Below are 69,206 nucleotides of genomic sequence, written 5' to 3'. Positions count from 1 at the left end.
CCTGGGCTCGCTTGCATATCAGCCTTTGCCAGCTGACCTGTCTCCAGGCAGAGGAAGGGCTTCCGTTCCTCACACTTGTCTCCCCAGGGCCCTGTCCAGTACTGCCCAGGCCTGGCCTCTCCAGACGCCATCCCAGACCACCTGCATGTCCGAGCTGGCTCCAGGCAGGCTCTTATGCTGCTGCACTGGGCAGCCACCACCCCTCCTTTTCCCTACACCCCTGTCTCTCCAAAGAATTCTAGGGACATAGTTGTTACCCCACAGTGTCAGTGCAGGGAGCAAATAGTAGCCCTAAGTAGTAGCACACGCACAGTGTTGGTGTATGTCAGGTGATGTTCCAGGCGCTTTATGTAGATTAACTGATTTTAGCCTCACAACCATTCTGTAAGGTAATCAGTATTATCAGCCCATTTTATAAAAATGGAAATTGAGACACAGAGAGGTTGAGTAACTTTCCTATGTGTGTCCAGCTAGTAAGGGGAGAGCAGCTTGGTGGGACAGGTGGATGGAAGAGGGAGAAGTGGTGGCTCCAGTCCCTGGCATGTCCTGAGCCTGGCAGAATGGGCTTTCCTGCCCCTCTGGATGCTTCCTGGCTATACCTTGGCACTGAGGTTGACCTTGGACTCCCAAGAGAGCTTGAGGCTTTCTGTTTCTACCTTTGTGTGTGGCCTTCAACTCTGGGAGGGGCGGGTGGTAAGCCAGGGAAGGCCTCCATTCTGCCCGCTGCTCTGTGGAGTCTCAAATCACTGATCCCAGTTGACAGGGCTTCCTTTGGCCACATGCGGACACTTCTGCCATCGGCTTGGGCCTTGGCCTTGGATCCACACCCCTAGGCCCTGCTGTTTCCTAGGAATGTGGGGTGAGGAGTCAGGAGCTGAGATCTGTCCCCACCATCCCACCAGCGTGCGGAGGCCCCGGATGAGCTGGATGACCACTTGAGTCGCTTCCCGCCCACCGCCACAGCTTTGTCAGGAGGCTCAGATGACAGAATCACAGAACTCCTTTGTGAAACTCTCTTTTTGCACATCTCCGCCACTTGGGGTTTGTCACTGCGTGGGTTATTCTCAGGATGACTCTGTGAGTCAGCTGGGGGGCTGGGTAGGCAGGTGGAGGGCCTGACTGAGGAGGGCCTCCGCCCCCAGCCCGACACATTTGCAATTCCAGTGCTTTGAAGGGAGACAAATGTCCCTCTCTCCAGGCCAAACCTCTTCCTCCAGCTTCACAGCCCAGGCCCCTTCCCCGGCCTCCTTTCCCAGGGCTCTGGGGGAGGTGTGGGGGGGAAGATGAGGCTGGTGGGGAAGGGGAGAGGCCTGCAGATGGGAGAGCTCAGAGGGGCTGCCTGTCGTCTCCAGGAAGTGGGCAGACGGCCCGCACACCAGGGCCCCGTGTCCTCCTACCCTATCATCGGGTCATGTTCTGGGTTAGGTAACTCTGGGTCTCACTCCAGGACACTCAAGGCTGACTTCTGCTGATGGGGTATGGCCATGGAGCCGTCTGTGTCAGGACACAGGACACAGACTGTCTCTGCACCCCCATGGGGCCTGGGTGACGGCCAGCCTGCTGCTGGCTGCAAGCCACTCCCTGGTGGGAAAGGAGGCTCGTGGACAACAGGGCCTTGGCTGTACTTGGCAGATGGGACAGGTGATAGCACCAGTGATTCTGAGAACTGAGACCTTACTGATGCAGACACAGTGACAGATGCCGCCCTACAAGCAGGGTGGATGGGGACACCCTGATCTGTCGCTACCAGTCCACATGGCTTATTTCCAGAGAGCCTTTGAATGTACAGTCACTACCCACATGCAGAACCCGGGTCCATCAAAATCGTGGGAGATGCACCTCTTAGGACTCACTGCTCCCTTTTTAGGGAAGGTGGCAGGTGAGACCACAAGCCACACTTGTAAGGGTGCAAACTTAACAAACCAATCATGGACAATGTCTCATCAGAGCCTTTGGAAACAAACTGGCCATGGCCGGGTCAGGGCTGTTCATAGACGTTCTTCTGTACCCTGTGGGTATGTGGTATGATTGCAGCTTTGAAGGTAAGTGCAACTTGCTTTGGCCAACAAGACAAGGAAGGAAGTGCAGGTGACATACCTGGAAGAGCAGTTCTTCACATTCTCTTTCCCTGGCCACAGGGACTTGGGGAGCATATGATCTGCTGGCCTGGGTCTCTGAGTGCCTATGCATATCAGATCTGTAGCATGACAGGAAATCTCTGCTGTGTTCAGCCACTCAGATTTGGGGGTATTTGTTACACAGCACAAACCAGAGTCTGTCCTGACTGATTTCCATCTGTCGAACTCATAGCCAGTACCCAACGTGGGGCTCTTAAGTTGAAAGCGACTTCACATGAGTCACATGCTCACATATAACAGCAGTTCCTATTAAGTGTTGACCGTGGACCACTGACTTTATAGTCACCCCTGCTCCTCAAGTAGTTGTTTTCCTCAAGAGTTAGAAAACTAGAAGAGCTTTCTCAGGGGCCAGGGCTAGTGAACTCCAGAGTTGGGACTCAGATCCAGGGCCTCTTGTTTTAACTTGAAGTCCCACCTTGCAGTCCTCCTTGCAGAGATGGTGTCTACCAAGCCTTGGGCTCTGTCTGGGCATCCTGAGACACACATCAACCTGAGACACACATCATTCTCTTAGGGCCAGGTCCTAAGGCCCTCTCTATGCCACAGGCCGCAGTGAGCCAAGCCTCCCCACAGAGCCCTGGGAAAGGAGGCTGGGGAAGGAGCCTGGGCTGTGAAGCTAGAGGAAGAGGTTTGGCCTAGAGAGAGGGACATTTGTCTCCCTTCAAAGCACTGGAATTGCAAATGTGTCGGGCAGGGGGTAGAGGCCCCCCTCGAATCTGCCCTGGCTGGACAGCAGAGTGCCACTTCCGGGAGCCCCATCAACAATGCCAATTCACAGGCCGTGGGTGAGGGGCTCCCACCTGTGGGCTGGTCAAGACCTACCCACGTCCACACCCTCTCAAGCACTGTCGACAGAGTGGAAAACCGTACCCAAGGAGCACGATGATTTCTCAGATGTATGCAAGCATTCTGGTGATTACCAAAATACAAATTCATTTAAAGGCATTATTGAATTCCTAGAGGTTTTTGTCATCATCTATTTTCTCAATCAACAGATACTAAAAGCATAATGAGTACCGCACAGGGACTGGTAGGGAAAAAATTAGGTTGAAAAATGAGTCCTAGAGGCTAAGGCTGAATGGCAGAGCGCTTGCTTGGCATGCATGAGGTCCTGGGTTCCATCCCCAGCACCGCCAAATAAGTAAGTAAATAAGTCCAGGCGGGAAGGTTAAGAGAGCTACTGCCCCCTCCTGAGATGGGGGTGGTTTGTGGGGTCTGGGAAGGGATCTGGGAGCAGGAGAGAGGTTGGCTAAGCCCTGGGGAGCCCACTTCAGGAAGCGTGTGTATATGAAATGATAGGAAAGGGCAAGGCCAGGGCAGGATGCTACCTTGTAGGAGTGACGGCGCTGGGCCTGGACTTGTCTGGTTTTACACCTGCCCCCAGGTGTCAGGGGAAGCTGGCCCAGGTCGCTGCTCAGCCTGGGAAGGCGATGGTCTCTTGAGATTACTGGAGCCTTCCAGACCACATCCTGATAAATCTTAGATGATGGGGGGGAGGGCATTCTGGGGAGAAGATAATTAAGAAAGAGCTCGTAGCGAAAGAAGACTGCAATATAAAATCTGGCAGGCTGCACAATTCAAAAGCAGCATGGTTTATGGCCTGCCCTCCTCTCGTCTCTGAAGCTCTAACGTACATTTCACAGGCCTCTCAGAGCCAGAGGTTTGGGACAAGTACCATTCAATGTCCTTGTGATGCCCAAGGGAACATTTTTTAATCTATTAGAGCTGAGAGGACCTGAAAACCATTTAAAACTGCTTAGGTCGTAATGGGCAGGAGAATTTTGGAGTTTCTCTCATGGCTAAGGGTCGTGCATCATCTGGAGCCATCCAGGCTGGGAAGACACAGGCTCATTTTCTGGAGGGCGGGGGAAGTGGCATTTTGAAATCCGTTCTAAAAACGACTCAAGGGCCATAGAATTGTATGCCTTTCCCTGTGCGGCTCCCCTGCTCGGTGGGATCAATACCCAGCTCTGGGGGACTTCACACATCACCTTCGCAGCCTTGGCTGAAATATGTGCCTTTGGAGAGCATCTATTTTCCGGGGAAGGCTGGATTTCCAGAATCACAGAGCAATACTTCATGTTCCTCAGTCACAGAAACTTATTTCAAGGCTGATTTTATCCTTTGAGAGGGGATTTTTTTCTTCCTTTTCTCTTAACATTTAAAAATCTCCCAACGTTTCTCCAGTTTGAGGACCAAATACGATTTTAATACAGCGATTATTAGTTTAGAAGCCCTTCAGCCACTGACAAATGTACTTAGCGGCACCAGCAATGTTCTGATTTTGCTGTCAAGGCCGGAGAAACATGGGGGAAAGATGACTCAAAAGCCAGGCGCCATTAGAAGGTCTGGTCTGGGGGAGGCAGAGTGGGGCTTCTCCTTCCCTGCCTCTCAGTAGATCCTGCCCTTGGACAGCATCCGAGACATGGGTGGTAGCAACAGCTCCTCCACCTATGCTTTGCTCCTCCTCACCTTGCCTCTTGAAACTGTACCCAGGATCTTGGGCATTTCTAAACACCCAGCCCCACCTGCACATTTCCCAACCTCCGGCACCCCTCCCCACACCTCCCACCTTTCTCTAAGTAATTTGATCAGCCACCAGACTTGTGCAAGAGCCCAGACACATATGGTTGCAAGAAAGGAAGAGCTCTTTATGGTCAACACACAATCATGAGGCAGCTGAGCATGAGCACGTGCATCTGAGTGCACGTGTTGGTGAGTGTGCATGTGTGTGTGTGTGTATGTGTGTGTATGTTTGGGCTCCTTCACACCAGAGCTGCGCGAGCCAACTGTGAAGAGTGACTCTCAGGGAGAACGCAAGCAGGGCCACTCCCCAGTAGAGGGCAGCAGCAGACGCGTAGAGATCAGGGAGGCCCAGAGAGGGCTGAACTCCATCTCAGAACCAAAGCCAGTGCCACCTCCACACCCAGCAACCAGGGCACTGCTCTGGGTTTGCCCAGGCCTGTACCCAAGCACCCAGATGGCAGCTTGAGCCAAGTCTGAGCACAGCAGCTTGGTCCAGAGTGAGCTCCAGTCTGAGGGTGCCTCCCACCCAGGTCTACCCTGGAGCAGACGCACCCCACGCCCTATTCAGCTGCCTGCTGGGCCACCCCCGTCCTAATATGAGACAAAGCAGCACAAATACAGCACCGTGTGCAGCCCCTCCCCTGCCAGCCCCTCCCTTCCCACCCCCACTTCCCCAGCCAGCACACAGGTTTCCTTCCCTGAACAACCCGTGCTCATAAAGTTTATTGCTGTTCCCTGCGGCTGCTGGCGAACAAGATAGCAACCATATGGATTTCTGCCTGGGAAGGATTTATGCAAGTGCCCTGCAGAAGGAAGCAGGGGCTGCTGCTGGCCACGGGGTGGGCTCAGCCTGGACTGGCCCCAGGATGCACTAAGATGGGATGGAGAGAGTTCCAGTGGCCACAGGTCCTTTGCAGAGGAGGATTTGTTCAGGTCACTGATAAGGAGCACAGTGGGGTAGGCATGCAGGGAAACAGCATAGGAGGGGACCAGGAGACTTGATCTTGCTTCAAACTCCTTGCCTCTTCCTCTCTGGGCCTGTTTCCCTATCTGTATTGAGAACAGTCACACCCAGCCATGTCTTTATCCTACAGTGGGACAACTGGCCCTTCACTTCATTACCTCAGTGTGGAGGGGGTCGCTGGAGGAGTTGGGGGGCATCTCCAGATTGACCACAAGTGTCTTGATGAATCCTGGTCTAACGCAGCGTTAATTTAATTAGGGCACTAAGAACACGGCTGGCTGCAGATGTTCTTGGGGAGGTGTTCATTTTGTTGGCGGGAAGTGGCCGTGGGCGATGGAAGAACCCACGAGGTGCTCTGTGTGGGGAGCGGTGCCGCGACGTCCATAAATCACTTCAGAATCCTTGAGCCTTAGCATATTTGATGAAGCAAATATGGAAAAACTCAAAACAGCTGTTTAGACCCAGGCACGGGCTCTGCGAGTGTTTATGGTTTCATTCTATTTTTCCCTGTAGGTTTTCCATAATAAAAAGATAAAGGAACCGGTAGCTTTTTAAAAAAAATACAGAAGCCTGAATCCCACTCCATGGATCTGAATCTCCGGGGAAGGGACTTATTTACTTATTGTAAAGCCCCCAAGAATCCTGACGACCACAGGGTCCCCCACCCCAGTACACTGAGGGGCCTAGAAGAGCCCGAAGGAGGTAGAACCCCAAGACTCTGCCAGGGCCCAGGCAGCACAGGCGACCCTGGCTGAGGCCCATGACACCCCCAGATACTCCCAAATCTCGGGGGTTTCCCACCTTCACCCTTCTCCACAGGACATTGTGCCCCAGGGACGCCCGGCACCCAGGCCCCAGCTCACTGCTCACAGGCGCTGATGTCATCCAACCCCACAGCCCCTAGGGGGGAAGGGTGGGGCTGCTGGGTCAGGACATGCCGATCCCAGTCCAGGGCCCAGGGAGTGCTGTGGGCTTCTCCAGGATACTCGCTAAGGGGTTAATTCAGCCCCAAGTGGGATTCCATGGCTGTAAGGGGCAAGGGCAGTCACACAGCAAGGTGTTCTGCAGCCCCAGCTCCCCCCTGCCCTCCCTGCCTCCACCCAGGGGCCAAGCTGAGGACTCCAGCACACCCCAGGAACGGGAGGCGTGGAACTACCCTACGGGATGGGGGGGTTGGCAGATGAGGCGGGGATGGAAGAGGAACAAAAGCCAGAATCTCAATAATGCTGCGCGCAACCCCCCAGGCGCGCAGCACCCACACGTGTGCAGAAACATGGAGGCGCCTCTCAGGGGGGTCCTGGCCAGCACTGGATGGAGACGAGACCCTTCGGAGTGAATGAGCTCTAAGGCCAGGAGACCCCTCTCCTGTGCTCAGGCACTGTCATGGGCTAACATGCCACCCCTGTCCACGCCTCTCCAGCAAGGCAGCACTCACCAGGACCTCCTCCAGGGGACAGCAGGGATGGCGAGAGGAAGATGTGGAAGGGAGGGCTCAGGCAGACAGGAGTGTGGTCTCTCGGTGCCCACTGTCTGCAGGCGTTGGGCAAAGACTCGTCTTAGCCCAGAGCACTCTCCACTCGAGCCCCGGGTAGAGAGGTCTGCTCAGGAGGGCTGGGCTCCCAGTGGCCTGGAAGGGAAGGGTCACCTGACCTTCTGGGGAAGGGCTGGCAAGTCCAGCTGTCAGCTGGGTGTTCTGTTGCTCTGGGGCAGGGCCAGGGGTCTGGGAGGGAGGGGGATGAAGAGGAGGAGAGAGGGAGGGAGGAGGGAAAGGAGGAGTGGTCAGCAGGGGAGGAGAGTTCGCTCAGCTGCCTGGGTGGATGCCAGGCCCTGGGCACAAGGACCAACGGTCTCAAGAACCCTGGTTATTTATTTGTTTATTTGGTTCTGGGGCTGGAACCAGGGCCTGGGCGTGCTAGGCATTTACTCCATCACCGAGCTGCATGCCCAGCCTTCCTGGTTATTTTTTGATCCCTGCTCAGAAGGAAAGGGGCGCCTCTAGGATGGGGACCGTGCCCTCTCTTTCCCTGGGCTTCCTGCCCCCACATTCCCAACAACCTCACAGCAGTTTGCCTTGCGCCATGGCTGTAAGAGGGAGGGGCAGTCACACAGCAAGGTGTTCTGTCCATCCGGTCAATCAGCGCACGATGACCCGTTCAACAAGTTGTTTTCTGAGCCCCTCATGTGTGCCAGCCCCTCTGCTAGGCTGACCCAGGACCCTCTGTTCAAGCGCTTGAGTTGGGGCTCAGCAATTCAGAGGGATTCCAATACAAGTGGGGGGAGAAGAACTCGGGACTTCGGAGGAGTCCCTCAACCTGGGGGCAGCGGGGAAGTGACCAACTGAGGACTGGAGGAGAAATGGGGTCATGAGGCTGAGTGGCGGAGGGTGGCAAGAAGAGGGCAGGGACAGAGAGGTGGAAGGAAGCTGGGGCCAGGTGATGTGGGATGGGGTGGGAGGCCACCTCAGGCCCCTGTCCCCCAGTTCTGGAGCTTGACACTAGGAAGTCAGGCTCTGGTTTGTGTATAGAGCGCTGGCTCCAAATCAAAGGTGGCCAACAGATGCTGTCACCAACAGGTGAGCCCTAGCCTGGTGGGCAGAGGGGACAGTGGGGCCGGAAGGCGTGGGGTTTTACCTCTTTCGGGCTCTTCTAGGTCCCTCCAGGAGGCAGGCTTAATGAGGTCTGGTGACTGTGGATGGGGAGAGATAGGGTGGGGGAAGGACAGGCGCAGGGCCAAGGGTCTGAAGCCAGCTCTTCGGAGCTCAGGCTAACCTGGACACCTGGCTGAAGTTCCCCTGGGGTTAGGGGGCCACCAGTTCCTTCTGGCTTCTCCCTGTGGATATCGGCCTCCAGACTCTCAGTGTCAGCCTCTTCTCGGGATCAGAGACACCGCTCGCCCCTCTCCAGCCTCTCTCTGACTCGTGCCCCAGGACCCTGACCCCCATCTCCTGGTCCCCCAGACCTGTTGGGGCAGCACCAGGCATGCCGGCTCTTCCACGAGCTCTGTGGAGCGCTCATCCTGCACAGACAGCCTCCCCTCCCTCCCTCCCTGTCCACCCTCAGGTGGAATGGGGGACAGCCCAGGCCTCCTGGTCCTCGTCACTGGACGCTGCTCAGTGTCCTCTGCACCCGCTCCCAGGCCTGGCCCAGCAGGAGCTGCTCGACAGGTGACAGGTGCGTTCCTACAGGAAAGGTCTCAACAGGTAGGGCGCCTGGCCACTGACTGACTCCCTGTGACTGCCACAGCAAGTCCTCACTGCGGACAGACACAGGCCTCCCACACCCAGACAGGGCCGAGCCTGCTCCGTGACGGGGATTCAGGGTGCCCTGAAGCCTGTTGTGAAGTGGGACTGGGGCTCCATCAGGCCACAGCTGCTCCCCTCCCCCGCCAGGGTGACAGATCACATTCGCTCATTGAGGGAAGGCAAGTGGTCAGGCTGCCCTGCTTGTCCTGATCCTCGGTGGCCCTCCCCCCCTGGGGCTCTGGTTACTGGCCCTGAAGGAGGGTGTGACCTGCTTTCCTCAGCTCCCCTCTTGTCCCGGACTGTACTTGGATCCCTGGAGCCACCACAGGGCTGGGAGGGACACTCTCAGGGGTTTAGAGGGGAAGGGACTTCCCACTGGAGCAAGGTGGTCAGTGAGTCTTGAGTCTGGACTGGAGCTGGGTCTCCTGAGGGCCGATCACCTTCCGCCGCCCGCCTTCTGAGCTTATGCTGTTGTTACAGAGCCAGTTTCCACACAGACTTCTTACTCATCTACTTATTTAACAACATTTTTTAGCCCCTAATATGTGACGGAGGCACACAGCAGTGACACAACACGCTGGAGCTGGCACTCGGCCGCTTTCCGTTACGCAATCAGAGAGGGCACTTCATTGCTGTTCTCTGGCCGCGGCCAAGTTCTTTCTCTGGTTATTTTTCCGAAGCTCGGCTTCCCTTCCAAGATGCCTGCTGCCAAGCCTTTCTCCCACAGTCACGTCTGGGGCCACCTCTGCCCACTCCAGCACCGCCCGCCCTCTGGTCCTGGCTCTCACCCCTCTTGCTCCAGGAAATCAGCTCTGACCAGCATGGTGCTCAGCGCAGAGTATCCTCGGCCAGTTTTCCCTGTTTGGAGGCTGGGACTCACATGTTCATGCCAATGGTTTGGGGACTGTCCCCTCAAGGCACAGGGGTGGGCTGGGCCCTCCCTGGCTGGCTCCCCCTTTCCCTCCCCTGTCCTGGCCTGTTCTGACCTTAAGGACTCCCCTCCACTCCTGCCTTCCCCAGCCATTCACCCATTGCCAGGACCCAGACATTTCTCTAATTGATCCCCTCCCTCCATTTCCACAGCCCCCCTGGCCCACTACACGGCCATCCCCTGCTCCTCAGGCTCTGCCCACTCTCTTCAATCTGCTCCTACAGCTCATTCTCCCCTGAGTGAGGATTTTCTTACCACTCTTCAATGGTTCCTTGTCCTTAGAATGAAGTCCAGAGCCCTCCCTAGGACCCATCTGGGCAGCATCCCCCTCATTCCCTTGGGGTCTAGCCACACTTGTTCCTTCCAACCTAGATGCCCTTTCCTCACCTCTCTGCTGGGCTAACTTCTTCTCACCCTTCATTTGGCAGCTCGAATGTCACCACTTCCAGGAAGCCCTCCTTGACCTCTCTGGCAGAGCCCGCCGCCCCCCCAGTGCCTTTCTTTATGGGTGATGATGCTGGATGTAGTTGTCCTCTGATGTGTGTGATTTGCTCCTGCATGTCTCTCCTCTCCGAGGTGGTGACTTGGCTCATTTTGCTCAACCCTCTGTCCTCGGCACCTGTCCCTGCACCAGCCGGTGTTTGGTGAATGAGTGAATGAGTGTGTGTACTCATTCGGGGCCTCGGACTTGCCCTCCCAGCCTCTGGATGTTGTGCTTGCATGACTGGGGCTTCCTTTCCTCCTCCTGGTAATGAAGGCCCTGGGCTGGTCACCATGGTTCTGTGGCATCGTCCTCAATAGCTGCCCCATGCCTGCTCCCTTGACCCGGTGTTCCGGCTCGGAGACAACAACACCCTCCTCTCTCCAGGGCATGTCATCATCCCCTTCCTGCGGTGTAAACATGGGTGACTGCCACAGGTGCTGCTGACTGCCCAGGTTCCAGTAAAAGCCCCTCCTTCCTCTGCCAGTTTCCCTCTCATCACACCCAGCTTGGCACACACCCCGTCCTCCTCCCGCCACCCAGCCTGCTCCCTAGAAAGCACCGGATGGAGCGCATCCCGAGCTCCCGCACGGGGGAGGCTGGAGGCCGTCAGTCTGCAGTTCTCCCAGGATTCCATCCACATCTGTCAGGCTTGACCTGGCCCCGGGGCCCCAGTCACAGGTGGGAACTTCTAGCTTGGGTGTTGGATCCTGTCCAGGGCTCTGTACCAGAGCCCTCTGGGTTCCTGTTGGGCTTCCAAATGACTGCAGAGCAAAGAGCTCCAGGTCCTAAGCCCCCAGCCACTCCCCCTCTCCTTGCCTGACCTGTTCTAGGGAACCTGGGAGGGTGAGCCATGAATCCATTTGCTTCAGAATCAGGAGGCGTGCTGCCTGTAATCCCAGGGACTCAGGAAGCTGAGCCAGGAGGGTTGAAAGTTCCAAGCCAGCCTCCGCATCTTAGTGAGGCCCTAAGCAACTCAGTGAGTCCCTGTCTCTAAATTAAAAAATGATCTGGAGATGGGGATGGGGATGTTGCTCGGGTTAGGCGCCCCCAAGTTCAACCCCTGGTACCAAAAATAAAATAAAATAAAATTTTTAAAAAAAATCAGAGGTGTTAAACTCTCCTTGTAAGTCTGGTGAACTTGCCTAGGAAGCAGTGGGATGGCTTCCCTCAGGTCCTTGGGACAGGCAGTGTCAGTGCCCCTGGCCCACAGGCCAGGTGTGGGGGGTGTGTGGAGAGGCCAGGCTCCCGGTGGAGGCTGGGCAGGAGAGGTGCGGTGTGGAGGAGCCAGGCTTCACAGCCATCATCCGTCATGCCATAGGTGCCCGCATGAGCCACTGCTTTCGGGTGTCACATGCAGGACCTCACGTGACCTTCCTCATAGCCAGTGAAGCCGGGACCCTTCTCCCCCTCCTCCTGCAGCTAAGGAAACAGAGGCAAGAGGCCTCCTCACAGCTGGGCCCTGGCCTGGGCCCCCAGTCTCAACTCCTGCACGTCCCCGGCAGGAGGGTGGTGTGGGTGGCCATAGCCAGGTGCTGGGAGCAGGTCTCTCCAGCTGCACTGGGCAGGGATCTACCACCTGTAGCTCAAACCTAGCTCAGACCTAGGGAGAGGACACCCGGCCAAGGGCCACCAGAGGGTAGGGACGCAGAGGCCTGAATCTGTGTCCTCCCCACCTGAGCTGGCTCTTGGGAAAGTGGGTGCTTATGGGCTTTTAATCCATGAAAGAGCCAACGTAGGGCACCGAGGATCCCATCACATGCCATCAATGTCACACCTTGTGTCTCCTTTGCCCCCTAAACTATCCGTTATGAGGCCTTCTTGGCGGCCAACATCAGAGGCCATCAGAGGAAGCTACCCAGTCAGGCAATCTTGCCCTGCCCTGCCCTACTGCTGATCCTTGGAGACCTGTGCTTTCTGGGGTCCAGCCTTCCTTCCCCTAGTCCACAAACTGCCACCTGCCCTCCTGGCATGGGGGAGGGGACTGGGGGAACCTGCCCCAGAGCATCTCCCCAGGGGGTCTGAGCCCACCCATCCTGCCTTGGTTTTAACGCCTTTGTGAGCTCTGCTGCCAGGAGCAGTGCTCTATAGAAAGAGAGAAAACCCCAGAACATCAGAGCGGGAGGGACCCTCAGAGGCTGCTGTTACAATTCTTTCATTTCATGGGATGAGAAAAAACAAATGGGGCTGCCTAGAGATGAAAGAACCTGCCCAGAGATGTGTGGTGGCCAGAGGAAGAGCCAGCCCGGCACCCAGGGCCCCAGTGGCCAGTTCTTCTTGCTGCACAGAGTCAGGGGCTGGACTTGGACTGTGGATGTGGGACACCTGGGTTCAAGTTCTAGCTCTGTCACTTTCTGACCATGGACCAGCAGCTTAGCCTCATTGACCCTCAGTTTCCTTGTCTGCAATGGGGAACAACTTTCTTGGGGTCATTGTGACATTTCAATGCCGTAATGCACGTAAAAAGCATTTGGCACAGTGTCTGAGACAAGGTCCCCCAAACCTTAACTATTATTATTATAATTAAAAATGGTGAGTCAGGTCACCTGGGGATGGGCCACCACGGTAGCTATGCCTTCCAGTCCTGAATTCAGATTCATGAGTGCCATGGTTATGTTGTGGCTTCTAATTTGATTCTGGGATTGTCCCCAAATCCAGGACAAATAGGCGTCACAGGGGAGGCTAACCTGCTTGCCATGGGGCGTTGCGTGCAGGCCTCCCAGAAGAGGTGACGTAGAAGCTGGGCCTGGAAAGGTGTGTAGGAGTCCCCAGGCAAGAAGGGGACTTCTTGGAGGAGAACAACTCCTCAAAGACACAGGGGCACAGAAGAACCTGGGGTTTCTGGAAGGCTTCGAGGTGGCTGAAGCCGAAAGGAATGGAGGGGGGATACCCTGCCTCTCCTCCCTCCTGGGATGAAGCCAGGATCGTGGCCCTTTTTGAGAGCAACACTTCACAACTCACATGGAAGCTCACATTTTCTCTCATTTCACAGATGAGGAAATGGAGGTGCAGGGAGGGGTGGCCCCAGGAGACCACCCAGCTGGGCAGGGTAGACCCATGTGTGCCCACTGGCGGGCAGGGGGTTGGCTGGACTTTGAGACGTGTGGTGGGAGCTGGGGAGGGTTTACTGGGGATTCACCGGGCGGAATCCCCTGGCTTGACATGGAGGGTCCAGGCCGGAGCTGTGGGACACAGCCAGGATGACAGCCTGGGGGCGGCTGGCGTGTGTTATTTATGGCTGTTTCTTTGAGAGTCCTTCAGGGCCGCTAAGGTAATTGAATAAGTGAGCGTGAGCAAACGCCGCGATCATTTAATTGTGGCAGAAAATGGAGTTGGCTGCAGCTGGGGGCTGCCGGCCCATTACCGCCGGCCCTGGTTTCTGCTGAGCTGGACAAGCGGGGCTTCTGTGGCCATCCATCCTTGGCCTGCCTCCACCCTGTCCCCTGGCAGCCACCCCCACTCCTGGGGGAGGTCGGAAGTCTGAGAAGTCCCTCTCAGGCAGCCCTCTCCCCATGTCCCATCTCTGCCCTAGGAAGGCCCCTAGAGATAGTGGAGGGGACTGAAGGGACCTGGAGGGCAGCGGGGTGCTTGGGGCCCAGTGGCCAGAGCCGGGATTCAAATCATGACATTTGTAACAGCAGCCGTCGGCAGACACGTCAAAGCCCTTCCCACGAATGTGCTTACTGTTCTCACCAATAATGCACATCAAACTCTTTACTCTCCAGTAACCACATGGGGACGGCTCCTGCGATCCCTGGGTCCCACAGGCCAGGAACCTGGACTCCTGATTGGCTGCACTGATCTGAGAAGCCCCCGAGGGGCTCTGGGATTCTGTGGGGGTGGGGGCTCTCCATGAGGGGCTGCAGCAGCCATCAGGGAGACGTGGAGAGACGTGGCTGTCAGGATCCCTCCTGAGCCCCGAGGACCCCGAGTGGCCCTGCCAGCTTCCTCCCTGTCACTTCTGGTCTGATTTCAGCCCCGCCGCCTACCTGTCTGGCTGTCTGGGTCAAGGCCAGAATCCTGGACCCCCAGTGCTGAGGCAGGAGGAGGAGCTCTGGCTCCCTTTCCAGGGCTTCAGAGGAAGGGATATAATTAGGCCTGGAGCACTCACAGCCAGTCCACCTTCCCGGACTGGACAACCACCACAGCCCAGGGCAGTGCCCGCAAGGGCAGCTGGGAGCTGACCGGAAGGGCCTGGCGGGGGTGGGGGCTGGGTCTTGACCCAAACTACAGGTGACCTCAGTAGGGTCCCTGTGGAAGGTGACCAGACAGCAAATTAAAATTCAAGATGCTGGTTACGTCTGAGTTTCAGATAAATAAGAAATGGTTTTGTGTAAGTTTATCCCCTGGGCTCAGATTGAAGTGGGGTCCTGCATTTCCATGGTCTCCTGCCCTGGGGCCCCAGGCCTCAGTGTTGTCACCCCATCAAGCAGGATGCTTTACCACCTGCAGCACTCTTGGTTGTCCCTGTGGAGAGAATCTGGAGAGGCCTCCAGAGGGGCTCGCAAGGGGACCGGCATGGTTCAATCAGTCACTCATTCCTCATTAACTTACTGGGTCCCCTCTCTATGCCAGGCACAGATCTGGGGGACAGGAGCAGAGCAGAGCAGAGCCCTCACTCCCACGAGGAGGACACACTTACCTCTCTGAATCCCTGGCCTCTCTCAGGCACAGCCTCCTCACAGCCCCACCCCAGGCCGTGGTGGTCCCCCCCAGCACTGAAGCTCCCCTCCCCCTCCCTCCACGCCTGCTCCCTGAGCTTGGCCTCTGGAACATCCCCATCCAGCCGCTCCCTCCCTCCATCTGCTCCTCCCCCCTTCCTGATCAGCAGGCCACCTCCTCCAGGGAGCCCTCCCTGCCCACACAGCTAGTACACTCGCCCTCCACTGAATTCCCACGGCATGTTGGCCACTGCCACCTTTGGTATTTGCCTCATGGTGAGTTCTGATGAGGCTATTTGTACATTTGTCTTCTCTTCCTCCCAACCTTCAACCTCCACCCAACTGGTTGTGAGCTTTTTGAGGATAGAAGCTCATGTCTCTCGTTATTCGTGCAGAACCTGCTTTGTACTAGGCACTGTGCTGGGTCTCATGGAAGCATGAAAAGAAATCAGAGATGAGCTTCCAGTTAGCCCATCAGGTGGTCTAAACACCATCCAAGAGCCCAACTCAAAGAGCAAGGGAGCGGGCATGGTGGTGAATGTTTGTGATCCCAGCAAACCAGGAGGCTGAGGCAGGAGGATCGCAAATTCAAGGCCAGCTTCAGCCAATTAGTGAGGGCCTAAGCAACTTAGCAAGACCCTGTTTCAAAATAAAAAACACAAAGGGCTGGGGATGTGGCTCAGTGGTTAAGCACCCCTGGGTTCAATCCCCAGTAAAGAAAAAGGGCAAGTGAAAAACAGCTGTGTGCCCACAGGGACAGAGTGAGTGAGAGATGACAACTTTGGGATGTGAAAGGGACCGATGGATGGTGACCATCCTCCGGCTTTCTCCACCAGGGGAAGGATGGCTATTGAGAGGTCCGACAAGAACCGAGATAGAAGGCTCTGAAACTGGAGGGCCCTGGGCTGGATCCCCAGCATAATCAATCAATCAATCAATCAATCGATCAATCAATACATCTGGGGCTGGAGGATCCACTGAAGGCCAAGGAGTAGGGCAACCAGATGCCCGAGCCTGGGTCCCTGGGCTAGCAGCGTCCTGCTTCTAGATGGTGACTGATGGGCACTGCCTGAGGGTCTCGGCTGGCTAACCACCATGCTCAGGCTCCCGCAGACAGAGAGGAAGAGGGAGAGCAGGAGGCAGCCAGTGTCTTGGCACCAAGTCCAGAGCTGCAGTTGTCTCTCTGGCGTGCATCGCACTGGCCGGCTCTTGTTCCAGTCCCTGGACCATGCAAGGAGGTGAGGAACCAGCCCAGCTGCGGAGCTGCACCCTAGCGCCACATTAGGAGGGAGAGTGGGTTTTGGTGGCTAACAGCAATTCGCCACAAAGGTGACAAAAGATCTAGCTGCCGGCACCCTGTCTCAGAAGCTCCTGGAGGGTGCTCCCCCATGATGACATAAGCCAAGAAAGGGGATGATGTGGCACCTGGGAACCGGGGAATCTAGTGCTGGGGGGTTACGGAGGGGAAAACCAGGACCTCTGGGTTCTGCAGACCTGGAGAGTCGGCTAGGGTGGGAAGATGTGGTCAAGGTACCAACGGAACTGTCAGACGGTCAGATGACCTGCGGGGTGTGACTGTGAGGGGAAGTTTAGAGCCAGGTCAGGGAGACTGGGGATAAAGTGACGACAGGTATGACAGGTACGACGACAGGTACGTGGAAGTCACAGGGAATAAGCAAAGACAACCAAAGGACAAATTAATTACCGTTAGGAAACAAAAAGTTTTACATGAAAGGAAATGTAATCCTGATACACTACGAGGCTCAGCTCGAGTAACATTTCCCTGTTGTGACAGTAATGTAAACATGGAGTGCTGACTTAATAAAAACCGTGAGACAGGACGGAGGCAGCCGGGGAGGCGGAGAGGGTGACGGGGTAGTCAAATCCTAGTAGGAAGTTAAGATATAATCTCCTACACTAAGCAGTAGATGGATAAAATCCAAAACGGAAGAAACACGGGTTTGTAGGCATCTTGCGTAGAATTGAGATGCGAGGAAAAAAAAATGGCCAGGGGAGGTGACAGTAGGCCTGAGTTGGGGCGGGGGACAGCTGCTCTTTCTTCATAAGCCTCCTGAAGGACTTTTTGACTGTTAACATTTTTGTCCATGTATTACTTTTATAAAAGTTAAGCTTCCTTTATTTTTAAATTTTGATGGATTGATTGATTGATTGATTAAGCCCAGGGCCTTATGTAAGCGCTCTGCCACTGAGACACATCTCCAGCCCCTAAACTTACTTTGGAAAAAAAGGAAGGGAGGAAGACACCCTAAGTATATTTCAAAGGAAGACACCCTAAGTATATTGGCTCCATGCACTAAAGGGCCCCCCCCCCCAGCCAGACCACCCCAGTCTTGGTCTTGCCCCGCTGAAGCCCACAAAGAGGTGCCGGCGGCAGGTGGATCCAGCAGGTGGGCCAACTCAGGACTCAGAGAGCCCCGACTGCCTGCGGGAGGCAGAGGCGGATGTTAATGTGGAAATGAATCCCGCTAATGGGTTAATCGCTCCTCCTCTCAATCACTGCAAGGGCACTTCAGAGGCCTCCTGCAGACACTCCATAAATATTCACTGGCTGACAGCTCTGACCCTAAATCAGAAGGCGGCTCTTTCAGTGGGATGGAGCTCCTGGCGTCCTGGAGCTCTTGGAGAGGCTTTGGGAATGGACAGTGGAGACTGCACCTCTTCGGGGCCCCTCTGATCATTGAGCCCAGAATCTTGTTCCTAGTCCCTCCATGTCATGGGCATGAGTTGGAGGGTGAGGGTGTGGGTTCGCATGCATAGTCTCTCATTCGCGTGTGTGCATGTGTTCATGCACATTGGAGCATGCGCAGGTGAGAATGGTGTCTTTGGAGGGGCAGGAGTCTGGCATGTTCCAGGATTCCTCCCTGCACACAGGACCGGGCAGCACTGAGCCTGAGCCTTCCCCTCCTGCAGAGGGTTTGGGCCTTGGCCTCAGCGGCACCGGCACCGCTGCCTGCTCTCTCCTCGGACTCCCCACATTTTTCCTCACAGGGTGCTCTGCATTCTCTCTCCTGTCCTTTGACAAACCTCCTTGTAGGTGAGACTTTGACAGGTTTGCACTTTTTAAAAGGATGAAGTGTTAAGCTAAAGGAATGAATCATCAAGGTGGAATTTCAGCCTCCTTCTCTTAGGAGAGGGCCCCTTTGTTTGGCTTGGGTTTGATTTTGCCAGGGAACTTTTCCTGTGTCCCTGGCGCCACCTTGATGCCCCAGGATCCCTCCCAGACACTTGGCCAGCTCCCTCTCCCCATCAGTTGCCAGAGCACTTCCTGGGGTGGGGGTGGAGGTGCGGATATCAGCTTCCTCCAGCTCCAAGATGGGTGACCTATCAGGGACAGTAGCGTCCCTGCTCCTCTGCTCCTTCCTGCTCACCCTGCCCTGGCACCCTCCCCAGAGGAAGGTGGAGGTCACTCCAAGGGCCAGGAGTGAACAGCTGCCCCTCCTGAGCGCCAGGGCCATGGCTGGGTCTGGGTTGGCAGTGTCAGGTCTTACCTGGGCTTAGCTCCCATCTGTCTCTGGGGCTCTGCTGCTGAGAGGCAGGTCCCAGAGGGTCCAGTGAAGGGCTGAGCCCCTCATCCGCCCTCAGCCCCAGGGTGTGCTCCCAACTACTGGCCCAGGGCTCTCTGTTTATCAGAGCAGTCTGCAGGGGTGAATCGAGCTCTCCCCTCCTCTCCAGAGTTGGGGGGCTGCTTCCTTCCTTCTCTCCCAGAGCAGCCTTATCTCCATGGGGTAGGGAGGGGTGGGGTGCAGTGGGCCCTTCTTTCCCCAAATGTAGAAGGGGAAAAAGATCTCACCTCTTGGGTCTCAAGGGCAGGGAGGCTTGTGCCCAGGTGGCCTGGTCTCCGCTACCTGCGGGACTCTTCTGGGGCCTGGACCCAGACCTTCATCTCCTCGGATGCCAGCACCCCTGGCTGGAGCCCCCTCAGGTCTTCCCACAGTGAGCTCCACTTCGGCTCCTCACTGGGAGCCTCTGACTCCGGCAGGACACACTTCAGGCTCTCCCAGCTTGGGTCCAGGCCTGTGGCTGAGAATTCAGGATCTGTCTGTCCTGAAGCAAGGCAATCTGACCTGGTCACTGCTGTCCCTGGTGACCTCCCTTCCCTCCTGCTGTGCTGCTGACCCCTGCTGGCTATCCTCACACACTGGCCTCCCTCTGCCTTGGTGCCTGCCCACTTCAGCACAGGGCGCTCACCCCCTCTGTCCCAGCCTGCCCCAGGCAGGGGCACTTGGACCTCTCAAAATGTTTTTTTTTTTGGAAGGCAGTGCAGTGGGGTACACTGTGGTCCCAGCTGCTTGGGAGGGTGAGGCGGGAGTATCACCTGAGCCCAGGAGATGTGGGCCAGGCTGGGTGGCGCGGCGAGAACCTGTCTCTGGCAAAAAGAAAAAGAAAAAGAAAGAAAAGAAAAAAAAAACAACACTCTTTGTAATTAGCTGTAGCCTCAAGACTGGGTCCTTCCATCTGTTTATTCTCGGTCACACTTCTGAAAGCCACACAGGTTCACAGCAGCAGAACTGTCTACGTGCCAGTCCATGCATTATGCACTTAATCCTTTTAATGAATGTGAAGCTGGTGCCAGCGACATCCCTATTCTACAGATGGGAAATGTGAGGCACAGAGGAAGTGTGCCACCTAAGGCCACCCAGCCAGGAAGGCCGGGAGTCAGAGCCTGGTTCAGGTCCAGAGCCCATGTCCCCGCTGGCTGTGCTGTGGACTGCATCCATCTGCATGTCCCCTGGTAGGCTGGTTCCTCCACCGCCACCAGCACCCCTGCCCCAGGCACACATATACCTTCCCCCAGCCGCTGTAGGGCTGGAAATCTTGGGGGTCAGCCAATGGCTGGGGAGGGAGCCATGGAGGGGTGGGGACAGAGGGGATCGTGGGGCTGTCTCTGCCTTGTGGGCAGGTTCCTGGCATTCCTGCCGCTTCCTTCATTCCAGACTGGGCTTTGAGGAGGACATGAGCCCCCACTCAGAGCCTGGCAGGGCGTCTGGGCTGAGCCTGGTCTCCCCTGCAGCAGTGAAGGGCCGGCAGGCATTTCCCATGTCTGTGGCCTGGCCCTGCCCACAGACACCAAGTTCTGGAAGGGCTGAGAAGGCAGGGCAGGGCCCCACGAGAGGGACTTCCACTTCCTTCCTCCTGGGAGCCACCTTCCTCCCCATTCCTCTGCACATGGAGATGGGGCACAAATAAGTAAATGAGACGAAATAAACACGTTTGTGCCTGTTAAGTTTCATCTCGTTAGATCCACCCCGTCGCTCCAACCTGTCAACTTCTCTTTAGACTCCAGCTCTGTCATCTGGCGAATTTGCCATCATCCCCCCAGCTGTGTGGCATCTGCAAATTTGATAAAGTACATGGAGCGTGTTTGTCTCAGAGGAAGCCCCTCCCCCTGCTTGGTGGCTGGAGCTTGTGCATTCACAGGCGCGCGCGCGCACACACACACACACACACACACACACTTCCTTTCCTCTGCCCAAGCTCATCACCCCTGTACCCTCCAGATCCCACTGGAGATCCTGGGGATCCAGCGCTCAGCAGTTGTGTGCAATGTCCCTGTGGGGGATGGGACACTCGGGGACTGCCACACACTGCTGTTTAAGCAGACCTGGCCTGGCCATGGCTCTCTGCCTTCTTCACTACCAAGCCACGCTTGTGTCTCGGCTTTGCTGGAACTGCAGCCCCCCTCCCCTTTGTGGCTGCTGGGAGAACAAGCACTACCTCTCACAGGGTGAGGACACTGCCTGGTCCATGTACCTGCTGGGCGCTGCTCCTCTGATCCTTCTCTTCAGGAGACCTGGGCCTTGTCTTGGTAGTAATTGCATAGACAGATTGGAAAGATCCAGCTTCAACCCTTACTACAGAGCTTGCCAGATGCTGTCCCGGTCTCTGCACAAGGACTAGCAGAGCCAAAATCAAAACTAAAAACAAAACAAAACAAACAAAAAACCCAGGGCTGGTCAGAACCTTTTTTTTTTTGTACCAGGGATTGAACTCAGGGGCATTTGACCACTGAGTCACATCCGTAGTCCTATTGTGTGTTTTATTTACAGACAAGGTCTCACTGAGTTGCTTAGTACCTCGCTTTTGCTGAGGCTGGCTTTGAACTCACAATCCTCCTGCTCAGCTTCCCGAGCTGCTGGGATTACAGGTATGTGCTACCGTTTGCCCTGGTCAGTACTTCTTGACTCTTCTAGTCTACTCCCCCAGCCTCCAGGCACTGGATGTTGGAGTATGAGAATTCAGGCATGTCCCCATGTTTCACCTACTGCACAGTTACCCATTTGTCCTTTCTTCAGGGAAGACAAGGTGATAGTTTAGTCAGCATGGGCTAGCCATTGCTACAGTAACAAACAATCCCAGGCTCATGGTAATAATATAGGTTGGTTTCTTGCTCACATCACTACCTTGTGGGGCAGCTGGGGGTTTTGCTCCATGTTGTCACCCTGGGACCCAGGCTGAGGGGGAAGCCTGTGCTGCATCAACACACTGTGGCAGATCCTTTAGGGGCTCTTAATGCTTCTGTCTTGAAGCTCTGTTTGTCACTTCAATTCACATTTCACTGGCTAAAGCATCACACCGCTGTGCCGAATTTCAAAGAGAGCGAGGGAGTTTAATCTTATGCCAGAATTTTGGCAAACAGTCTCAGTGGCTATTCTGCATATTAGCTGTTCCTGTCCCTCAGGGCCACTCTGAGTTCCCACCATATCTTTATGTGCTCATTCTTTGAGACTCACATGGAAAGTTCTCCACTCCCCCTGGGAGAGCACACTGCAGTCTCTCCTTTGCTCTGAATTCTTATCCTTCCCCTCTTCTGCTGGTCACAGTGCTCTACTCCTTCCTTTCAGAGGGACTTTGAGAGGACTTCCAAGTTTGGGATTCTGAGGGATCCCAAGCACATCCCTGACTCAGGGATGCCTGGGGCCTATTCCTGACCCTTGTAGTGCTCCATGCTCCAGGGTTGGCCTAGAGGAGGCCCAGACTCACATGGGACTGAGACCTTCCCTGCTCTCCCTCCTCTCAGATGGGTCCTCAGAGCTGTGGCAGCCATTTGACGAGCCCTCTGAAGACATGGCCCACACCCAGGCCTTCGGGCATCCCCTGTCCCTGGACCAGGCTGCTCTAGGCCTCCCTGCCTCTCAGCGGGTGGGATTATGCGAGCTGACAAAGTCACCCCCTGCACGAGTTTTTCAGAGCTGTGTTTCTGTCTCATTCAATTGAAGAATGCCGGGTAACACGGGTAACACGCACTCCTGGGGGAACACACCTCTGCAGGGATTGCTCATCTGTCGGGGGTGACAGACCACCCAAGCCCTAGTGGATTCCTGAGATGACATTTCTTAGGACCCCCATCCCATCATGATACCCAGACCTACACACAAGTGCAGGAAAAGATGGTGAAACTGAAGTAGGTCCCGTTCCTGGGTTGACAGTACGGTATCCAGGCCAACTTCCTGGGTGTGACAAAGTGCTTTGGTCCTGTGGGATGCCATCCTTGAGACAAGCAGGGTGAAGGTTACCTGTGAATTCTGTACTATCTTTGTGTGTCTTCTTGGGAGTCTCGGACTATTTCATATAAAATATGAAAACTATTTCATATTATTATCATAGTAATAATAATAAAATCTTTTATTTATTTATTTTTGTACCAGGGATTGAACCCAGGGCCACTTAACTACTGAACCACATCCCCAGACCCTTTTTATATTTTATTTTGAGTCAGGGTCTTGTTAAGTTGCTTAGGGCCTCACTAAATTGTTGAGGCTAGCTTTGAACTTGTGATCCTCCTGCCTCAGCCTCCTGAGCCATTGGGATTACAGACGTTTGCCACCATATCCAGCTAATAATATGATCTTAGTGGCTTAAGATGACTCCCATTTATTTATTTGTGATTCTTGGCCTTGGAGCAGGGCTTGGGGGCATGCTTATCTGACCACACAGAACAAACCTGATACCAGGGAACCTGGCCCACATATCAGATGGGATGCCCTAGCGGCTCCCCAGAAGGTCTGTCCCATAGGGTGGCCAGACCTCTTTCTCTGGTGGCTTGGGAACCCCAAGGGCAAAAGAAGTGACAAGGCCTCTGAAGGGCCCGTTGGGAACTGGTCAGTGTCTTGCTGGTCACATTCCATTGGTCAGAGCAGTCACAGGGCCCTCCTGGATTCAAGGCAGAAGAAACAGATGCCACCTCTTGGTGAAAGGGGTGGCAAAGGAGGCGTGTCATTGCCAAGCCATCACCAAGGTGCCAGAGGCTCCTGCCACTGCATCTGGGGTCCAGTCCAGCCTCCTTGCTTGGGAAAGGGAGATGGGGGCTGGAGCCGCACAGAGGGGGTTGTGGAGGAGCAGAGCAGACTCCCTGCCAAGCCCTGGTCTCCATGCAGGGCCGCTCCTCAGCCCGCATGGCTGCCAGACTGTTCTACGCACGCTGCTGTTTGCAATCAAAAAGTTCAGCGGTCCTTCCAGTGTGCTTAAATTAGTCCCCATGAAAACCAAATCATTTCATTTGCAGAGAAGGGCTTAATTGCAAGGGGAACGAGGCAAAGGGAATTCTGTTGCCTGTTTTCATTGAAGAAAATTACTGTACTTTCCCCTGTCTCCTTACGGAACGAAGCAGCTCAGAAGCTGGGCTGCCATCACCAGTGATGAGTCCTCTCCCCTTCTCCTCAGAGCTGTTCTGTAGCTCTTTCCCATTCCTCTTCTTGCTGATCTGCACATCCCGGGACAGCCCGGGCCTGGACCTTTGGTGGGCAGCACTTCCATGGTTTGCAAAGCAGCTGCCCACCCTGGAGTTTCGTCACACCCCTGGGACTTTTAGATGCTTGCCCTTGACTTCATGGAGGGGCCTGTGACAGAACTGGAGCAACTCTGAGAGAAACATCCAGTTACTTTTCTTAGAAATCAAGGAAAATCTGCTCCAAGCTGTCACTCACAGGCTGGTGTGAAGTCACGCTGTGGAGGTCTCATCCTGGACCTTGTGTGAATGAGCGCTGGGCAGAGGGGAGAGGCCTGGCCTGGACCCTGCCCATGACTTCCTGTGTCATGTGGTGCTGCAGGATGGGCAAGTCCCCACTATTGTACTGTTGTCCCATTTGAAATGCAGCACACACACCTGCTGTGGCATCTCCGATAGTCCAACCTGGTCCCCTCTGCGGCCAATGCGGGGCTGCTTCCCTGGGGCAGGGAGACGACCCCCCCCAGGGAGCAGCCTGCTGGGACAGGTGCCTGCGGCAAGGCAGTGGAGCATGCTGGGGTTCATGGCAGGTCAGGCAGTGGGGATTTCCTCAAGTTGCTTAGTTTGAAAAGGAAAAACCAACAAAACTAATCTGAACAGAACTGGAGGAATTCAGGCCCTTAAGATTTGAGACCTGGCTCTCCCTTCTGAGCTGGACGTTTCCATTCATTTTTTTTTTAATTCGATATTTAATGAATGCCTATTGTGTGCCAGGCACTGTTCTAAAAGCTGGTCAGACAGCAGTGCATGGGCCAGACAAATATTCATGCCTCGAGGAGCGGAACTGCCATTGGAATGGTAAAGGCGAGACAGCAAGAATAAGTGAAGTGTGTAATGGGCCAGGTTTAGGAAGAGAAGAAAGGGTAGGTCCCTAGAGGACATGCAGGGTGGGGAGCAAGTGCAACCTTGCATGGAGACAGAGACAAGGACAGAGGGAATGAGCCCTGTGGATGTCTGGGGGATGCAGAGCAAATGTACAGCAAGCACAAATGTCCTGAGGCAGAAGCTGGCTGGTGAGGGTCAGTGCAGTGAGGGGTGTGGCTGGGCAGTGTGGGAAAGAGCAGAGGAGAAAAGACCAGAGGAGCCCTGGACTGCGGGCAGACCACCAAACCTCCCAGAGCCTCTGAGAGATCCTGGCTTTTCCTGTGGAATGAAGCTTTGTGATGTTCTGGCAGACCCATAGCAGCACAGCAGACCTGAGATCAGCTCTCCTTGCTATAGGGACAGAGTGAGTTGCCCAAGGATCCCAGCTATTGAAGGACAGAGCTGGTCTTGGGGATGCCGAAGCCCATGCTTTGCCACACCCGGGTGTAGCATCAGCCCTAAGATATATGGAGACGCCAGGTGGCACGGTGCCCACGGAGCCCTCTGCTTTCCTTGTCTCTGGTGCATTGTGGGACCCTCTGTCCATACTCTGTCCTTGTTGCCAGACCTTTCTCTGGAGACAAGCTGGTCTGGCTGCCCCAGGGAGGACTTTTGGAACAGTTAGGTGACTTATAGCTGCTCCTCTGCCCCTCTCCTTTGGAGGAGGCCAACAGGATAATGAATTTGAGTCCACACCCGTGCTTCAGCAAAGGGATTTTTGAGGCTCAAAGTCGATGGTGCATTAATTAAGGGGGAACAGCTGCTACTGCAGCTCTTATGATAAGTCAGTGACAAATGGCTGTGTTTACTTTCTTCCCTAGTAGAGCCTCAGGAAGGTGGCTTGGAGCGCCTGGGTGGATGTCCATAGCTGAGATTTGTGGGGTACAGCTTCTCCCTTTCTCACTCCCCAAGCTTCTTTATGGTGCCCACCAGGGCCCAAGAGGGCTGTTTGTCACTGAGGAGAGACAGATCTGTGACCTGGTGAGCACTCTGAAGGGCTTCTGGCAGAGCAACTAAAACTTCTCAGCAAAGCACCTGTCCTAGGATGCCCTCAGAGCCCCCCTCAGGCAGACCCTGCCACCCCGTGTCATCCTTTGAGAGCTGCTTAAAAGCGAGGCTGGGCCCTCAAAGCTGAGGAAACCTGCGAAGTTGGTTCAAAAATGTCTGCAGCTCTGCATGAGGCCGAGTCTGCCCCGGCGGCTGGGCTCAGATGCCACTGCCTACCGTAGAGGAGGAGCTGGGCGGAGGGGCCTTTGGTGTTCCCTTTGTTTTGATCTGGCTTCTGCTCTCCAAACAGCTTCCCAGCAATAGAGCCCTGCACTGGCTCCCTGATCAGCTTCAGATTAAAAACATGGCATGCCGACGGGACCATAACAGGTTGGGACACATGTGGACAGGAAGGTGGCCATGACTGGCTACAGACCTTAGGAGGCACAGCTGGGAGGCTGCCTTCCTGGGATACTGATCTTGGGCCCTTGCAAACAAGAAGGCCCTGTCTGCATCCTGATGCCAATCCCCAAGCCTTGGAGGAACCCCAATGCTTCCAGCCCTGCCTCCCCATAGCACCAGGAGGCACATGCTCAGCACACTAGCCATTTGGTAGTCACCCCAATGACTGGGGCCAGAGGTAAGAGGCCTCCTTCTTAACGAACATCATCAGCTGCTGGAGAGCCCACCCAATCTCTCTGCTCTGCTTCTTCCCTTCCCTGCTGGTGCAGAGAGCCCCAGAGGAACCTGGGCGGCCTTGAGGAGAGGCAGCAATGGAGCTAAAGGAAAAAGGCCTTATTGATCCCCTACTCCTGGCCACCCACTGGGACCATTTGGGCCCTGCTGAGTTCCAACCCTATAGCTTCCCTGTGGAGAGGCGGTCACCCAGCTTTAAAAATGTGGAAAGAGGCTCCCAGTGCTGCGGCCTGCTCAGGACCTGTCACTAAACAGCGGAGGCCCTGGAGGAGCAGGTACTCTCCCATTGGCCCTCTCCAGGAGCCAGGCTTACCAATCCCACGCTGCATTCCTCTGGGGGAAAGGCAAAGCACCATGGAGGAGAAACACATCCATTTTTAATAAATAGTTTATTTATCCAAGTTTCACCCTGATACTGAAGCCTGTGACAGTTCTTATTCTGGCTGGAGCCTGATTATGAGAACAGGGCCTGGCCACCCGGGTGCTGGTGCCAGCCCTGCCGATCACCTAGACATCAGAGGAAATGAGAGTATTGCTCAAACCAGGCAGACTGGAGCTTTATTAAGAAACAAACACCAGTAAGCCCAGAAAGGGGCAGTCGGTGTCTTCTGCAGGCAGCAGTTGTCTCCTCTGCTTGCTCCACTCTCCTGCCCAGCACCGATGAGGACATAAGGGATGAGCCTCGCTGGAGAGGCTCTGCACTTAACTAATAAGGCCCCCCACCGGGTGTTTCTGCAGCCGCCCTCCTGTGGGCAGGTGTGGGCTGAGGAGCTGGCGGCAGCGCGGTGGCCACTCCGGGGCGGCCAGCAGGGGGCAGTGTGCGGCCGCTGCCGGTACAGACTGCAGGTTCTGGGTAAACAGCCCGCCCGGTGGGGAGGCGGTGGTCATGGTAAGACAAGGTGATCTTGGCCTGCAGGACGCTCTCAGCCCTGATGCGAGGCTCCCAGAGTCCTGCATTCTCAGCCTGACACGAGCCCTGGCTGCAAGTCTGCTCTGAAACAGCAACTTCTGTGAGAAGCAGCACTGAAGAGCTAACTGATGGCTGCAGGGCAGACCGACCCTCTGTTCTTGTCCTCTAACCAGACTCGGCTCCTTCCTGGAGGCCATGCCAGCAGCTCCCTCCTCCCCCCCTGAGGCCCTGAAGACCAGGGCCCAGTGCTTCTGGACAGTTCCTCTACAGTCACTGGTTCTAATTTCTAGCATCTTCCCCTTTTAGGACAAAAGCAGCCCACCCAGTCACAGGACAGGCTTTCTCCCTCACCCCCAAGGCACATGGACCAAGTCACTCCCCTATGCCCCTGCTGCCCCATCCCACCATCCCTGACCCACCTCCCAAGCCAGGCAGACTCACTGGGCATCTCCTGGCCGGGCTGCTCCAGCCCACCAGCCTCACGCTTCCACAGGTCTCACAGCGGCTGCCCTTTTGTTTTCTTTTTTTTTTTCCCATGGAAAACAAACCCTCCTCCCCCTTTCTGCCAAAAACCAGGCAGAGAGGATGGGCTGCACTCCTGGCTTCTCCCCTCCACCCTTAAAGGAAGCCCATGTTTTCCTGACGAGTTAACACCTCTGAAATCTTTCAGAGAGGCCTTGGGGCTGGAGTCAGGAGGGTGAATAGTCAAGGCAAGTGTGAATTTAGCACCGGCAGGTCTGGTGACCCTCGCCCTGGTGTGGGCTGTCCTGGGACAGGCTGACTGGGAACAGACCCCCTGTCTGGGCTTATCGCTCTGAGTCAGAAAAGGAGGAGGGCTTAGTCCATCTCCACACCAGCATGTCTTCTCCAGCCACGCGGTGGGACTCTGTCTGGATCCGGGATTCATTGGAGGCCAGGAACTCCACGGCGCGGTCCCATACCCGCTTCATGCGCCTCCTACAAGGAGATGGGCAGGGCTCAGCAGGCCAGTCTCACCCCAAGGGAGCGGGCCTGTCAAGCCCTTTCTACAAAAGTGGACAAGTTTCCAAGTTCCAGTGCAGTCTGGGGAGGAAGAGCCGTTGGGTACTAACATGACAAACCACAGAGGACAGAAATTTTCTGGGCCACACCCAAATAACTCTTCAATCTTCTCGGCTACAAAAGCATCCAATTAGAGGGAGCTGAAAGGGGCCGACTGTATCTGGGGCCCCCAGGTCCAAATGTGAGGGGCTGTGGTGGGCTCGCTGCTTCTAGCTGGGCCGTGACCTGTAGCAGCCCTGGCCTGGCGGGCTGTACTACTGTGCCAGCTGCATCTGCATGCCAAGTAGAGGGGTGGCTGAGTCCAGATTCCACAGCGACTGGGGGATAGGGATGAATAAATACCCTGACTAGGGGGGCCCAGAAGAGAGGGATCACAGCCACCAGGGAGGGCTCCTTCCAGGGGAAGAGCTCCTGCTGGGTCCCTGGGGCTTCCCCCCCACCCCCCGGCCCCCAGCCCCTTTCCCATCTCCTCCTCCCCACTGAGACCAGACAGGGCTGTTGAGGAGGCTGCTTTCACATCTACCCTCTGATGAGCTCCAGTGTCAGACAGGCCTCAGACTGGAGACCATCTCCTCAGGACTCCGTGTGTAAGAGAACCAGGGAAGGGGCACATGTGTGGGGCAGTAGGGTCACCCAGGAAAGACAAATGTGAGGGCAGGGAGTCAGGGCAGGGTGGCTTTGGGGTGCAGTAGCTTTCTTCCCTGGGGGCCAGGCGTCACAAGCCTGATCGGCAGCTTCCATTTGGTTGGTCTGGTCAAGGCCACATACTCCCTGGGGACTGGGCTCTGAGTCTGCGCTCCCATTGCCTTCTGGGCCTGAGGAGGTGGCAGTCCACATTGAGCCCACCAGCTCCCCACCCAGCCCCCTTCCAGGCTCACCATTAACGGGTAATGAACAAGTCTGGCCCGAGCCGGCTGCTCCAGTCAGCGGCCCTGCTTTCTCACTAAACAAGCTCTTCAGATCTCCCTCTGGCTCCTGAAGCAGGCCCTCATCTATCTACGGGGAGGCCTGGAAGTACTGGGTGCCTCAGGAGATGGGTTGAGAGCCACAGGGGGAGTGGGCCTCCTGGGGATCTGGATGGGCTTACACTCTGCAGGGCAGCAGCTCTCCACGTCTGTGCTAAAATACAGGAGCTCAGGCCCAGGCGGCTGTAGCTGTAGGCCAGCTGCCAAGCCACCTCATGTTCTTGTTGAAGGGAATGTGCACGTTGGGTATTAGTTCGGCTCAAGTGCTAATGGCTACCCTTGGATAAGCTTTGAGGCCACCTCCTTGATGTCCCTGGCCCCTTCCCCTTTGGGCTTTTCACTACCCACACCACACAATTTCCTTATGCTTCTTGTCATCTGTCTCCTTCTCTAGAACAAGAGCTCCAGCAGGGCAGGGATTCTTGCTTTTCCCTCATCACTCTCTCCCCTTGGTATCTGGCACTTAGTTTGTGCTCAACAAACATTTATAGAATAAATGAATGCATGAAGGACGGACTTTCTTCCCCACAATTCTCTGAAAGGTCATGGAATCCTGTTTTATCATGAGGAAAACATGGCTCAGACAGGTTGCGCGAGTTGCAAAGGGTCACAAGATGACTCCTGGCAGGACCAGGAATGAGGCAGGAGCCTGAGTGCACCGAGTGGCCCTTCTGGGAGTTTAAGAGCCGTGTGACTGCCTGAGGACCAACAGCACACATGTGCACACTGCAGACATCTGCTCTCCCTCAGCTTCCTGACTGCCACCTCTGCCAGGGGCTGGACGGGCAAGAAGGCTGTCAAGCACCTTCGAGTTTAAAACAGACCCTTAAATGTTCTAATTCTCCAATTCCTCAGGGGTTGCACAGAGAGGGGTGATCAGAGAGTCTGGTGGTGGCAGTGACAGAAGCACTACTGGCTGTGGGACTGAGCAAGCGCCTGTGCTTCAGCTGTCAAATGGGGGCCCTCCCTGTGGTGAGGCCAGGTGAGGGGCGTGCCCCTGTGCAGGGCTCGGGGCAGTGCCTAGCCTGCAGCTTTCTGGCCTCTTAGTGTCATCCAGCAGGTAAGTGTGCGACAGAGATGGGGTCAGTCAGCTGTGCAGGAGCCACCATTTGAGGTGATACTGTGGTGAGCCCTGGTGGCTGCCTCTTCAGATTCTGCCCCTGATACCACCCGATGCCAGGACTGTCAGGAGCAGGGAGCACCACCCCCGCAGCCACGGCCCTGTGGAAGATGCCCTGCGTAATGTGTGACCACGGCCTGCTGGCCCTTTCTAGCAGCCCTGTTTCCTGGAACTAACCCTATGGATTATTGTAAAACCACTTTTGATTACATATATGTGGATATGTGTGTGTGTGCACATGTGTGTGTGGGAACTGGACCATGGTATTGTAGCTGATTTCTGATTGTGGGGTCATGGTCATAAAGTGTGAAGACTACCTCTCCCTCCTCACCAGTAACTGACTCAAAGATAAGTCAAGGAACCAATTCTGGTCAAAGAGTCACAAGGAGTGTGTCCCAGGAGGCCATTGGGAAAGTTTTCTCTTACTTATAAGAGTGACAAGAAGCCCACTTCTCCACTGCCAGCTGTGACAAGATAGACTTTGCTCTAGCTGCTGGTAGTTACCACTTGTGACCACAAAGGACCAGCCCTCCAACTGCATCTATGGGGAGATGGGACTATGAGAATCACAGAGCAGTGGAGCAAGAGCTGGCTGCTCTACCTTGAACCCTGGCCGCCCTGGACTTCCACCTACAGAACCCTCACCATCACACCCTGTGAGCAGAAGCCTCTAGAGGCGGGGACCCTGGGGCCTCAGCACTCAGCGCACCTCCACAGAGGGGCAGGCCCAGGCTCTATACGTCTGGCCTAGCTCGTTCCATCCTAAAGAGCAGAGCACATTCAGGAGCAGGAGGAGGTGCGGACGGTACCCCACTCGCTCAGGATGCTGGGTGGAGGTGCCCTCAGTTGACACCAGGCTCTGGGCTTCCTTTCCATGGGGCTCAGAAACCCCAGAGAGGACTCACCGACTCTGTGGAGGGATGAGGGTGTCACGCACGTGCAGGATGCCCACGTACGGGTAGCGCTCCATGTCTTGCTCCCAGTCCACGTAATGGTCCTGGACTACGTCTACAGGAGAGAATGCAGAGTTCAGGGCGCAGGTCCGCGGGCAGGCAGGGGCAGCCCTTCCACAGGGGCCACATACCTATGATCTTCTTCACCATCTCATACATGGCCTGTTCCTCCTCTTCTAACTTCCTCCACCGGTACTTCAGGAGAATCAGGAGCCCCCACAGAAAAGCCAAGCCTGTGAGGGAACAAAGCCCCCGTTATTCCCTGGCATGTCCTTTGGCTGTTCTGACACTCAGCCGGTGTCCCTGTGGGCAAGATACTGTGCTGCAGAGCAACTTGCCAATCCTGTTCCAAGCACCTACTATGCGTCAGGGAGAGGACAAGCACACAGGAAGCAAGCACGCAGACATGCAGGGGGAGGATGGCTAGGAAGTGATCATCCTCTTCCTACTACTGTCACCAGAGGCGTCCCCAGCTATTCAGCTGTCGGCCCCTCCACACCTCATTCCGGGCTTTCATCTCCTCCCTCGTGGACCTGAACACGGCGATTCATACATATATACATGGCGGCCCTTTGTGTTCTGGGCTGCTGCTGCCGATAACGATTTCTGGCCTGACGGCGCAGGAGGGCTGGTATGCACGCAGGCCTGTGGTTCGCAGCTCTGGCTATCTCTGGAGAGCCATGGTCTCTGTGCCCTGGCCTTTTGCTTCCAGAGACACCCTGAGGTCCCTGCTCAAAGGCAGTCCTGATGCCAAGAGATGAGGCCTGCTTTCCTGTCAGCGCAGTGCTCTGCACGTCCTTGCTGCTCTCATCGGGTATCTGCAGCTCCCCAGGAGCTTACATTTTTCAGGAGTAGAATCAGGCCAAGCCCCCACTGTGCCTCCCGTTTGGAGCTGGTCTGTATGATGGGATCCTAGCAGGTGCTAGAAGCGGCACCACCTGGACACCCGCCCCAGCTTCCTCTCAGGGAAGCTGACAGTCCCCTGCCTGCATCAAGGACATTTCTAGTTATCCTAATGCTCTAGCCACCAATCTCCAAAGGTAAAGACAGACCAGGGCAGAGGCCGACTTGTTCATCTCCTCTGTTTTATTAGACAGACCTCAAGTTCACCAGACAGAAACGAGCCTCCGGATGGGATTCCTACACCTCATCACTCACGCCTATGAGGGCACCACGCTGTGCTCCCAAGGCACTGTCTGCAAGTGGCATGATGGCGGGGGGGGGGGGGGGAAGGGAGCGCAGGGAGGGTGGTAGAGGACTTACACCAAAAGAAGATGAGCACATGGGTGACCGCAGTGAGCAAGGCACGACTCAGGCGGCAGCCAACGCCCATGCGGGGGCGGGCAGACTCCAGGCAGACCACCTTGTCCACAGTTGTCACCAGCTCAGACGGATCTTCCCCTTTCAACCTGGAAGAGGACACAGGGCTCTAGACACATTCCAAAGTCCTACTTCAACTGCGGGAGGCCAACAGGGGAAGGACAGAGGGACCACAGGCTTCTGTTTGCTTATAGAACAGGCTCGGTATCCTGGTTGTGCTCTTTCCAGAAATTTCCCACATTGGCTACTTAGAAAGAATAAACCTTTAAAGACGGCAGCAAGCTTGAACCCCTACCGCTAAAGTGACGTCCCCCTCTGTTGGGTCTTTGACAGCCTTTCTCAGCGTGCGGAAGATTAAACTGTAAATTGGATTCCCACCTCCCAGCACAGAGAGATGGAAATGTTTACTGAATCACTGGCTCTGCAATTGCATGGCAAGAACTCAAAGACAGGATCCAGGAGGTTGTGCTTCTCCGTGACGAGCAGGCACATAAGCTGTTTAAGGGTAAAGATCATGGGGCATCGGTGAGGCTCTGAGATGGGAGCCACCAGGCTCTTCAAGACCAGTCCCCTGATACTAAGCTCCTGCCCAGGTCCCAGGCAGGGAGGCGTCAAGACTTGTGGGATATGAACACCTGACCCTTCTTCCAGCCAGTGAGAGGACAGGACACCTAGCTCTGGAATGCTGGCATCGGAAGTGACCCATTTTCAACACTGGTCATCTGAGTAGCTCAACCACCTGCCCAAGTGTGCAAAGGCAGGTGCTGTCATTCCAGAGTTGGGGCTTCAGTGAGTGCTGTGGAGGAGAGAACCTGGATTCTCCTTTGCCTTTTCCAACACAGGAAAATGGCTCAGCCACTCAGGGCAGCACTTTCTCTAAGCCAGTGAATTTTAATCGGGCCATGCTTCCAGTTATCCAGCTCTAGGCTGCACTGCCCAAGGGGCTTCTGCTGGATGCACTGCTGATGGAATTAGTAATTTGGGCGGATTAGAGAGGAAGCCAACAGAATCCTAGAGTGTGTTTTAATATGGGGAGCTGGCGCCCAAACAGAGATCCTCACAAACACAGAGCTGAGCAAGGGACTTTGTGACCGGCTCCTCTGGCAGGGGGCTCCAAGGGGCATGGCTGTCGGCTGGTGCCCCTCCCCCTGGCTGAGCAGACACATCGGCCCTTTCAGCCTCCTGAAAGGCTCACTATCTCCACTAACAGTGGCCAGAGATAACAAAGAGGCGGAAACAGACTGGCAGAGTAAAATGCAGTATTTCCCAAGCAATTTCCATCTGAGTAAAACCAACACACAGAATCATTTCATCTAAAATGAAAACTCGCACCAAGGAGAGGCAGGGCAGCAAGAGGCCTGGGAGGTGTGTCTCCTCCTGAAACTGCCCCCTGCTCTGCAGCCCCAAAGCCCCATCCCTGGGCCGCCAGACTCAGCTGGGACATCCTGCCTCTTACTTCAGAACCAAGACCTCTGTGGGAGCAAGGGAGTTAGCTGTCAGGTAAGAACAATGGCAGCAGCCGTCCCCACCTTGTTAACCACCACCCCCCCGCCCCGCCCCACACTCACCAGATGCCCACGTCCTTGTTGCTGCTCAGTATCCAGGTCAGCGCTGCTTCAAACTTGGCGGAGGAGCTGCTGGTCACATTCTGGCGGGGTGGGGGAGGGGGGATTAGTTCTGCCTCTGGGCGGAGCAGCCGGAACTTTGCTGCTGGATTAAGGAAGCCGCTCGGCTCAAGCTCCACACTCCCCAAGGCCCCGTTCCGCTAGATGCCCAGCAAACTGGCAGCAAGGAAATCTGCGGTGATGAGAGCCATGAAGAGACTCTGACCAGGGGAGGTGATGCGGAAGCACATCCAGGAAAACAGCACAGGCCTGAGGCCGCCAAAGGAATAGCATTATCTCAAAGGCTGCCGCGTTCAGCCAGAGAGCCGGTAGCTCAGTATGGTTGCGCTGGTGTGGGAGCCACACAGAGACCCAGCTCTGTGGCCTCAGATAAGTCTCTGACCCTCTCTGGGCCTCAGTTTCCTCGTCTGTGAAATGAAAATTAAACTAGATGACCTCTGAGGTCCCCGCCAGCTCCAAAGTTTCAAAATTCCACCAGCCAGCGGCCACACAGAAAATCAAATGGACCCTGAGCAGTCTGAAGGGAATCACAAAGGGAGAGAACGGACAGGTTAAATTTGTGCCCTGAAAGCTGCTGAGGAATGGAGCAAAGTTAATGAAAGGAGAAGCAACAGGCCCCTTAGGGGAAGCCTGGGTGGCCAACTAGCTAGGGAAAGGCAGTGGAGTGGTCCCCACCATGGTGGCTACCTTAACTTAAGGTGGACTAACGCTCCACTAGGTTAAAAAAAAAAGAAAAAAGAAAAAAGAAAGAAAGCCCAAAAGCCACAAAGCAAACAAAAAACAAAAAGGGTAAAAAGCCCGCAGGGCTTGAAGGATCAATGGGAAATCACCAGCCCTCCTGGGAATGGAAGAGCACAGCCTACTCACTGCTATATATTCCTGGGCTTCCAGAACAGGAATGCATTTGCTTTTTAGCTTCTCTGGATTTCCACACTCAAAATTACCTAAGAGGGGGGGAAAAAGACAGATTCAAACACAGAGAAAAGGTGAAAAAAAATTACTCTGAAATTGGACTAAAAATACAGCAAAAATCAAGCCATCAGCTCTAATCAGGAGCATGTGGCCGATGGTTCCCTGGCTTCTGTGGGGCATCTTCACTCTGCAGCAAGATCAAAAGCCACTTAGCTTGGATCGATTCCAGATCATTAAAACCTGACCTGCAAAGCAGTGCAGTGATTTGCATTAAATGACTAAAAAGCTGCCCAATACCGAGGCCTGTTTGCAATTGATCCCTAAAAGGATCCGACACATAGCCGGGAAGGTACAGGAATGGCACTATAAATAAACACAGCCTGGGAAAAAAGGCAGGAGGCTGTGGGCACCACAGGGGTTCTGATCATGACATCGCAACCTGGATCGACATAAGTCCATTGTTTTGAGGGTCCTAGGGAGAGATGTTCAAAAGGGTCCCATGAAGAAAGAGGGCAGGGTCTGTATTGGGCAGTGGGCCTCCCTTCCAACACCTGGGAAGCTAGGAGCTTCCCCCATAGTCCTGCCCAGTCCTCCAGGTAGCCCATGGGGCCTCTCGTTTGGCCAACCTGCTTCAGACCTGGTGGCCTGCCACAGCCCTTGGTCCTCCTTCAGGTGGCTGTGGTTTACTGCTGTGTGCTGCGTCCTATGGGTCAACTAGATTCCCTGAGAGCGGGGACAGTACAGGCATCACAAGACACTTAACACTCACACAGCCTGGCTGCCCTCTCGGGGCACAGCCAGAGGCCTCAGCGGCCAGTCTCTGCATGTCTGCGTGCAGGGAGGACCCAAAGGCTGATTGATATTCAGTTCATTCTTGAGCATGAACCCAAGCCTGTCCACCCACCCCCAACCAAATCCTCCCACTTCACAGTGGATTGTGACTGTGTCTCCCAAGACCAAGGTGGCTTCTTCTGTCCTCCTGCCCTGCCTGGACTATCCTGGCTAGGTTGGCCTGACCTGCCTCCTGACTGGTTTTCTCCTGTCCCCTTTCCAACCCACGTTTTATCAATAAAGCTTTAAAGTGCTTCTGCTTAAATGACACTGCACCACTCAAGCTGTTGTTGCCGCATTTGCCTTCTTGGCACCCGACTCTGCATATCACTCCCCTGCTCAGAGCCTCCCTGGCCCTTACTGCCCGATGGGTGGCCTGGCACCATCGCTGTCCCCTGTGGGGCCCAACTGATATTTCTAAACATCATTCCCTCCCATTCTCTTTCCTCTGAGAAGCAGCTGCTTCCTGGCTCTGCCTGTCATCTGCTGCCTTTTTGGCCTGCCCCTCCCCCACATGCACATAACCAGTCCTACCTGGGCTTCAGGATTGGGCTCAGAGGCTCCCTCCCCTGTGACACTTTCCTGACTGTTCCAGCTAAAAGGCGCTGTGCCTCCTGGACTCATACCCTCTCAGTTCTTGTCTATCACCCAGTGGCCAGGGAGGTAGGTGGTCTCTTCTACTAGACCACGAGCAGGACTCTGGGCTGAGTTATCTCCTATCCTGCACAGGCAGATCAGTACCCAGGCTATCTCGGATCCCCAGTGGGAGGGCAGGGTGTGGCCTTGTGGAGAGCACACATTTCCCTGTAGCCTATCTATATGAGACCTATGTCCTCCCAGCTGCCCTTGCCAGGCTGGTTAGAGGGCAGCAGGTGCCAGGGCTTGATCACACAGGCCAGGACCAAACATGGAGAAAGGGATGGTGGCGTAACATCTACTAGCACCCAGAATAGGGCAGAGCTTCTCAGCTTCAGAATACACACAAAACCCAAGACTGTTCTAAAAATACTGGGTCAGGATGGGTCATGGAATTCATTCTGCATTTCCAGCACAGTCCCAGGTGATGCTGCTGCTCCGGTCCTTGGACTATGAAGAAGATGCAAAGCTCTGCAACATGCACTTAGGCCAGAATTTACATCTCAGGCCCTGGGCCCTTGACTTCATCGATGACTGTCATATGTGGCCCCCACTCCTCTCTCCCCTTGAGAGCTCTCAGGTACCTCCCAATCATTTCCAGTCTCCCAAGGTCAGGAGAGCTGATACCGTAAGACTGACCCTGAGGACAGAGGGTCCAATACAAGTCCATCTGACTCTGACTGCCCAGTGAATTCTCACACAAGAGCTGACCCCACAGGCCTCAGACGTCCTCTGACCTCTTGGGTAAGAGTGTTCTTGAACATTCCTCAGGACTGAGCTGCTCTCCCTGCCTCCTGGCTGTCAGAGTGGAGCAGCTATCCCCTGCCATGCCCTTTGGCCATGGTGTGCTGCCTCACCTCAGGCGCAGGGCTACAGAGCCAGCTGATCATGGACTGAACCACTGAAACCAATAACAAGATAGCTTTCATCCCACTGTGAGCTGGGCCGTCTGTCCTGAGGCTCACAGACTCGGGTGTGAAGGAATCCAGACACTGGGGCTGGCACCTGCAGATCTGAGAAACGGCTGTCCAAGACTACAAAAGATCCGTGACTCTGGAAGTGCCCAGCTGCAGTATGGCCTTTGTATCCCCACCTTAAAAGCCCACTCTTCCCTCTGGCAGTTAGAATCACAGCTTCTGGGTCAGGACTCCACTGTGTATTCTCTAGTAAACCAATAAAGTGTCTTTTTCATTTTTCTCAAAACAACAAAAATAAACAAACAAAATAAATCACCAAGAACACTGAACTGCTCCGTCCAGTTCAAGTATATCTAACTAAGTCTTGAGCCCCACACCCTCCCCTGTGCTGCCCACAGGTGATTTTGAGAACTTCCCAGAAGCTAGCTGTTGGGGGAGGACACAATAATGTAGATGACCTTTCTGGTCTCAAAGCATGAGTTCACCAAATGAAATGGTAGGGGAACCTTATGGATGAGTGGGGCTGCTGAAGGACAGTGCTGGACTCTCATTTTGTAGAGAAGACAAATCCAACATTACCCAGTTAGACAGGAAGACTGAGGCCGTTAGAGGATCAGGGACTTGCCCAAGGTCCTGCAACTAGGAGGCATGATCAGGACCAGATGTGACACCATGGGCAGCCATGAAGACCACCTGCTGCCTACACAGGCAAGAGGTCTTTCCTCTGGCCCAGGCAACTGTCTGGCTCAGGTCAGCCCCTAGCGGGTGGAGCCTGTGAGCCAGATCCTGAAGCCCAGCTAGGACTGGTTATGTGCATGTGGGGGAGGGGCAGGCCAAAGAGGCAGCAAATGACAGGCAGAGCCAGGAAGCAGCTGCTTCTCAGGGGAAGGAGAATGGGAGGGAATGACGTTTAGAAATGTCAGTTGGGCCCCACTGGGGACAGCGATGGGTTAGAGGCCACCCATTGGGCAGTGAGGGCAGGGAGGCTCTGAGCAGGGGAATGACGTGCAGAGCCAGGTCCTCAGAGACTCTGAGAAGACCTGGGCCTGGCCCCTTCCAGTGCCAACACGAACCCCCAGAGCATCAGGCATCCCAGAAAAGGGGGAGGATCTTGCTGAAAGATTTGTGCTTGGGGACCCTGGGGAACTAAAGATGCACCGCCACGGCATCACCAGGGGGAGGCAGGAAGCTGAAGCTTACCCACTAAAGGTATTTTCTGGGGATAACCATGGCTTGGTGGCCTAACTAACCAGAGTGATGCTCCCCCACCCCCCTCAGGAGGACAGTGGGTGTGTGTGGCCGACTCACCGGCTTGGATGGCCAGGAAGTTGTACAGCTCGTGCAGCAGCTCCAGCAAGGCGGCTTTCTGCTTGGCTTGGCAGAACTGAAAAGGCACAGGACACTGGTCAGCGGGCGACGGCGATGGGTGTGCGAATCAGTGTCTACCTCTCCACGGCCGCACTATCAGGTATGTCTTGACGGCAAGGAACATGGTATTATTTTAACTAATTGATTTCTTTTTGCAGTACTGAGGATGGAACCCAGGGCCGTGGACATGGTGGCAAAGCTCTATCACTGAGCTCTCTGCTCTTTGGCCCTGTTATGCTACCCTCAGCCCTGGAATTCTTAAAACAGAAATAGCTGGGTGCTATGGAACACACCTGTAGTCCCAACTACCCAGGAGGTGGGAATAGGAGAACCCCTGAGTCCAGGAATTTGAGACCAGTCTGGGAAACATAGTGAAATACTGTCTCAAAAAAAAAAAAAGGTAGAAATTTCAGCTGCGCAACCAGCACGCTGGCTTCATACAAGAGGTTCGTAGCATAGAAGTTAACTAGTGAGATCAAAATAAACACACAAGACTCAATTACCTTTTTCTTTGACCAGGTCTGAGACAGCCCTCCCTCTGGCTCCTGCCTCGAACCACCCGGTGGGGCAGCAAGGCTTACTCAGGACTAGCAGGAGAGAGAGAGAGAGCACGCCAGAGGGTGGCCTTTTATTAGGGAACACAAGAAATTCAGGGGAAATTTCCATCCAATGAAGGTCGAGGGGGACAGCATTCCAAGGTCAGGGGCAGTGATTGGTCTCAGGGTCAATGGTCAGTCACACCCCCACACGGACAGGCTCTTGCACCTGGAGAGGGTGGGGATTAGTTCCGACACAGTTTAGCCAGAACGCCTCACACCCAATCAGGGAGGTGCCCAATCACATGCGAGAATGGCTTCCCACAGAAATTCTGCAAAGTGCTGTGCCTAGGAATAGAGGTGATAAATATCAGGTGAAGCTCCTGAGAAGGGTACCATGTAGCAGAAGCAGATACAATAGTGAAGGGACTGCCATCTGCAGTGCTCCTTGGAATAAAGGCCAGTAAGATGGATGATGAACCCAGCAGCCCAGACTCCTCAGAGAGAAAAGGAATCACTGCCAGATCTCGTAGGGCTCAGAGGACACAGGGCAGAAGGTCACTAACATGGGCTTGCCTCCTACAGGGTTAGGTGGGACCTCTGCATAAGGACTGTGGTGGGACTCTTTCGAGCTCACATACAAATCACTCAACATAGGCAGACACTACCCAAAGGAAACAGGAAGGTACCAGACGACGAGATGGCCTGATTAAGACAACACACCCACTCCCAGCCTGTCTCCACATTCCCAGCAGCATAAATGCAGAAAGAAAAACACAAAGTGTCACAGTCCTCAATGGTGGAGATGGAAAAGAACACTTATCAGATACTCAAATGCCTGTCTGGGTCCTGGATGAGACTGGAGCCACACAAAGGAGACTTTATCAAGAATCCCAGGAGCCAGGAAGTATGTCCCCATCTGCCAGCTCCTGAGTCTACCCTCTATGAAGGCCATTTCATAAGCCCATGAAGTCGGCCCAACAAGCCTGTGTGGATAAGGCCCAGGACGGGCTATTCTGTGCTCTGATGCAGGTTTGGAAATACGGAATATTCAGCATCTGAAGTGCCACTTGGCAGGTGAAAAAAGCTGTCTGGTTACTGAGCACATCTTTAGTGGGGACCTGGAGGATGTACTAGGGTTCACTCTGTTGGGACGTGAGCATGATACTCACAGAAGGCCAGGGAGCACATGTGCCATTCACTTGGGATCTGACACACTTAGAGATGTGAAAGACTGAGAATTAGAAACCAGGAGACCCTTTTCTAAATAAAAGACAGACAAAACTAACATCACCATACAGAAAAGTTATTTTTTTCCTGTTTCTGCTTTCAGTCTTCAAAATTCTAGTTTCTCCTCTGGCCACCTCTGTTTCTGCAACACTTCTGATCATTACCTGCAGTATTTATGATGGGGGCAGAGTAAGCTTATTATCAATCTGTTTTTGCAAAACATCTGGGAAACAATGGTATTTGGTGGATGAATGCAACAAACGAATGTTATAAAACATCCCAAATATGACACATCGGAAGCCAAGGGAAAATAAATCTGGTTATCTGCAGTAGGATGCCCTTCATTAAGTGCAGAAGTCAATGCAAGGGTATCCCGATGACCATGTGTCATTTCCTTCTCAGCCCCCAGGCTGCGGAGGCTTGGCATGGTACACTTAGTAATTAGACTACTAAGTCATGCCCTCCAGCAGCACAAGACACCTCCTGGTAGGATTTATAACCTGAAAATTTACTGCCTCATATCTTCCCCAGACTAACACCAGCACCAGCATCCAGGTTCCGTTCCGGTGCTGCTTCTGCATGAATCATAAATGGGTGGGGCTGCTTGCCTCCCCCAAATATTATTTGTAGGAATTATCAGGGCTTCATACAACAAATCTCAACAGACTAAGAGGGCTAATTCCACTCACAGTGTGTTTCAAACAAGCCCCTCTGATGCATCCAATCAGAACAGTGTTTTCAGAGCCACAAGTGCACACCAGAGAACATGGAATTGAGAGCACAGCTCCTGATGCTAGGAAACTACCAGCACTTCTGCCAGATGCCAGAAAGCTCGAGGCCCTTCAACAACCCACTGCATCTCCTTGGATCAACTCAGGCAACAGACCAAAGTCCCTGGTGCTATGACTGATGGGAGGCCTCTGAAATGAGCCCAGAACTAGACCTTGGGACTCAGTTCTCTGCATTTCAAGTCCTCTTTCACTGCCAAAAACATCACAAAATGTGACATGATTCTGGTACATTACAGGAAGCTTTCCCTGAAAATGACCTTAATATGATCTTTGCTGGGGAAGTTTCCACCTGAAGGAGGAGAAATATAAGAAACTCAAACTCACCTTGTCTGTTTTCCTCTCACAGTCCACTGGCAATAATTTCACTGAGACCAAAAAAAGAAACACACAGGAGATTAAAAGTCACTCTCAAAAGTTGGGAGAAGTAAAACATTACAGATAAGGGGATTAGAAAGTTGCCATGGAAATGTGGCACTTAAAATGGAGAGACAATAAAAAGTACACGTTTCCCAACCATGGATTAGTAGTTTAGATAATTGGGTCCTCATCCCAGTGGTCACAGGTTCTCAAGCAACTCAACAACTTATCTGTAAAATGGGATCAAATAGGACTTCCTTGCTTAACCCAGGGAGTTAGGCTCCAAACAGACAACATGTGTGACAGTTTTATTAACAGTAAACAACAATATGTTAAATAGGGATGAATAGCATCTGGGTGGGGAACTCCAGGTAATTCCAGTATATGCTCCCAAAGCTGTTGTGTTAAAGCACTTTGGTAGTGAGTGGGCACATGACACTGTATGACACAGCTACCATGGCATTCAGTTCTGCTTAATTTCTTTAGCAGGTTGATAAACTACTCCCAGAATTGGTCAACTGCTCTCACAGTGGAGGAATCACTTGAATGTCTGCCTAAGTCTGTGATCCCTAGGCTCACAGACTTGCACACAACCAAACATCCGTTTGCCATAATACCTAAGACTTAGTTTTTTCCTGTATTTCAACTGAAAAGGTGTGGCCTTGACTCGAAGCTAGGAATAGTATTAATCACATTCATGCTTTGCAAAGAATATTAAAAGTTGGTGAACTATAGTGTCATTTTTACCTAAATTTATACTGAAATTATGGTTGTTGTTTTTTTTTTTTCTACTAGAGCCCAGAGTAAAGGGACAGTCAAATTTCCCATTTGGAAAGCATATAAACCCTCAGCTTTTCAGGAGACATACCATATCCTGCAGACCTCTCATTGGTATGTCTAATTATGTAACTTAAGTGTGGACAGAGGATGTCTGGAACCCTCCTTGAATCACAGATCCTCTCAAATTCTTATTGAAACACCTCCGTTGGGATCAGTTTAAGCCCTTCAAAAGCTTCTTCAACAACTGTTCCGCAGGCAGGGCTAGCATAAACTTTTTGACAAATGAAGGTCCATGGTCCAAAATAGTCTCTTTGGCACTGCAAAGCTGGGACCCCAACCAGATCCTCTCTGTGGGCCAGTCAAATCAGGGGGTGGCCTTGGCGGGGGGGACTTTCAAATGGGACTAAAGTGTGAGTGAGCAAGAGACCCAAAAGGAAGAACCAAAAAGGGACGGGGTCGATGTGTTAGCGGGGGTGTGGCTTTCTCTCCAGAGGGAAAACCAGAGGTTTGGGGAACTCAACCCCCGGCCAGCGTGTGGCGGAAAGGGAGGCTTTAGCAGGGAGGGCTAAGTAAGAAAAGAAAGCGAAGGCAGAAGACAATGCAGTGCCGGGGAGAAGGGAAGTGAGGGTGTGGGAAGACAGAGGCACGACAGGGCGGGGGGCTGTGCGGCCTGGCGCTGGACCGGCGGTGGCCCCTGCGGACTCGCGCCCCCCGGCCCTCCCCTGTGCCGGCCCGGGACGTACTGTTGTCCTCCGCCTCCTGCGGCGCCGGGGGCTTGCCCATCTTCACCCAGAGGATGCCCAGAAAGACGAGCAGCAGCCCCAGGCTGGCCCAGAGCAGGAGCCGAGACAGGCAGCGCTCCAGCCGCCGCCCCACTTCGGGCCGGGCCCGCGGGGCGCTTGCAGAGCCCGCTCGCGAGGCCCTCAGGCCTGGGCGCGGGTCGGGACTGAGGAGGGCAGAGGGCGGCCGCGCCAGGGGCGGGGACGCGGCCCACCAGCGGCGGGCCGGGCCCAGTGCGACCCTCTCGGGCGTCCGAGCATCCTCGTCCTCCTCGGAGCTGCCCCGGACTGAGGCGCGTCGCCGGAGCGGCGCAGGGCGGGCGGGGTAGGCCAGGCCGCGGCTCCCGGCCCAGGAAGATGCGGAGGCTCCGAGATCGCCATAGGCCCCGGCAGTTGTGTAGGCCGGGCCCGAGGCCGGAGGGGAGACCCAGGGCTCGGACCGCAGAGAGGCCGCGGCTGGCTGGGCGCGTAGCGGCGCCTCCTCGCGCAGCCGGGCCTCCTCCCGCAGCCGGTCCTGACCCCGCTGTCGGGCCTCCTCCCTCAGCCGCTCCTCGTCGCGTAGCCGGGCCTCGCCCCGCAGACGGCGCAGCTTGTTGCGGTAGACGTCCCGAGTGGTGTCGGTGATGGGTCCTGGCTGGAAGCCCAGGGCCTGCAGCTCCCGCCGCAGCTCCAGGTCCGACAGGCCGGCCATGGCCAGGACACCGCCCCCCACCCGCCCCCGGCGCGCACCGCACCCGGAACTGCTCCCGCCAGCAGCCGCGGCGGAGCGGGCGGGGCCCTGCGCCATGATGGGAAGGTCGGCCTCGGGTGCCATATTGGGGAGGTCGGCGACTGGCCTATGAGTCGGCCATGATGAGGAGGTCTGACTCGGCTTTGGAGCCGCCATATTGGGGAGGTCCCATGAATTTTAATTTTTTGTTTTCTCCTGTTGCTCCGCCCCACTCCTTTCCTCTTGTTTGTTAGGTCTAGCGTTGTTTATCTCAGAGTCCTTCATCCCCAGAGCAGTCCCTGGCACGTGGTAGGTATTCAGTAAAGTCTGGTTGATTTAATGGATGAATTGCTTAATAGTTCGAGACAAGCAAGTGCCAGCAGTCAGGAGGCGAAATCATATGCCACTTTCTGTGCTTGAGGACCAATGTCTGATCGGGTTTTGTTTGGGCAGTGGCATGCCCTGAGACTTTGTCCCCATTTCGGTCTGCTGTGGGCTGGCTTCTTTTCCTGGCCTTGCACTTGGCCGAAGTTAAGCGCCAAGTGCATGCAGCACTGCCCTAGGACAGATTCTGGCCTCCATGTGCTCCAGCCTGGAATAGGACACCCCACCCATCAGAAAAACAGAAAAGCCAAATGCCCTGGTTGGGAGTCGGTAGGTGAGGCTGCTCAGAGGAGGCCGCGTGGCTGTGTGGTAGGATTCTCATAAGGGGAGATAGGTAAGGGGAGACCCCAGAGACTCCCAATCTTGATGCTGTCCTTGTGTTTTAAGATGTGGGCTCTGGATCTGAGAGTTTGATTTAAAAGCCCAACTCTACAACTATTAGATGTGTGCTCATATCCAATTAACATTTCTAGCCTGTTTGCCAATAAACCTTATAGGGTTGTTATTTAAGGATTAGAAGAAATAATTTGTGTAAGGTGCTTAGGACAGTGCCTGGCACACTCTCTTTCTTGTTTATATTTAACCCAAATCTTCCCTGCCAGTGCTGTGTAGACCCTCCCACAGGGCAGGCGATTTGGTTACAAGAAGGCCCTTAGCAGGAAGCCCCTAAGGGAAGCATGGGAAGTGATGGCAATGAAAGTAGAGCTATAGTTCATTGTCTTACCCACCCTCCCTTGCTCACTTCATATTCCTTCCACATCCTTCATCAGCTCCCTTTCCCAGCATTTATTGCGCGCTTAGTGTTTCCAGCCCTCCCATTAGTTCTTGCCTTCCCCAGCCCCCCTCCCTGGTATCTCCTTGCAGCTTTACCCAGCAGTTCTACATCAATCCATCCCCTCCCTGGGACCCTGGGCCATGCTCCTCTGTGAGGGTTTTGCATTCCTGCCACTTGCTGTACCTCAGGGGTATTCAACACTGGCCACGTTGCTGGGAAAATTACAGCCTCTGCACGGTCAGGCTTCCGTTGTTAGCCTCCCCATCTCCCCGACTTAGCTGCTCCCATGTGGTGCGATTTCTCTCACCAAGTGTTGTTTTCCTTTTCTCTGCCTGTGTTTGCACGGAATGCCATGGATTTGATATAGTGATTGCCTAACACATATACCACATAATAGTATTTTATTTCTTTCTGAAGCACTGTTTGCATGACAAATGAGTTGGTAACATTTGTGCTACTCCTTGCAGCTGTGCAGTTCAATATATAAAGAATGAGCCTTTCGGCATCAATACTGGCCCTGTGTGTTCTGAGAGGGCTTGAAACTGATGCTTAAACAAAGTGAACGTTGCAGTGTTTCAGAGTTATGGTCTGTTCCATCACAATGGATCTCAGGGCGCTTTAAAAATGTAGACTGATGGGAGCCACCCCAGTAGTGGGACACAGTGGGGGCTTTGTTGATCTTCTTTGTATCCAGAGATGCTGCTGCCACTTCTATACACCCTATGGCCAAATGGCCCACGGCTCTTCCCCCACATCCTGTCGACTTCCCTCTGGCCTGGAACCCAGCATCTTTGTAGTAGTGGTCTCCAGCCACCCAGGTCCACCCATTGCCCCCACAGTGGCTTCTGGTTCTACAGGCCTTGGTATGGAGCATCCACAGGCTCCCAGGCTCCCAACTTCTTAACAGTGGGTGCCAGGCAGCACCCCTCTTCACAGCTCTGAGAGAAACCTTGTGGTAACCCACTGCCTCCCAGGGCTCCGCCTTTCCTCTTGCCTCCTGAGCTCCCAGCTCTGGCCCTGCCCCTTTTCTGGAATTCTGTGGCCTCCTCTGTCCTCCATTGACATTTTTCACCCCCAAGGCACCCTTTTACCCATTTTAGTGGGGTTGGTTTGCCTGTTCTTTACTTTGCCCTGCAGAACCTTCCACATGCTGCCCCTGGGATGGGCTTGGCCTCAGGGCTCCTCAGCCACTGCTGTCCACCTGGCTCTCCCAGGGGCCTGTCGGGTGAGGGAAAGCATATTTTAAAGAAAAGGAAAACACTGTAAAAGTTCATGGCTGCGCCCTCCTTTCCATCGTTAGTGGGAGTTTGGTAAAGGTGAGTGGCTCAGGCTGCTGTCAGTCTTCTGATTTATTAAAGGCAAAAGAGGAAAAAGAGGCCGCAGTGTCTACAGCTACTTAGTAACCACATCCACACATTTAGCAGAGGCGAGGGCTGCTCAGAGCACCCTCTGGATTCCTGGAGGGCCACCACACCGCCTGCCTTCCTGCTGGCCTCTCTGTCTCTGCGGAGCCTTATACTAATAATAATGGCCATAAATCTTTTAGTGGGTTCCATTCTCCTCTTCCTGCAAAAAGCCCTGCACACATTTATCAGATCCTCTAAGATGCTCTCCGACTGTGGACTCGTCCTTGATCCACCTTGTTGAGGTCCTTAGCTTTTTTTTTTTTTAAGAAGTAGTTGGACACAATAGCTTTATTTTATTTATTAATTTTTATGTGGTGTTGAGGATCAAACCCAGGGCCTCCCACGAGCTAGGCAAGCGTTCTTCCACTGAGCCCCAGCCCCAGCCCGGGGTCCTTAGCTATTCTAGGCTTCCTCTCAACCACTTTGCAGGTGGCATCACACTGAGGGGTGGGGAGTGAGTGTAAGCCGGGTGTAGTGGCACAGGCCTGTGATCCCAGCCACTGGGGAGGCTGAGGCAGGAGGATTGCCGTTCAAGGGCAGCCTGGGCAATTTAGTGAAGCCCTTGGGAATTTAATGAGACTCTGTCCCAAAAAGGGCTGGGGATGTAGCTCAGCAGTAAATGCCCCTGGGGTCAACCCCCAGTGCTGCCAAAAAAAAGAAGAAGCCGCCGCCCGCCATTTGGGGCTTAGATTTGGACTGGGATGACTTGTGGAGCTCCCAACTTCTTGCCTCCTTGTGTCTGCTTTGTGCAAGAGGAAGCCACCGTTTTCTCTCCAGGTCTGGGAATGTGTCAGTAAAGGGGATGAATAGTCTCAGGAAAATACCAGAACAGGTTTAGTGGACACTTGTGCCACCTGCTTTTCATAATCTGTTGGAAATGAAATAAAACGCTGACCCTTTGACCACGCTTACACTTTGGTAGGCGTGGGTTAGAGTTCCTTTAGATGCATGGAATACATTAGCCGATGTCAATAATAAATGGTGTATGGAGAAAAATGTAACACTTTCAGAGTGTTTTCTTTTGGGCTTTGTCCATGATTAGATTATACTAAATTACAGAGTACAGATATCAGGCAATTACTCTTTGCTTTTAACTATTCAATTTCATGGCAAATCCACGTAGCTGGGTAATTATGAAATCACACCAAAGCGGTTACTGAGAAAATACTTCATCATCTCCATCTTGTGAAGCCAGGTTCAGGTTGCTTGGTAATTACCCGTGGTCCGGTTAAGTGTAAAGAACATTCCAGACCACGCAGGCTAATGTACCTGTTAACCACAGAGGTTTTTGCAGATTGTGCTGGATACACCTTTGGGAGTCCGCATCAGGGACGGTCCCCTGGTCTCCAGGTTGTCCTGGGCACCCTCCCATCTCCGACTCTGACTGGTTTATGTTTGACACATTCAAAAGCTTTAACCAGGAGTATCATCTCTTTTCTTGTTTTGTGACAACATGGTCTTTTTCTCTTGGCTCAGCTTACCGATTCCTCCCCCACCTCCCTCCGATTTTCATTTCTTCCAGGGCTGCGCATATCCCCTAAGCAATCGAGTCCGCTGCCCTGGAACCTGGAGGAGCTTGTTGGCAAAGAAGAATTATTTGCGCTGTTTTTGAGAAATCGAAGAGTGGCAGGAGGAGGAAAACGAGGGAAGAAAGGAGCCGCCACTTCTAAGCAGGCCGCAGGGGCACTGTGCATACAGATGTAGGTGGTGGCTGGGTCCCTGCTGTGACTCATTACTGAGAAACACATCAGAGGCTGCAGGGTGAGGGTCGCGGACAGCCAGGCTGCAGCGCTGAACAGGGCTTTTCTACAGGAACACACAGGGCCCTGCCCAGGTGCTATGCTTGCAGAACCAATTCCCATTTCAAAACTAGACCGCCTGGGGTGACATTGCCTAGAGGTCCCATTTCCTTCCCTGGTGTGGGTTTCAGTGCTGTTCTCCAACCCCTGCCCCGATCTTAGGGAAAATTCCCCAAATGGTAACGGGTAGGAAGGAGCACCTCCTGCTGGTGGAGGGGCAGATTGCAGCATAGGTCGAGGGAAGAACACGCACTGTTTTTTTTTGTTGTTGTTGTTTTCCTGGAGAGACCTGAACCTCTTGTTTTCCTGCTTCTTGGAGGGTGTTACAAATAATTGGGTGAACTGACATGGGGGAAACTCTGTAGGGTGAGGACAAGTCCCGGATGCAGCTCCTCCCAGGGTGTGCGGTGGGGATTCCTGTCCTGCTCTGCCTTCCCCTGCAGCATGCCCCTGCAGCAGCCCTCTCCATTCAGTACCAGATTTTGGCAGCATTTCTTGGGAAATTGCAGCTGCTCTGAGGTTGATTAGGACGTGTGTCAGAAATGTGTGGGAACACAAAGTAGGGCAGGGTCTGGGTCCCATGGAAGGCTTGGGTGTTCCTAAGGAGAATTCAGAATACCCCAAACATGGGCCCTTTTGGAAAGTCGGAGTCTTCTTGCCCTGGTGACCATCATCCGTGGCTGAGCCCTTGCTCGTGGCGGGTGGTGAGGTGGCAATACAGAGTGGACACTTCGTCTAGTTGCTGGTAACCTATGGGTGGAGGGAGCTGCGATTCCTGTAGGGCCCCAGTTTATAAATAAATGAACATTCATTAATGTAAAATTAAATTAGAATGAAATTTCCCATCCGGTTGTGTTTAGAAGGCAGAAATAAGTGGGTTGGCTGTGCAATTTTGCTGTGGATGCTGGAGTATGTAGTCACAAGGTGATAATAATAATAGTAATTTGTTCTTTGCTGGTGCCTCGGTCCCCAGATCTCAAGGCAGATATTACCACCTTGCTTTTGCAAAGGCTCATTGAGGTTAAAGGGCTGGTTGGAAGTTACTCAGCACGGGGTTGATGCAGAGGCCCTGAAATCCTCGGGCCCATCAGACCTTTAGCTTGTCAGTGCACAGAAAAAAGACCAAGATTCAAGAGACCTGGATTCTAGCCTTTGCGTTGCCATCTCTCTGGGCTTCAGTTTCCTTGCCCATAATGGAAGGGCCAGACAGATCCTCCCATTCCACCAACCCGAGTTAATATTTGAACTTGATACTTACAAAAGGCACACATTTTGCTAATGTATGCACCATTTATGGCCAGTTCCTCAGCCCCCCTCCACTTTGCCTCATGACCTGAGTTTGCCCTTTGGAAATTAGAATATTAAATAAAGGAGTCATCTCTGTGTATTTCATGCTTTATTTGTTGGCGAGGGATCTGCTTTGGAGAGGGCCCTTGGCTTCAGAGGCCAGCTGTGGGTGGGGCAGGATTTTTGGCTCATCCAGGTGTGTAGGGCTTCCTGAGGGGGGTGGTCCACCTTTCTCCTAGGAGCGTCATTTGGCTGCTGGGGAAAAGTACAGGATTGCTGCTCTGTAGTGTCCACAGAATGCCTTCTAAAACCTGCTGCAGGTCAGGGGAGGAGGGCACTGGGGGCGAGGGATGGGCGTTTTGGAAGGCTCTGGAAGCTGTCTCTAGCCTGGGGCAAATCATTTAACCTCTGGGTTTCTCCCTCTCTAACACCACTTCCTCAGTCTCTCGCCTCTCCTCCTGGACTAGGAGAAGTAATTAGTGGCTGTTTGTCAGACAAGATCTAGCTTTGCACAAGTATCTCGGGCAGAGCTTGAATCAGCAAGGCCAAATGGGGTGCAGAACTTCGATTTGCAGAACAGATTAAAAAAAAAAAAGGAAAAGCTGATCCAGAGTTCCCGTTGGAGCAGCCTCCCGGCCTCGGTGGTGCTTGGGAAGGAAGGAGAATATCTGGAGCCAGGAGGCCCCCGGGGTTGATTTGTCTTGGCCCCCTGCCAGAGGACATCTGGAACCGGCCTGAAGGCCGGGGCTTGAGACGGCCCCTGAGCGGGAGGATGGGGCCACTTGGCCACCAGCAGCCATCAGCTCGCCCTGTGATTGAGTGTCCTTTCTTCTGAGATGGGGCTGTGCCCTAGGAGGAGAAGGCAGCTCCCTTCTCAAGTGCGAAGCAAAAAAACAAACAAGCTGTCCTCAAACCCTGCTGGGGAGGGGGGATGCCTGCTACAATAGACCCCCAGGGTGGGCGCAGGGAGCCGCAGAGACCCCGCTGCGCTCCGCCCGCCGCCCACCCTTACCGGGCAGCGCCTCACTCAGCAGCCCTTCCAGGGCGGCCCGGTACTTTTCCAGCTGCTTGGAGTTCATCCTTATTCCAATTTCCACAGGAGCAGTCAGCTGTGAAATAAGGCAGCGTTAACAAGAAGAGAGAGGCGTGGAGAGGGCCGTTAACCCCTGAGCGCCCTACAGGTGCCTGGAGGGCTTAGGGAGCAGCTTCATCCAGCTGGTGCCCTATCCCCTGGGCCTCAGGGTCCCTCTGAGAGTCCTAGCTCCGGTCCCAGTTCTAACCAGGGGGCAGAGTCCTGCTGGGACTTCCCCCTGAGGTGGAAGCTGGGTGGGGCTCCAGGAACCCCGCCTGGCTTTCCACAGGGAGGGAACTCACCTCCCCTAACCAACAGCTAAGCTCAGCAGGGCCCAGGCTGGTTCCAAGGGGCTTATCTATATTAAATGATCCTGTGAGGTGCAGCCTGTCAGAGGCCCATTCTGCAGATGAGGAAACTGAGGACAAAGATGATGAGTACTAGCTTCAGGCCACACAGATAGAGCAGCTCAGGAAGAAGACATTATGGAGGCCTGGCTGCAGGGTCTGTGCTCTCTACCCCCAAGTTTCTCTTGTAGGTGGGGACACAGTGGGACCTACAGGAGCTGTCCACCAAGAGGGGTGCTTATGGCCTTGAGGCAGAGCTAGGGGTGCTGGCCAATCTTGCCCTCAACCCCTGCACTTATGGGTCATTGGTTTTGCTGCACAAAGCAGCTCACAGACATGAGATTCCCTGGTTTCTCCGGGGAGAGTGGCCCAGTCTCCTGGGGCGTGGGAAAGAGCAGGCCCTCAGGGCTGAGGTTCCTCGTGGGTGTCTCTGTGGTCCTTGCTCCAAGATGAGGTGGTTGTACTGTAGCCCGGGAAGGACCTCCCAGCCCTGAGTTAGCATGGATGTCAGGAGACAGAAAGGGGTGTCTGTGTGTGTGGGGGGTTCCTTACCCCACGCCTCCCCAGGAGGGACATGCGTTGGCTGTATGTGTTCTGTGGCTCAGGCGAAGTTAGAGGCCATTCAGAGGTGCCTCTGGTCCCTACCAGTGGCCTGACTCACCCCCGTCCCCCCCGTGACTGTGACTGTGGTGAGTGCAGGGAGGAAAGGAGTCCCACCCTGCTGAGTGCAGTGAGAACTTGGAGGTCCCTCTCTGGGCCACACGTGGGCCTCGTCCAGAGGGAGGTGTAAGGTGAGGAGCCTGGCTCACTCTGCCCCACTCCTGTGTGGCCCAGCAAGACCCTCACCCTCTCTGGCTTGGGATTCCATCTGCTCCCTGGTGACTCCCACGCTTACGTCTCCAGCCCTAACCTTGCTCCTGAATCCAGACTTGCACGTCCACCTGCCTGTGCAACATCTCCACCTGGATGCCAGCAGCAACTACAGTTCCCAGGTCCAGCCTGACCTCCTGATCTTCTCTCTCCCGCTCTCAGCCAACAGAGGCTTTGCTCTCTTAGTTAGTAGCAAATCTGCCCTTCTAGCTGTTCTGGCCACAAACCTTGAAGTTGGTTTTTATGTTTCTCTTTCTTCATATTCCATATCCATTCTTTCAGAAAATCCCATGGGCTTCTGTCTCTAAAATATTTCCAAAATTCAGCCACTTTGTCCTCCCTCTACCGTGACCTCCCTCCAGTTTGGGCTCTCTCCTCCCCCTCCTGCCTTCTTGGTGGTCTCTCTAGTTCTGCCTTTGCACCCTAGGTTCTCAACATAGCAGCTTGGGAAAACCCTTTAAAGTGTAAATCAGATTATGCCCCTTCTCTCTTCAAAGGTCCTCAAGGGCTCCTACCTCAGTGGAGTGAACTCAGTCTAAACAATGCCCAGTCAGCCTCCTTGCTCTTCCTGAATGCACCAGGTCCTCCTCTGCCCCAGGACCTTTGCATTGAGGATTCTTTTGTTTGGACAGCTCTTCTCCCAGACATCCCCAAGGCCCACTGCACCTTCTCTTTAAGTCTTTGCACTAATACTATCTATTCATGAAGCCTGCTCTGCCCCCCTATTTAAAATTGCAACTTGCCTTGCCTCCTCATCCTGCTCCATCTTCCTCCATACAGCACCTATTGATACCGACCATGTTACAGAGTTTATTTACCTTGTTTGTGGTGTTTCCTTTCAGTATCTTTTCCTTCTCCACAAGGGTGGGGGTTACCGTCTGTTCTGCTCTCTACTCTGACCCTAGTGCCTTGCACACTGTAAAATGTATTTGTTCATTGCCTGAATGAAGGGGTCTGTGAAGCTGGAGAGCTGTCAGTGCCGGCAGTTCAAGGCCCCCTGCAGGCCGGACAGTCCATGCCTCCCAGTGTCCCAGGCCCTGGCCAGCTCCTGTTCTTGCCTAGGAGGGGAGGGAGGGAACTGCTGCCCTCAAGATCTCTCTCCTGAGGATGAGCTCCCTCTTGACTGTCTCTGGTCTCCATTTACGCTGCCCTAGATCTTTCTAAGTTGGTCAGGTTGCTGCTTTGAACCCCAATTGCACTAGGCCCTGCCTGAGCTGTCCCCCCCACCTCTTGCTCTCTCCGTAAGCCCAGCCCAGAGGCCGAGGGCCCACAATGCTCCTGAGCAGGATCTTTGCATCCCTGCTCTTTCCCAGAATCCTTTGCTCCAGCTCTGCCTGGGTGGCTCCTTCTCTTCATTCAGGTTTGAAATAGATGTCACCTCCTCCAAGAGGCCTTCCCTGCCCCTCCCCTGCACAAGGCAGTGCCCCAGACTGCCCCCAGCCACTCCCAACCCTACATTCTTCCTTGGTGCCTAAAATGATTAATTTGTCTCCTTGGTGGTGGCTGTGTCCCTCTACTAGGATGGAGCTTGTTGCTTGGATGTCCTAGAACATTCCAGGGCTGGCTGAGGTTAGTGGGCCCTGCCTCCACGGGGCTCAGTTTCTCTTCGCTGTTTTCTTACCTTGATCATTTTGTTTTCTTCCTCCTCTGAGGTCTCCTCAGGGTCTCGGGGACCTGCCTCCTCAGACCTCTGCCACACGCTCAGGGATTTCTTTTGTCCTTTGTTCCGTTCCTTTTCCTAGGGTCACAGCATTACGTTGCACATAACTGCCCTCCCCCAACCCACCAGAGGCCCCCTGCCCGTATCCAGTCGCCCAGCACTGGCCTGAACTCCCAAGGACAAGAGAGCCTTGTCGCCAGGTGTCTCCTGCTTGAGCAGTCGCAGGTACCTGAGGCCGAGGACCGCCCTTGGAACCGCTCGCCCACAGCCCGGCTCCAAGGAGAGCGCGCTCCTTTGCGGTCAAAACACTGCACCCAGATTGTTACTGTTAATTAAGTTAAAATGCTGAGAATAACGGCCGCCCTCGGTGCATATTAAGTGTGAAAATGTGTCTTTCGTAGCCGAGAGCCTATAAAAAAGGTAGCAAGACAGCCCAGCCTGTGAGGGCGCCATGGGGTGGCCCAGAACTCAGAGTCCCTGGGAAGTGATTTATAAGAGGCAAGACGGGGAGATGAATTATGGAAGAAGGAGTTTGCAGCTTCTTCATAAAAATCCCAGCGCCTGGCAATTACGGGAAGGAAAACCGTGCAATGGATGAATACGTCGCTTCCTTTGGTCACCAATTTGCTAACTTGTGTTCCACCGAGTTTGTCTATTTCTATCCAACCCCAAATCTTACCTGGCACGCTGAGTACCAGGTCCCCAGGACTGAGATCAGACACCCCACTCCTCTGGTGTCTCTAATGGCACTCTTGGGGTTCTGCTATGCACCTGCTGAGGGGGCGATTCGGGGAGATGCGTGGTCCTCTGGGGAGAGTGAGCGGCTGGCGGGTGTGGGAGGAAGGTCTGTGGGGGGATATCTGGGTTCAGCCAGGTCTCTGCAAAGGGCGCCATTCCTTGGGAGCGCGGAGACCTGTTCCACATGGTGTGTAGGCAGGGACAGGCCGGCCCAGAGCATGAGACCCCTACAGAACTAACACACACCTGGCCCTGCTGGGGCTTTGGTCTCAGGCTGGGGCTCAAGAGTCCCATTTCTTCCTTTCTTGGCTACAGGGAGTCAAATGTCCACACAGACACCAGACAATTGGGGGACAGTTCATCTCCTCTCGCCTCGTGATCTCTCTTTGCCTTCGACTATTAATTTTCCGTGATCTGTGGTTTGGGTCCCAGCTCCCAGTCTGCTCCGGGAAAGCAGGGATGGGGCTTAGATTTCCTGCGTGATCAGGCCCCTCACCAGGGCCGCCCCTGGCACAGAGAGGCCCAGGAAATAGTAATTGGCTTGTTAATTGTCGGTCTGAACGACAGGCATCGACGGGAAAGGTGTCACCCAGCGAGCCACGGACATGGAGGGACCACTGGCCTTCAGGCTCTCTTGGTCCTGACACTCTCCTTGGTGGCCCTGGCATAGGTAGCTGAAGGTGGAGAGCTTGCTTCAGAGATGCCAGCCCTGACTCAGCCTGGGCCGCTCAGGGACTGGCACAGCCATGTTACCCGCCCACGGAGCTCCTTACCTGCATCCTCTGGAGTTCACTGTAGGTGAAGATGGGCATAAAGGCTTCTGTCTGGGAGGCCAGCATGGTGGCTGTGTGTACCACCAGCAGGGCAGCCATGGCCTTGCAGGACACCATCCTGGAGCTGGCCAGGGACAAGGGACTCCTGTCACTAGATTTAGGGCATGGTGAGAGATTGCTGAATCTGTTTTGGTCCACACGCCAGCTGTGTGACCTGAGCAAGTGGTTGGCCTCTCTGAACCCAGGCTTTCCCAGATGAACTCAGGATACCCTCCCTGCCCCCAGAGTGGTGGCCGCTGACCAAGCTCCTGGGAAAGGCCACCCAGCCTGTGCCATACACCATGCAGCCCTTCCCTTGGTTAGGTGAGGTCTTCTGGGGTCAGCTGGTCTCCTTGTGAGGCAGAAGGGACCTCATTGCTCAAAGAAAGAACTCCTAGATTATCAACAGAACCAGGCGGCACCCCTGTTCCATGCACCGCTTGGGATGGTTAGAGACGATCCAGGCTCATCAACTCCAGCTCTACCTGGAGGCCTCTGGCCAAGACCCCAGGTGCACAGGAGAAAAGGCCGAGACCTTCACCCAGGCAGAATAAGAGCCAGGTGGAAAAAAAGAGCTCAGTGGGGTGAGCATTGGAACACTTCCTTCCCCAGCTCCAGGGCATCTGGCTGCCTGGTGGCCACCATCCAGAAGCAACAGTGTGAGGGCCTCCACCTTGCAAGCTGCCGACACCCCGGATGCTGAGAGGGCGGTGGGGCGTCCTGGAAGTGGGTGTGCCTGGAGTGGCTGGCAGGAAGGCAGGCTGCAGGGGACCCCAGCGCTGCCAGGGAGCAGGTGGGTGTGGGACTGCAGGTGCCGAGAGTTCGAAAGGGGATCAGAATGGTCCTGGACCTGGGTGGCACAGCTGGGCACATGCCAGCCTCCACCCAGCAGCACCCACCTGCCTTCTTGCCATCCCTGCTGCTTTCCTCGCCCACCCTCTGCCTCCTCCTCCCTACTTTCCTTTCTCTTCTTTTGGTACCAGGGATTGAACCCAGGGGTGCTTAACCATGGGGCCACATCCCCAGCCCTTTATATTTGTATTTAGAGACAGGGTCTCACTGAGTTGCTTAGGGCCTTGCTAAGTCTCTGAGGCTGGCTTTGAACTTGTGACCCTTCTGCCTCGGCCTCCAGGGCTGCTGGGATTACAGGCCTACGCCACCACACCCAGCCCTGCTTTGTTCTCCTTTCCATTTTAATACCACGAGCAAGAACGCAAGCATTCAAACACCGGAGCCTCCATCCTAGGTGCATACGAATTCCCAATAGGTTGGGGAGGACAGTGGCCCATGGAAGGTCACCTCTGGGAAAGCCCAGGCTGGTCAGGGGCCTGGAGACAAGAGCTGCTTTGAGGGTGGTGGGAGTGGCGGAGCCCCCATCGCCCGCCCCTCCTTCCTATCTTTTCCCTGTGGAGTCCCCAGGGCCCTGTTTTCCCTCCCAGCAGAGACGAATGTGTCACATTTGTGGGTCCCATTTCCTTCACAGAGGTGCTTAGATCCCTTTCCATTCTGCTGTTCACATTTAATTCACTCCATAAGAATCAATAAAAACTTTAAATAAAAAAAGGCAAAATCCAATTGCAGCTCATTTTCTTGAGCCACTGGCAGCGGCACGTCAGCTGCGTTCACTTGCGCTGGCCGGCCGCTGGGAGGGGGAGCTGGACAGAGCGCGGAGTCCCCTCCCCCACCGCCAGGGTGGGCTTCTGCTTTCAAGGCTCTGCGCTGGATGAAGGAGACCGTCCCCCTCCCTGGACAGCTGCTGTCCCCAGCCAAGCCTGTCTTGCTTAGCTGTAGGGTCTCCCTTGGGACTAGATTGTTCTTAACTTTCCAGAGCTAAGCTGCCAGGCCGAGAGGGAGCCTGGGTCCCTGCCAAGCTTGGGCTTGGGTTTCTGGGCTGCTGTGGATCTGCTCTGAGCTGCCCCTGGCTGCCTCTCTCCAGCCCCCAGCCTCAGCCCTGCGGCTGCCCCATGGGGGACTTTAACACATTCCCTTGGGAATCAGCCCAGGGCTTTTCCTCTGAAGCCCTGCTAGGCCTTTGAAGGTGGCAGAGGGACACAGGGCTGGGTCAGCTCCCCCTCAGCCCTGCATGGAGCTGGCTCGGCTGCAACCTCTGTGTTGGCAAGTCCCGCCCTCTTCCTCCTGTGGCTACTCACCAGTGAGGTCTGATGGAGGCTGGAGGGGTCTCCGCTTGTCCTCTGGTGTCCCACTAGTCTGACGGGCCCTTATATACCTCCCTCTTCCCCTTGGGGCCCATTAACCTTTGCCCACATCATTGGGGGCTCTGGGTGGGGAGCTGGATTCTTGAGGCTCATGGAAACCATGGGCAGGGCCCGCCATGCCCTGGGCTTCTGGGGGTTTCCTGGAAGGCCTCTTTGGTCAGCCAGGGTTCTGTGGAAGCCGGCCACATCCAGGTGGCACTCGTGAGTCCACTTAAAGCTCAGTGCCACTCAGAGGGTCATTTTATCAAAAGTCTTTCTTTCCCTCCCCCTTAAATATGTGGTGTTTTGAGCATCCCCAGGCCAGCTCTTCACCTATCAGATTCTCTGTCAGCTTGTCAGAGAGAGATGCATCAGAAAGAACTTCTTTTTGGTCTTCCTCCCCAATCCCCTCATTAAAGAAAGGTGTGTGTGTGTGTGTGTGTGTGTGTGTGTATGTGTGTGTGTGTGTGTGTGGTGGGGGTTTCAATCAATTAATGAAGATGACTGAGTCCAGACCCAGGCCTGTGCAGGGCCAGACTCCACCAGGGAGCAAAGGTGACATAGAGGGGTGGGGGGCACAGAGGCTCTGGATGTTTGCAGTACTGGGGTGGCCCGACACCCAGGCAAGAAATGTCTTGTGGTCATTGTGTAGTTCACATAGTAAGGGTAGAGATTCAAAGAGGGAAGGGGTGACTGTAACCCAAGGGACCCCACTTGCTGCTACTGCCGGCCAGTGTTATTCCCAGAACACGATATTATTCAGGGAGTGCTTGACAGACATGTTCTAATTAAAATCAGCAACCCCATGAGGTTGTGCTCTCGTTTCCCCATTTCACAGATAAGGAAACTGAGGCACAGTGAAATAGCCCCTCTGTGATCCCGTTGCAAAGTCACTTCATATACCGGTCAAGGCTGGGTGTGGCCAGGTGTGGCACAGGGTAGAGTGGGGGGATGCAGGGCATGCACAGGTGGGAGGATCTCACAGAGGGTGGGAGATGCACAGGAGGTCCCCTGTGTGGTCTGGGAACCCTCAGCCAGGCCCACGGGTGGGATCCTCAGGAACCAAGCAGAAGGATTTGATGGAGGGACACCGGGGTCCTTAGAGTATCTTGAAGCGTCTGTAATGAAAGCGTCATGCTGGAGGCCACTTGAGATGGGTGAAGGCTTTGGAGCTGGGAAAGGCTGAGGTGGGGAACAGTCTGGGTGTGGAATCCTGAGGCTCAGGTGGGCTGTGGCCACTTCCCCAGGGCCACCATGCTGGCTGTTAGCAGCTCCCGAGGGGCTGCCTCAAATCTCCAGATGGGGCCCGCTTCATGCCCAAGAACTTCTGCCTTCTCAGTCCTCTGGCTTTTCCCTTCAGAAAGAAACAAATGTTCACAGCGCTTCAAACCCAACAGATAACCTCTAAATTCCCCACTCAGCGAAGCTTAATGGAAACAGATGGCGGAGGCTTGCGGCTTGCTTCCTGCCAGCAGGGTCTCTGTGTCGGCCATCTACTCTGCATCCCCAGTCAGACCTCCTCCAGCACGCTGGGCTGGCAGAGTTGGCGGATGTGCAAGGAAATCTCTGGAATCTCTGAGCTTTATCTTGAGGAATTAGAACTCTGAATGCCCCGGTAGAGCTGAGCCCCTTAATCTGCCTGATGGGGTCTCACTGCCCCAGTTTCAAGAGGGGCTTTTAAGATGAGGTCACTGTCATGGGCTGGGGAGGTGGGGGGCTCCTCAGGTACTGTGGGTTGTTAGGGTGGGGCACAATAACACCTGCGTCTCTCACACCTAGACCAGAGCTGCCACCTTTTTTTATACAGCCTGTGAGCTTGCAATAATTTTTTACACTTTTTTTAAAACTTATTTTTTAGTTGTAGTTGAACGCCATACCTTTATTTTATTTATTTTTATGTGGTGCTGAGGATCGAACCCAGGGCCTCACACATGCTAGGCGAATGCTCTACCACTGAGCTACAACCCCAGCCCTACATTTTTTAATAATTAAAAAATCCAAATAATATTAAGACACATTGAATTTAATTTTCAAGTTTGTAAGTAGTTTTCATGGGGCACACCCACTCTCGTGTTCAGTGATGCATTATCTATAGGACCACAACCTCAGAGTTGGGTCACATGACAGAGACCTCATGGCCCACAAGGCCAAAAATATTTAGTATCTGGATATTTATGGAAAACATTGCCGGTTCCTGACCTCAACAGCAACTGGAGTATATAATAAACAACAGCCAGTCATTAGTCAGCTTTTTAAAATCTCCCAAGAGGTCGGTGGGACAATAATGGGTATGGTTATCATCCCATTTCACACATGGGAAAGCTGAGGTGAAACAGCCAGACCAAAGTCACACAGCTATGTCAATGACAGCGCCAGGATTCCAATTCAGGGTATCTGGCTTCTGAATTCAGGTTTTTAACTCCTGCTTTTCAGTTTCTCAGCTCTGGGGAGTTGACCACATCCAGGCGTACAGCCGGGGAAGATACGAAGTGGCCCCAAATGAGTTCCCCAAACCTGCTGCTGTCTTCCTGAGCTGCCTGAGGCATCTGAGTGCGCCACAGTCTGAGCTGCCCAACCAGCTGAGGGCAATTGTTCTTGTGTGTGCTTCAACTTGGAGAAGTTGGGCCTGGGCTCGAGGGAGGACTGGTGGTGGGCCAGGCCTATTTGTGCAGCACAGGAGAAAGTCCAGGCCGTTTCCTGAGGCCCCTGCACACCAGGGCTCTGAGATCTGCACCCTGTCTCTGCAGGGCCAGTTTGGGTTCTGGGCCAGGGATACTTTCCAGACCTTCTGTCTGAGAGAGGCCTAGGAGCCTCGAACTCTGAGATGGGCCTGCGGTGAGGTTCGGGGAGAAGGGAAGTGCTGGAAACACTAAATAACCTGGGATCAATTTTTCTGAGCATGAATTCATTATCCTGGATAGTGCTGAATCTCCCATGATTCAGATTTCAGATCCAAGTAATTTGCTGTACTGCAGTGTGATATCTGTGGTTCGGTGAGGAAGGCAGGCAAATAGGGGTTCACAAGGAGCTGCTCACTGTGAGGCAAGAGGATAATGTGGGCTCTTTGGGGCTCGGGATCTGCTCCTGGGCCACCAAGCGTGAGCAGCATGAGCCACTGGGGTGAAGCGAACTCTGCTCCCCTCACTCTGGGCTGAGCCCTTGGGGTCTGCCACCTAGGAACCTGTCGTCTGTGCCTCTCTATCAGCACCCTGGTCCCCGCTGGGCATTTCCCGCCGTGGTGGTTTCTGCCTTGGAGAGGGAGACTAGGCTGGGTAACCAGTGATGGCTGCTCATCTTTACTGTGTACATTGTCTCTGCCTAAAATAATTAATGCCTGTTTCTCCTGCTACAAACTGGACGAGAATAAAAAGAAGGCATAATCTCCTGTTCTTCATTTTCCAAATGAGAACCGCCACAGATGTGCAGCGGCTGAGGCCACGGGAGGTGCAAGAACCTGCCCCGAGTCCTCGAAAGGAAGTTCCCAAAACTCGGAGGAAATGGCTCCAGCCACAAGCTTTAGCAGTTCAGCTCCCATCTCCTCGTGACCTTGGAAATATTGTTTGCCGGGTGCTGCCATAACATCTTCATTAATGGCCTGGAACAAGGAGGCGACGGCATGTTAATTAAATTTGCAGATGATTCTAAATTGGGAGAGGTAGCCAACGTCAGGGAGGACAGAGACCTAACACAGGAAGGCCGGGGAGGTTAGAAGTCCAGGCTGGAAATGGCCAGGTGAACTGCCGGACTGTGTCACCAAGGCCCCGGGGACACAGGATGGAGGATGTGGGTGGGAGAGAGGGGCTGACAGAGAAGGAAAGCTGTGGGGGAGGAGGGGACCTGGGGGAGGTGGGATGACTCAAACACTGCCTTGTTTTCTAGATGGTTCCCTTAAAGAGGCGGAGGCCGGGAGCTAGAGGAAGGCAGGGTTCAGATGGACCAGATTAGCCTGGGGATTGCTGGAAGTGCCAAAGCTGAAGGCATAAAAATGAAAAATGGTAGGTGGCAAAAGGTTGCCTTGCTCAGAGTCCTGGTAAGAAATGTGCATGGCCCGTGTTAGGCAAAGGACAAGGAGGGACGAAGAACCTGACGCAGGAGCCGGGGGAGGAGCAGAGAGTGGTTAAGCCCTAGTGTTTAAAGTCCCTGACGTCCCCCACAGAGCCGGAGGTGTGCAACTGGACTCATGAGTTGATGGCATTTCAAACTGGGTCAAGCAAAACACTGAGAGATGTATTTTGGGCAAGGACGGTGCCCCAGGGGACACGGGCTTTGGTGACCTGTGGGGTATTTTTATTCTTTTCCTTCTATGGCTCAGAGTCTTTTTTTTTTTTTTTTTAAACTCACAGATGATTTGCTGAGAAATGATACACAGCAGAAACCATACGTCCAGGACCCCATGATACAGACATGGTGCAAATGGAGAGGAAAACAGACACAGAGCGGGTCCATCCAGAATTAATTTCCAATTTGCAGAGCTGCTTGTTTGTGTGTTACATCTGCTACTCAAATTAACATTCCTGCATCTCCGATTTCCTGTGGCGTCCACTCAATGTACAACGACAACCTGGACCCGAAACAATCCGATAAAATGCATTCCTTTTTGGTTCAGCCTCGTGGACTATTGACAGCGTGCAGGGGACTTGGGGACTCAGCTGAGTTTTACAATAGCATCCCTGCCGATTTCCTGGTCAATATTTCTCCGGGTGGTTAAAATACTCCTAGAAATGTCCCAGTTGCCAACTTGCTTCTGGGTTCCCTTTCTATTTATGGAGGTTTATCACAAAAGCTGCTGCCATAAAACTTCAAGAGGAGGCCACATAACTTTTTTCCCAAGGACAGGGGATGGGTACTAAGAGCAGGGTCTGTGGTTTAGATGTCCACTGGGGTTTGTTTTTTCCTGAACTTTCTGTGAATTGTGCTTGTGATACCAGCTCTTTTGAATTGGATTTTAAATGTATATGTGTTTATATTTTTTATGGAGATGATGGATAGGTTTGAAGAGAGAGCAGATGGCTTGGGAAGTGACGCATTAATTATAAGGAAAGCTTGGCCTCTTATAAGCCAAAGCCTCTCCTTTCTCTTTATGTCCTTTGGGGCAGGCAGCTCCTGCCTCCTTGATCGAGGGCACCAGGCGCTAGAACAGGGATCCTGGCATGTTTTCATAAATGATTAAGGCAGTCCCTGGATGAGAAAAGTTTGAACTTTCATGTTTAAGAAGGAAGGAGTCTCGGTAGAGAGTGTGTGCCGGGTGGATGGGAGCCAAATTCGCTTCAAATGTCAGCCTAATCCGGGGTAGACTCGGGTAAGAGGCACGGGCTGTCCAAACGTTTTCTTCCATTGCACCAGTGAACTTCAGCGGTTGACTTCCCCACAGCTGCTGGGCTGATGGCTGTAGGATTTGGGGGGCTGCCAGCGGCTGCAAATGGAAACAGCAGGCCCAGTGCAGCCGATCCCGTTGACAGCTGTGGGTGGCAGTCACACAGAGGCAAGTGGCAGGGAGAGAGGGAGGATCCCGTTTCCCCTGCACTGCAGGACTGGGGCTGCAAGACCAGGTGAGGTCTGGGGAGGTGTGGGGTCTGGGGAGGAGGGTGAGCTCACCCGGGAATGGAGTGGGGATTGTTTGCTGGTCAGGCATCAGGGACCATTCACAGTTCCAGTTCCCTTGGGGGGCTCAGGCTCCAACCCTTTCATCGGTGTATTGATGTCCAGCTGAGCAGAGACCTGTTCTGCCACCATAAGCCAGCATGCTCCTCTGTTCCTGATCCTGTGGTTGCTTGGGTGCTACATGCCGCTGAAGTGGGCACCCAATGGCCAGGTCCTAAAAATCTCAGGCAGGATCCTGGAGTGAGCCAGAGGCACGATCCTGTGTTCACACCACAGCATCCAGGATGCAGGCAGGATGGCACTGGGGAGAGTGGTCCAGGTAGTGGCAAGTGTCAGCTGCTCTAGATCTGAAGCAAGAAGGAGATGTCCAGAGCAGTTCTGAAGACAGGGGGCCGTAGGGTTCACCTTCCCTTCCTGAATAGCATCCATCCCCCCTCGTTCCACTCCTCCTTTTTTTTCCCCTTCTTTACTTCTTAGAATAAGATTTTTCTAGAAAGAGCAATCAAAGTATTGGGAAACATTGCAGGACTTTGAGAGAACGTCTCCAGATCTCAGGCGAGACCCCATCACAGAGATAATTCCTTTAATCATTATTCACTCAGGGCCTCATCTGTGGAAGTTTGACTGTCAGAACTGAATTCTATCCCAACGAAAAGCTGTTCTCAGAGAAGATTTGCAGTTGTTCTTTGCAAAAAGGAGAGAAAAAAGAGGGAATTTATTTAAAATAGACACGTGTAAGCCCCCGAGGGACAGGAGGCATAAATTGCAAGAAGAGCTCCCATCAAACCTGAATCCTCCCAGTTTAAGATTTTACTAAGAAGGACGGCAAATGAAAGGGAACGGAGGATCCCCTCTCACTTCCAAGTCACATCAAGGCGGCCAGCTCATGACAGGAAGATTACCTGCAGAAGGGCTTTATTTGATGTGAAAAGGGTTAACATTATCTCAGTAGATTAGAAATTCTCTGACTCACTTAGGAGTGAGAAGCAAAGGCAGAGTTTGACACCTAGGGGTGTGCAGAGGTCCTCTTTAGACCCCCCCCCCAAAGCAAAGGGGGGGATGGTCAGACTGGCTTTGTAGTTAACTGGCACTTGCGAGGATCTTGAGTTTTATTGTTGTTTTGGGGGATGACCTTGCCAAGTTGAGGGGAGGCCGTGGGGGGCGAGAGTGGGATGATGTTTAGTTCAGGGTGGTGGGTAAATGCTGTGGCCAAAGATCCCACCAGTGAGCAGTTAGCTAATGTCAGCTGCCCAGCATTCAGCTAAGTGCTAGATACGGCTGTGTGTCCACACGTGTATTTGTGTGTGTGTGTGTGTGTGTGTGGACTGATGAGGGAGCACAGCCTGTCCCTGCAGGAGCACCTGCTCTGGCTGACAAGGAAAGATGACCTGCCAGGAATTGATGCTGAATTCCACAAGGTGGCACTTAGCATGGGCAGAAAGCTGGAGGACTCCAAAGCCAGAGCCACGGCAGACTTCCAGAGGGACTGAAGGAGCAGGTTGGCCATGTGGCCAGAAGCCACAAGAGCCCCAGAAACTTTCTCCTTGACCAAGCTACTCTCTTCTCCCTCTCTGGCTCTCTTTCTCTTCCCTCCCGGACACATTCCTCTGCCCTCCGCACCTCCCCACGCCCCACCTCCACTCTCCCCGGGGACTGAGGACACATTTCAGGCCAGCCATGTTATTGGATTTTAAATGATGTGATGGCTTTTTAATTCTGGCTCTAATTGCCTTTCCATGCAGGCCACTGAGAATGGTTGATTACCAAGCAACTGGGCCCGGGGTGACATTCCTTTTCCTATGTCCCTTCAAGCTGCAGTGAAAGGGACATTGCTCTCAGGGCCTTGAGACTGGGGTGCTTAGTTGCAAACCCCCAGATTCCATCCTGCAGCCACCTGGAGGCCCTCTGGGGCCTATGCACAGTGCTGACAGTCCCAGTTCCCTGGCCACCCTGGGGCACTCAATCATGCAGCTTTGGAACTTGGAGGGCTGAGTAATTTAAACAAATAGACGTGGACATATTTCCCTTTTCCCCAAGGGCAGAAAAATTCCCCTGCCGAGTGCCTGGAATAATCACCCCCCAGTCAAGGGTACTCAGGAAAGCCAGAGCATCAGGAAGCTGGAAGAGAAGGGGGCTGGCTCTGCGGCTGTCCTACGGTCAGCTCTCAAGGGAAGGCACTCCTGAAAGAGGAGCCTGGTCCCCTTGCCCCCAGTTGCTGGGCTTTCAGGTGTGTACAGGGCATCCCATCGTCCTGTACTGTTTTTCCTCAAAGCTCATGATGACAGGCCCAGTCGCCTGTGCAGTCCCGAGGCGAAGGCCTCATTTTGTCCTAAACGACTGACTGTCCACTAGCTTGGTGAGGCCAGGTCCCTGCAGAGACCAGCTTTGAATAGACCACCAGGGCAGATGCTGCCCAGGGATAAGACAGCTCACCGGGGGACCACACAGCCTGGGCAGGGCAGCACTGCCCACAGAGTGGGCAGCAGGTATTCCTTCACCCTCCAGTTCACAAGCTGCCATCCCCAGGGCTTGCACGACCCCTTGGGGCTGTACTGGAGGGGTCAGGAACAGGGTGGGGTGCCCAGCCTCCTCTCCCCCACCAGCCTGCTGGCCTCCATGGCTGCCGCTCCGGGTTGCTTTTCTCCCCTCCACGTCTCTGTTCCTCCATCATAGCCACCTCGCAGCCTGGCGGTGAGTAGTCACACCTGAAGACCCCTCTTCACAGACCCCAGTCGCCTCTTTCTCTCCCCTTCTGTGCCCTGAATTCTTAAGATGTGACTAGCTGGCCCAAGGTCACAGGCCCGCGACTGTGGCACTGAACATGGGGCCCTGGGAAACAGGAATGTGGCTCCTTGAGGGCTAAACTTGAGGGAAGGGGAACCAGAGGGCGGCCTCCCCTCCAGGAGCTGAGGGCCAAGGAGGCCACCATCAGGGAGTTCAGTCCTCCAGCAACATGGCTGCACTGCCTGCACCGGAGGGAGAGACCTGAGCCCAGGCCAGAGGGAGTGGGAGGGGAGCCCTGGAGGGGAAGCTCAGGGGCCAGCAGGCGGGGGTGGGGGTGCGGACGTCGGCCTCCCGGCCTGGCAGCCCCCTTCCCCGCTGGGCTTGCGTCTCCCACCGCACTGTCACTGTCACAGCGCGGGTATGACAGGCTCCACCCGGCCTCCCGCTTTCATCTCCGCAGTTCAATTCGCTGATTTAACATTTCCCCGGAACACAGGGTTGGTTTTTCCCCTCTTGCTTGATTTCCTGGGGTTTGTCTCTTCATTGTTTTTCTTCTTAAAAGAATAAAGCCAAAGGCAAGCACCTGTCTTTTATGCTCGCCACTGAAATTTTGCAGCTGTAGGTGCTAAAGGAGGTGGTGGGAGGCGGGAGGGGAATGTGTGGGAGCTGGGACAACAGGGACGGGATTTCCGCATCTGGAGGAAGAGCCCCCCTCTGCATATCAGGACGGGGTGGGGATATTGTAGCTGGCACCAGAGGACGGTCCCATGAGGGAGCAACCTGGAGCCCTGAGCGACCCTGATGACACTCAAGGTCTACACAGGTGCTGACCTCAAAGGCTGGATTAGGGTCACTCCCACAGCCAACTGGGTCATGCAGAGATAGGGTCAGCCCTGCCACCTCTGCTGCGGGAAGATCAGAGCAAACAAGAGGACTCAGGCAGCAAGGGCCATGGGGCCTGCTCCTCTGCCTGTCAGTCCTGTTCTGACTGCAGAAGCAGGAGAGAGTTGGGTCATGTCTGGAAACCGACAGGTCTGCATGGCATACATGCCCTGGGGGCAGGGGACTGGATCACAATGCCCCAAAGCCTTGTGTGGACGTTTATCATGGTTTGGCTCTTAGTGAACACCCCTGCTCCCATTGGGAGCAGACAGGAAAGACAGAGGGGCCAGATTCTCCGTGTCCGTCTCCATCTCTCTCATGGCTAGGATCCGCACACATCTTGGCGACTTGGTCAACTGCTCACTCTTGTCCTGGACTTGGAGTCCAATTGCCCAAAGTGGGGAAGAAAATCAGGCTTCCTCTCAGTGGCAGTGGGGGCCACCTGGTTTGTTCTGTCTGGGTCGTTCCTGCCAGAGAGGCTTCCTGCCTGTTCTCCAAGTCTAGTCTCCTGTCATCAGTTCCAAGCCCTCAATATACTCCAGAGGACCCTTTTCCCCCTCTGGATGGCCCGAAGCAGGTGGCATTACACATGAATGACACATACCCATCAACCCTGGTTAGCATTTGAGTGGGATACAATATTGAGGACATGACCTCAGTTATGTCTTTAAAAGATCATTCTGGGTACTGCAGGCAAAACAGATTGTGGGGAGGCAAGAAAAGAAGCAGGGCCACTAGTCAGGAGGCTACGGGCCAGGGGAGAGATGATGGTGGGCGGAAACCAAGGATTCAAGATATATACCTGGAAACAGGTTTGGAGAGAGATTGGATATAGGGAAACGCGAATCAGGGACGGTGCTGGGATATGGCTTGAGTGCTGTGTGGATGGTGGTGGCGCTGACTGAGCTGGAGGAAGCTGACACAGGAAGGGGTGATGCTGCGGGAGCTGGATAGTTCCAGTTGAGTGTGAGAGGTGATCCCAGTGAGGGTCCCAGCTGGGAAAGTGGACTTTTTCCAGGGGGTTCACTAGGGACACATAAAGTGCAGAACTAGTTAGAATGGGACTGAAGAACTGAAGCAGGATGTGGGGGAGCCCCACCCCAGGATGGAGGTACAAGGGACAGAGCCCAGGAGTTGGGCTGCCTGGTGGGAGATGCGATGCAGAAAAGGGCCTGTCCAGGGTCCTCCCAGGCTGGAACAAACTGTGTAGGGGACCAGCTGTGGAAGCCCGTGAACGGCCACTGAGGAGACATCACAAATCAGAGGGGAAAAGACACCTTTGCTTCTCCTCTTCTTTCTCCCACCAGTCTCCAACCAGTGGAGCCAGGGATGGGCCAGCAGGCAGGCAAGAGTGTCCCTCAGAAGTCACTCTGAGTTCAAGGAGTCTCCCTTCAGGAATATTGATCTTCATTGTTAACAAGACCTATGCCAAGGGACACATTTCTGATGAGGAAATTCAGGCATTGGGGACAGAGTTTGGGGGGCGGTGAGGTCATAAGGTGATCTCTTCCTGTTCCCCAGCAGTATATGGCCTCCTGCTGACAGATGGGTGGGCCTTGGCAGTCAGAACCTCCTCATTTTTATTCTAATTAAAAAATATATTTTTAGTTGTAGATGGACAAAATACCTTTATTTTTATGCGGTGCTGAAGGTGGAACCAGGTGCCTCACACATGCTAGGCAACCGCTCCACCACTGAGCCACAACCCCAGCCCCTCATTTTTATTCTTTTTTTTTTTTTTTTTTGTACCAGGGATTGAACCCAGGGGTGCTTTGAGACAGGCTCTTGCTAAATTGCTCTGGGTCTTGTTAAGTCGCTGAGGCTGGCTTTGAACCTTTGATCCTCCTGCCTCAGCCTCCTGAGTTGCTGGGATCACAGGCGTATGCCACCACACCCTGCTCCTTGTTCATATTCTAAGAAAGCCACCTGACCCCTCACCAACCGCAGCCTCATCTCTGTGACATCTTCCTGCCTGTTCTGCAGGAATGTGGAGCAGTGGATTTGTCAGAAGCCTGCTCCCGGATCAAGAGGAGGAGAAATGTGATCAGGAGAGCGTGAAGCACCACGACAGCAGCTGCTTAATATGGAAAGAGGGGTCCTAATGATTGCTTGGACAGGTGGCGAGTAAACAGCCAGTCATCGCCGACCGGAGGGCACACATGCATGTCAGAGAACTCAGTGGAGGAGCCTCGACTGCGGGGCAAGGGGATGGTGACCAAGGAGACTGGGCAGGAGGATGGCCCAGGTGGAGGGGAAGCCGCTCCCGGGAGGGCAGAGGCCGGGAGCTGCACTGTGTTCCTGCCGGGGAGCAGGGCTTCAGGGGAGCCTTGGGTCACAGAACTGGCCTCGGTTTCCTCGCCTGTAGGAACCCAGATGCCTCCGGCTTCTGCAGCCCGAGCACTGGGCTTCTTTGATTGCCTTGTGGAAAGTCTAGTTTTTTCCATGTTCTCCTCCCAAACTGGGAATCCCCAAGGAATTCTTGCACATCTCCCAAGCCCCTGGTGGCAACTCGGCCACCACCTTGCTCTGGTTAATGGCTGCTCCTGGGCTCTGCCTCCCACGGGGGCCATCTTCCCTCCTCACTGGGACACGGGCCTAATTCCCTTAATTCACAACACCTGGCTAAGACCAGGCTCTGG

General features: G+C 54.2%; 3 protein-coding genes across 4 annotated transcripts in view; all 3 read right to left on the bottom strand.

Moving 5' to 3' along the window:
* Ip6k3 (inositol hexakisphosphate kinase 3) overlaps positions 1–7,237 on the bottom strand; it is a 22,686-nt gene extending 15,449 nt beyond the window's left edge. The window contains exon 1 of one of the 2 annotated variants that reach the window (XM_077109568.1): positions 7,064–7,237. Coding sequence is in view for 1 of the 2 variants with exons in the window: in XM_077109567.1 (XP_076965682.1) it covers positions 5,787–5,825 (39 nt within the window). In the remaining variant the exon portion in view is untranslated. Of the gene's footprint in view, positions 1–5,786; positions 5,865–7,063 lie in introns of those variants that run through there. The other variant, XM_077109567.1, reaches the window with a different exon arrangement.
* Positions 7,238–26,605: 19,368 nt separating this feature from the next.
* Positions 26,606–44,013, bottom strand: Lemd2 (LEM domain nuclear envelope protein 2). Its single transcript, XM_077109669.1, has 9 exons — positions 43,271–44,013; positions 41,715–41,755; positions 38,774–38,849; positions 35,037–35,113; positions 34,113–34,192; positions 32,488–32,633; positions 31,356–31,457; positions 31,177–31,279; positions 26,606–28,102 (listed from the first exon to the last, which is right to left on the bottom strand). The coding sequence occupies exons 1-9, from the start codon at positions 43,995–43,997 to the stop codon at positions 27,952–27,954; spliced, it is 1,503 nt and encodes a 500-aa protein (XP_076965784.1). The 5' UTR covers positions 43,998–44,013; the 3' UTR covers positions 26,606–27,951.
* A 5,036-nt stretch (positions 44,014–49,049) lies between these two features.
* Positions 49,050–55,243, bottom strand: Mln (motilin). Its single transcript, XM_077109734.1, has 4 exons — positions 55,127–55,243; positions 53,577–53,693; positions 50,679–50,775; positions 49,050–49,129 (listed from the first exon to the last, which is right to left on the bottom strand). The coding sequence occupies exons 1-4, from the start codon at positions 55,241–55,243 to the stop codon at positions 49,050–49,052; spliced, it is 411 nt and encodes a 136-aa protein (XP_076965849.1).
* Between the last annotated feature and the right edge of the window lie 13,963 nt (positions 55,244–69,206).

The sequence above is a fragment of the Callospermophilus lateralis genome, chromosome 6 (genome assembly GCF_048772815.1).
Source record: "Callospermophilus lateralis isolate mCalLat2 chromosome 6, mCalLat2.hap1, whole genome shotgun sequence".
Lineage (NCBI taxonomy): Eukaryota > Metazoa > Chordata > Mammalia > Rodentia > Sciuridae > Callospermophilus > Callospermophilus lateralis.
This window is presented reverse-complemented; position numbering and strand designations above follow the sequence as displayed.

Coding starts and splice junctions, on each gene's coding strand:
- Lemd2 (XM_077109669.1), bottom strand. CDS start 43,997: ATGGCCGGCCTGTCGGACCTGGAGCTGCGGCGGGAGCTGCAGGCCCTG. Junction 34,193..35,036: donor AAGCCCAGGAATATATAGCA/GTGAGTAGGCTG, acceptor CCACCCCGCCAG/AATGTGACCAGCAGCTCCTC. Junction 28,103..31,176: donor CTCATCCCTCCACAGAGTCG/GTGAGTCCTCTC, acceptor ATCTCCTTGTAG/GAGGCGCATGAAGCGGGTAT.
- Mln (XM_077109734.1), bottom strand. CDS start 55,243: ATGGTGTCCTGCAAGGCCATGGCTGCCCTGCTGGTGGTACACACAGCC. Junction 53,694..55,126: donor GTGAACTCCAGAGGATGCAG/GTAAGGAGCTCC, acceptor CTGTGACCCTAG/GAAAAGGAACGGAACAAAGG. Junction 49,130..50,678: donor GCTGAGTGAGGCGCTGCCCG/GTAAGGGTGGGC, acceptor CTCCACCCATAG/GTTACCAGCAACTAGACGAA.